The sequence below is a fragment of the Benincasa hispida genome, chromosome 3, assembly GCF_009727055.1.
Source record: "Benincasa hispida cultivar B227 chromosome 3, ASM972705v1, whole genome shotgun sequence".
NCBI lineage: Eukaryota > Viridiplantae > Streptophyta > Magnoliopsida > Cucurbitales > Cucurbitaceae > Benincasa > Benincasa hispida.
In genome coordinates, this window is record NC_052351.1 from 36,838,677 (window position 1) to 36,910,765 (window position 72,089).

Below are 72,089 nucleotides of genomic sequence, written 5' to 3' on the forward strand. Positions count from 1 at the left end.
AGTTCGAGCTTTGCTTCATCGGAGTTCGCCATTTTTCTGCTGACTGACTTTTACTGTTGCGTTTTAGGCACAATCACAAATGGCGTTTTAAGGTAAGAACCAAGGGGCATTCCTTTTTTTTTTCCTCTTGAAAAAAGATGGCTTAAAATATCATTTGAGTGGCTACTTTTCTTCCATGTTAATCGAATTTTAAAACTAAAATGATATTTTTACTCATAAAAAATTAATCGATTTGAACCCTAAATCTTTTAATCGATCATATATTTCTTTAACTACTTGAAATAAAAAATTATATGACACTAATTAAAATGAAATTTGAGACACAAACATTGTTAAATTGTTCTAGTTCAATTTCACATATTACAAAATTTTGAATAAAAATTAAAAGAATTGTGTGAGCTTAAAACCAAAAATTTGGATCACATATTCGTAGCGTTCTAAGCCCCAACTTCCATATGAAAGGTTCATAACATTGTAACTTTCAAAATAATAAGAATATTTTTAAAAGGATGGGAAATTTTGAATATTTATATATATGGATAAAAATACCATTTTTGTCTCTATACTTAGAAGCTTATTTAATTCTAATTTGAATAATTTAATTTTAGTCCTTATAGTTTTAATAAATCTTACTAAATTTAAATTTTAACGAAATCGATTAGGATCAAACAATAATAATAATTTTCATGTAATAAAATACAGTATGTAAATATATTTTCAAAATTTATAGAAAAAATTATGATAGATAATAAAAAATTTGAAAAAAAAAAAGGCCAACAATAAACTAGTAGTAGGTTAGTAGGAACTAGATTTAAGATTTATTGAAAGTACAAGAACTAAGATTAGACATTTCAAAATATAGGGACTAAAATTAAACAAGTGTCGCCAAAATGAGGTTTGCTCAATCGGTAGAGTGGTTGTACTATCGACCGTCGATCCCCTATCCCACATGTCGTAAAAAAATCATGTAAACCCTAGAACTTAAGTATCTCTAATTGAAGTTCCTAAGTACCTCTAATTTAAAGTTAACTTTGGTTCTTGTGTACCTTAAGATGATTCTTGAATTTAACCTTGTTTGTAAAGGTGTGAAGTTTACTAGGTGAGGTAGTGAAAGAAGAAATTCTTCTAAGTGTTAAGTTTAAAAAGATCTAAGTAAAGCTATGAAGGTTATGCTCTCGATGATTAGTGTTCTAAACACTTTGTAAAATTTTAAGAATGATTTAAGGAAAAGAAGCTAGACGTGGAACTTGATAGGAGTAGAGGAAGGTGTAGCCTAAATGTGGAACTAGGTGATGGCTATAAGATCATGTGAGGAAGATGAGCATGGTTAGAAGGAGTAAGCGATAAGGCCACAAGAGACCTTGGATGAGAGGTTGGCATGAGGCAACTAGAGGAAGAGCGGCACTAGGCGATGAGAAAGTGAGGCATGAGACGATGAGATGTGGTTAGCCTTGGGTGGTGAGAAGAGTCCTATGGCCGAGAGAGGCATGTAAGTGAAGGTCACTTCCCCTGTGCCTTGTTTGTTGAATTAATTAGGAAGAACAATTCTTTAATTTAATTAGTGGGTTAAGTGCCAGAATATTAGGCTTAAGACAAGGGTTAGTGGCATGAGGTGTCACTTTATTATACAAAGAAGGCATGCAAGAGGTAGTATAAATATGGGCTATGAAGAGGAAGTTGGTTTAGCCATTTTACTCATGCAAAGGAGGAAATTTTACAGCCAATTCAAAGCTTAACCAATGAAGAAGAAGAATTATGGCTACTATGGAGGAGTTCAACCGAATTGATGCTAAAAGCTTAAGAAAATTTGAGATTGATCATAATTCTGGGCTTGACGAGCAACTTATGAGGTTTAGTGAATTTTGAGCTAATTAGGAGGAGTTGGAAGCTCCAATTTTGAGGTGTTGAATAAACAAGCAGCTAACCGAAGGTGAAGAAGGCACGCAAAGAGTGGGATGTCGGTAAGCTGCCACGCGCATGCCCATCGCGTGCAACACAATTGTGTGGCCAACAACGCCCACCTAGGCGACGAATTTTGCAGTTGCTCGCCCACACTCATGCCCAGTCGCTCGCCCACGCGATGCCCAAACGCGCACTCGCTCAGTGCCCGATGCACATTCATCGCCCAGCTAGCACGCATTCATCACCCAGTCCGCACGCCCTCAATGCCTAGCGCGCACACGTGTGTGCCGCTGGCCTTGTCACCCATCTAAAGCTTTGTGTGCGTGTCCCAGTGCCCACATCTAGCCTAGTGGTATGCCTAGTTGTCTTAGGCTTGACATTGGCCTAATTTTGGGAATTTGAAGTTGGTGAGCGATTGTTGAGTCCTTTGAGGAGTATTATGGGTTTTAAACTTTAAAGATATTTAAAAATAGACTAAGAAAAATGAGAAAATTAAGAAAAGTTAAGAAAAAGGAATTAAAAGGCTAGGTTTATTTCAAGCTAATGAAGTCGAAAGCCAACTAGGAATTAACCAAAGGTTACTAATTTATTTTACAGGCTAAACAAGTTTGGAATGTTGAAATATAAAAAACACATGCACAGCAGAAGCAAGGATCGATAACGTTCTAATTATATAAAAAACAAGAATAAGCATGCATAAGGGTTAGAAATTACAACCTTTGTAGAATCCCCCGCAATCTTCCTCTCCCGAGCTCGATCGACACCACCAACGGCAAATCCTCACTATTCTTCAATTGAAGAACACGGTGGTGGGATCGTTTTGTTAGTAAAGAGAAGGGAGAATCACTTTGGTAAAAGGAGATTAAAGAGATTTTGGTGGAAGAGTTTAGGTCAAAGGTCAAAGAAGTATTAGAATTTATAATATTTAAAAACCAAACTATTTATAGAAAACATATATGCAAAATCCTATCTTGCATGTCTTCCACCTCAAACTCCACTAACATGTAAACTTTAGGTGTGAAGCTTGAAAAGTGTCACTTCAAAGTCCACTTAGTTAGTGGAAAAATCCAACAATTGGATTTTTCCACTAACTAATTTTTTATTTAAAAAAATGAAATACAAACTTTCAAATTTAGAAATTATTTAATTAAAACAATTTCAATTAAATAAAATAAACAAATTTAATATCATATATTAAATTATCTTTGACACCTAGCTTTGATTAATCTCATTAATAAAGTTAAAAAAAATACTTTCATACTAATGATCAAGTATACTCTAAAAAAATAATTAATAAATACATTATTTAATTGTAAATTATAGGAAAAATTAAAAGGATATTGTCCTTTTAGAAACTATTTAGGAAAATATTGTTGTTTTCAAACTATTTGTAAAAATATTGTTTTTTTTTTAAATAAGTCGAGGGTTGAAAATTCGACCTATCTCCCTCGACCTTCCTTTCACTTGTACGTCGAACTTTGAACCCTCGATCTTGTCCTTCCTAACATTATTATTGAGTCTATTTACTCATCATTCCGGAGACCTTCCTCTATCAACAGATTATATTTCTAAATTTTCATAAGGTCACCCTGGAATTCCTTCCAAAGCTTGTTGAATAATTTTTACGGATTTTGTCATCTCCGCAAGTCTGACTAAATAACGAGCTAATGAATCTCCTTCTTTTTTCCACTGAACTTCCCAATCAAATTCGAGAGCGAGAGTGAGATTTTGATAGAGAGCGAGAATACCGTACAAATTTCCCTGTTTTCTTCCTTTTTAATTATTACACATTCCACCTTTTTCTTTCTAATCCTTTTTTTTCCATTTTATAAAAACAACTTCTAAAAATATTTTATTATTTTATTTAAACTCTAAAAAGAATAAATTAAAAAAAAATAATAACTCATAGAAATTTAAAAAATGTAAATTAAATATCTCATTTATATAAAAATAATTACAAAAATCAATGTGTCCCACAAGGCGACATCGTCGATTTTGAGCTGGTTGTCATCGTTGACTTCGAACTTGAAGTTGCTCAGGTTCTTCTTGATGTTGCTCCGGTATCTCTGCAGGCGCTTCATAATATAAACATTCATTATGCTCTCCACGACCCCTACCATGTCCATACACGTACGAAGACGAAGGATCAGCCTCTAAGTCATAATGTCCTGAATCAAATGCTGGCATCATCATCATCGGACTAACATAATTAGTTTGACTCTGCGTCTGTGTCATAGGGGGCAATTTTTTCACATTATGTGCAATCTCATCAAACTCATCCTCTTCCCGAACAGGTCCTCTACGTCTAAGAGTTGGTGGAGGAACAATAGGTATATCGTACATATAATGAATTTCCTCCATATAGCTTTGGTTGTCACTACATATAGCAAGAACCTGGTTCGGATCATTCGCAACCTCACGAAGTCTACTGTTGTTCGATCTCTGTGAATTATAAAACAATTAGACAATATTTAAAATAAATTTAAATTAAAAAAAATAGATAATATTCATTCATTTACCAGATGACCCACAGCTGCTCCGGGACGAGTGATGTTGCGCCTTGTGATATTATTATACCAATGAATATATTTTGGAGTGACATCTGTGTCAAACTGTTCAAGAGAAACCCTCACTGCAATAAACCTTGCATGATAGCGCCATCGCACTACCAAATGTACAACTTTTTCGGACCAATCTCCAGTCCTTAGGTCAATATCATGCAGTACGAGTTCAGTATTACAAGGCGATGGGATATCCTGCTGAAAACCGAATTGTCTCGTCATCCTGTCAGGAAGATGCCACTCACCAATGTGAAAACATATGAGAGGACTCATCGTCCACAATATGTTTTGACCATTCATACAAAAATTAGGCAAAGTATGCACAATAATTTTGTATGGCTCCCAAATAACCTGAAACACAAAATATCATATTAAAGAATATTAAAGACAAATACAATAAAAATGTGAATAAAATAATCAATTAGGTTTAGTGTAATGTATCTGTTTAGGTTGAAGTAGATTAAACATGTATCTATACTGGCTGACTACATGTGTGGCTGTCCTAGTCACACAAATTTTTGTCTCTCCACCTAAATTTTTAAATTGATAATTTAGAATTTTAAATTAACTTATATCAGTGATATAAAAAAATAAATTTAATTAAAACAACATACGAGAACCGTAGGCTCGTCCAACTAACTGAGCGTCATTAACATATGTAGCTGTGGAGCCCATTATTGGAAATCGCTCCCAAGCCCATAGTTGCAAAAGTATGAGAGGCCCAGCTATCTCTCGAACCTTAGGTCTTGTTGCTTTGCATAGTTGTCTATACAACCATTCCAAGCATGCTCCACCCCACGAATACCGCCCCGCATCATGGAGGTTAGCTAATAGTGACAGGAACATCAAGTGAACAAAATGATTTGATTTATCTGAAAACAGACTTCCACCCATCATTTGTAGTATATATGCTCGCGCATATCTTATGATAGTTTCCTCGTCTGCATCATCCGTGAGCTCATGAAATTGTGTTCCTAACCATATTAAACTTAACCTCGATTCTTTCATCTTGTCGGCAGGTGGGGTCGCACCGAGGTACAGTTGACAAACTTCTAACCAGTCATCGTACATCATTCCGGTGACCGGCTCACCGTCAACAGATAACCCCAACAACACTTTTATGTCTTGTAGAGTGATAGTGCACTCTCCAACAGACATGTGGAATGTATGCGTCTCAGGCTTCCATCTCTTGACCAAGGCCGTGATCAGATGCCAGTCCAACTGAATAAATCCTGCCTCTCAACGTCTGCAAGATATTTCTCCATTAGTACGATCTCGCCATACAACATATGGTCGATGAATGGACTGGTCGTAAAAAACATCGAGATCAACAGGTCCTTGATTTATCTTGACGCTCCAATGCATCCCTTATTTCTACTCTTCTTTTCTCGAAATAGTTCACGCATTTAAAGAATGTTATCTGAGCAAGAGCATTTATAGGCAACATTCGAGCTCCTTTGAGGATTCCATTTATGCACTTTGATAGATTTGTCGACATCCACCCATATCTGAATCCTCCATCATGTAACAAGTGGCAAGCATTCGGCATTTCATGCTCGCATTTTATGGCCGTTTGCTCATATTTTAACATGAACTACGAAGATTTTATTGAGGACTACTACAAATTGTCAACGTATGCTGAATGTTACTCTCCTCAATTTCAACCTGTACTGTATGAAGATTACTGGATCACACACCCTAATATGTCTGTCTTACATCTTGATCCATCGTTGTTGAGAAGACTTGGTAGACCGAAAAGTTCACGTTATCACAACGAGATGGATTGAACAGAACCAGTCACTCGACAACGATGTGGATTTTGTAACCAGTTAGGACATAATCGAAGGAAGTGTCCTTCGCTACTAAGACGAGCTCTAGATAGTTAGGGATTGAATAATAAATAATTTTTTTTATTATATATTCATTTTATTGTATATTCAATTTTTTTATTATAATTTATTGTATATTCAATTTTTTTTTTATAATAATCTACTGTATATTCAATTTTTTTTTTTTTTTTTGTAATCAATAAAGTTTTACATTATAATAATCTAATATATTCAATTTATAGTATAATAATCTAATATATTCAATTTATTGTCTAATAATTATTCAATTATAGTATAATAATCTAATATATTCAATTTGTTGTCTAATGATAATTCAATTATAGTATAATAATCTAATATATTCAACTATAGTCTAATGATTATTCAATTATAGTATGATTATTAGCTCTTTTTTCTCTTTTTTTTATATATATTTATATGGAAAGTTCAAATAAAGTGAAGACTCTCGCTCTCTCCTAAGATCTCGCTCTCTCCTAAGATCTTGCTCTCTCACTCTCGCTCTCTACTAAGATCTCGCTCTCTCAGTATCGCTCTCTCACTCTCACTCTCGCTCTCTCACTCTCGCTCTCTCTCAATATCTCGCTCTCTTTATTATTGTTGTTATTTTTCCATTAATGATTACTAGCTTTCGTTTCTTCTGGAACAATCACAAACACTTTTTTTATTATGGATCTACTACCAGAAACTCAATGCGTAATCTTAACATTCAATGTGTATTCCTGAATAATCTAATTTTTCAATTATTCAACCATTTCATTTTACCAAGTTTAATGTTAGTCAGATTAGTCAATATAAACTAAATCTTGTTTTCTCCAATATTCTCGCTTTGAATCTCGCTCTCTCCTAAAATCTGGCTTTGAATCTCGCTCTCTCTTAAAATCTCGTTCAACATCTCGCTCTCTCCTACTATCTCGCTTTGAATCTCGCCCTCTCCTTAATCTGCTTCAGCCCACTTATCTCCTTAATCGCTTTGAAGTTTCGACATGTGTGTAACCTTCGACAACCTAATATACAAAATTTTGTTCGTAGACAAAGCTAATTCGGAATTATCTTTCATTCCAAGGCATAACTTGTATCCATGCGCTTCATATTCGCCTAGAGTTCGTTCCCAGAAATATAGCCATCCCCACCCCCTCACGTCAATCTCACAAGCCTCCTCTAATTCGAAATGATAACAAAATGCATAGGTTGTTAGAAGCAGCTCGAGTACACAGATACATATAGTATACCATCTCATTACTTTATTTCCTCTATAAGGGAAAAAGAAAAGTAATAAACCTGCAATCTCGAGGGTGGATGTGTGTCAAAACTTCAACCTTCGACAACCTAAGCGAGATTCGCGAGATTTCCCTTGTCGAAGGTTGAAGTTTCAACCTATGTACTATTTCCAAGTTTTTCTTTGTTCGTCGAGTTCTCAACGTTCGACCTCCACATTAGTCGAGTTCTCAACGTTTGACCTCTAGCCTTGAAATCCCAAAACAACAATATTTCTCTAATAAATTTCAAAACAACAATATTTCTCTAATAAGTTTTGAAAACAACAATATTAATATTAAAGGTCCGTAAATTATATCTCATATAAAATACAATTTTCCCTAAAACTCGAATTTGAACATTTTAAATTCTTACTTCACCTAGTTCTTTAATTTTTCCGTGTTGAGCTAGTAAGGAGACCCGATGAACCTACAGATCATGGGCTCCAACGATTCGAGACTAACCAAGTAACCGGTCAAACTCTTTAACCTAGTTAATCAATATTTGTTAAATTACAGGACTATCCACTATAGCCTATAGTTGCACTCCTTCACTATAGATATATTATGTGTCTATTTGATATAACTGTCATCAATAAGTTGATCCTTCACAGGTTGTTCGTAACCTCAGCTAGGTCAAATATTTAAATACCCAGATCACAGAGAACAAGAAGATATACAGTCGAACGTAAATTCGAAGACCGTAGTTCTTTTTCAAACTTCTGCGTGAGTTACATCTTGTTCAAAACCTGGGATCAGCTCTTAAGAGTACAACCTTTCTATCATCCCTAAAAAAGGTAGGAGTGAATTCCATCTTGCAAATTCTATGTCCCCAGCCATTTACCTGGTCTTATCCCTGAAATGGGAGGCATATTGAGCAACGATGTTGAGCTTACCTTCACCTATGCAGATCAAGGGACAATCGCGAATAAACAAAAGTTCATAGATAGCTCAAGATTCAGATCAAGTTATCAGGTCATCAAGAAGTGAAATTAATCAGTGTTAATAGTAAATGGTGTTCATATGTAATAGTGATTATTTCGTGGTCTATCTTACACAATCTCAACGTATAGAACACCCCCGTTCACATGTCTCTACATGAACGAACTGATCACATCGTTTATGACACTTTACGACATTTGTTACAATCATAAAGTGGGCCATATTCAATAGTATCTCCATAAATAGGTACCCAACCTAATCCAAGTACTATAGATAGCTTAGGCTATTTTACTAGAACTTGATCAAATTTATGTCTCCACATAAAGTCCAAGTATTCTTGACAATAGCCAAGGGTTCGTAGTTTATTGGATTTAGAGATATTAAACAATCAACAACACTTGTCTGAATAAACTTCATATATGTTTACTATTTACAAAACTACGAGTTTTAGGACATACAACCCAACAAACTCCCAATTGGACTAAAACTCTTAGTGGGTTACAACAAAGTTGAGTGTTGTGAGAGAAAACTAAATACAATAAACTAAGGCATCTCATACCCACAATTTCTCCCACTTGCCCTATTTATTCTACTCGTAGTCCTAAACTCGTTAGGTGACCCTCGAAAATCTTAGTCGGGAGGGCTTTTGTAGACGGATCAGCAATATTGTCCTCAGACGCTATTTGTCTCACAATAACATCTCCTCTTAGCACAATCTCTCTAATAAGATGATATTTGCGCTCAATATGTTTTCCATACTTATGGCTTCTAGGTTCTTTGGAGTTCGTTATTACCCCACTGTTGTTGCAATACAAAGTGATTGGCAGATGCATGTCTGGAATAACTTCCATATCATTTAGGAATTTCCTAAGCCATATTGCTTTCTTGACTGCTTCACAAGCAGCAACATATTCTGCTTCCATTGTGGAGTCTGCAATGCAGCTCTGCTTAATACTTCTCCACACTACGGCTCCTTCATTTAGAATGAACACTGATCCCGAAGTAGATCTCCTAGAGTCTATATCAATCTGAAAATCAGAGTCAGTATATCCCGTAAGGGTCAAATCCTTATTTCCATATACGAGCATGTAGTTCCTCGTTATCCTAAGATACTTGAGGATATTTTTAGCAACAGTCCAATGTTCATAACCAGGATTGGATTGATACCTACTGACAATCCCTAGTGCAAAATATATGTCTGGACGAGTACATAACATTGCATACATCAGACTTCCGACTGCTGATGCATACGGAACCCGTCTCAAATCCTCAACTTCTTGAGGTGTCTTAGGACATTGTTCCTTTGACAAACGTATTCCATTCCTAAAATGTAAAAGACCTCTTTTGGAATCCTGTATCTTAAACCTAGACAACATCTGATCTATATAAGATGTTTGAGACATGGTTAGTGTTCTGTTCTTTCGGTTTTGAACTATTTGAATCCTAAGAACATACTGTGCCTTTCTCAGATCTTTCATCTGAAACTGGGTTGCTAGCTAATTTTTCTTGTCGGTTAGGTATCCTACATTATTCTCAATAAGTAGGATATCATCTACATATAAAACTAGAAATGCTACACTAGAGTTGATGATCTTTTTGTATACATACGATTCATCAATGTTTTGTTCAAAGCCACAATATTTGACCGCAGTATCAAATCCTATATTCCAGGATCTGGATGCTTGTTTCTGTTGGGGCTTGTGCCCTAAAGTCTCGTGTCCTATAGTTTGTAAACAATTTTGTACAAATATTTGTGATGTATAATATATATGATATTTACTTCATTTCTTGACTTTGCACATTTAGATGTTTTTATTTTACCACAACCAATAAACTTAATATCTCTAGTTATCTTTATGTAACTTAAGTATGTATGTAGTGACATACAAGTGGTTCATGTCTTAAATAACAACCAAAATGGTTTGTAGTATATGGACATAGGAGAGAAACCTTATCTTGGTAACGCTACGAACGCGATTCACTTTGTGGAATAGTTAAAAGTGTTGTGACTTGTCACAGATGGTCTGATCCTGATCATTAATGTAGGGGACATGCGAGCGGGGGCGTCCTATACAAAGAGTTTGTATAAGACTTGACCACGATGTGTTAACGTCTCGTCATATAACTCCATTCATGACAAAGACTTCACTTCACTAGGATGACCATAGGTAACATGATCTCAATCCTGAGTGAGTTGGGAACTCCTGCCATTGAGGGTAATTCTTTGATTTGCATGGGTGCGAGTGACCAGAGCGCCGACTCAAACCTACCACTTTGAGGATTCGTCTGATTTGGGTGCTGGGAACTCAGCTTCACAAGATGGAGTTCACTTCTTCCCCGAAGCAGGGGTAAATAGATAAATTCCTCTCTTAAGGGTTGATCCCGGGGCTTGAACGATGTGGCGCCACACACCTTCTCATAGCCCAAGAGGTGTTCACACATAGTAGGACTATGTTGTATTGTTCATTCAAGGGATCAGTGGTACTTAAGAAGTAAATTGTAACTACAGGGACAAAATAGTAAATTGGCCCAGTTGTACTTACGAACATCTATGAAGGGTCATCGTACTGATGATTGGTTATATCCAATGGACTAAGAAATATATCTATGGTAAGAATAGTTCAACTGTCAGTCTTTAGTGGAATGCCTGACAGTTAATAGATGGTGGATATCGTGGCTAAAGAGTTTAGTCAGTTATTCACGTACCGTTGAAGCTTCGAGCTATAGGTCCATAAGGTCCCCTTGATAGCTTGGATACAAGATTGAGAATCAGTTTTTGGGTCAGTTTGAAATGTTCAAATTGACAAGAGGGAGTTTGATTATATATGATATAATTTAACTAGTTAATTATATATGATATAATTAACTTTATGTATGAGATACATTAATTTGGAGGAAATTGGACATAAATATGATTTATATCTAGTGGAAGAAAAAATACTATTGTTAATATATGATATTAATATATAGGTTATGAATATAATGTGATTATATGTATTGTCTATTAATTGGACAGTTAAGGGATAATAGGTCAGCGTCTCTTCTGTTTTCATAACAGATAAGTAAGTTGAAGAATCGCTTTGAGACGCTTAAATAGCTCACGGTGTGTTAAGCATCGGATGCGTGACATAGTGTTGAAGTGTGTCATCGCTTAGTAAAATCAGTGCCTATACAATAGTGCTAAATGATCACTTAACACTTACACCTATGCGCGCTATTTACTAAAAATCATTTACCTTTTTCTAAGCGATCATTTAGGGCCCAATATTTACTAAACGATCGTATAGACGATCGATTAGCTTTTCCTACACGATCGTATACTTCACCTAAACGATCAAGCATTTTGTTTATATGATAGACGAGCCTTTCTCCCACTTGCTTAATCATTGTATACGATCTCCTTTCTTCCTCTCCTTTACCAAATCCGAACAAAGCTCACCCTTTGGATTCTCACTCTAAGAATATTGAGGGCTCTGAGTGGTGGTGTTGTCCTTGTTTCCTTCTATTCATGTGAAGACTGTTCGAGGTAGACGATTGGGATTTTCTGAACGATAGCTTGTCATTTCAGCGAATGCGAGATTTGCTGTGAAGGAAAAGTCTTCAACTGGTATGATCTCTCGTTCTCTTATTTAATGTTCTTTTGAGCATGCCAGTGATTTAGCATTATGAATGCATATTAGTATGTTTGAATGTATATGTGGAAATTCAGTTACAATGAATTGGAAAGATTCGTTTCCGCTCATAGGTACTTTTGAATAAAAGTTCCTTCAATTGGTATTAGAGCACTTGGTTTTTGATATTCCAATTCATTGTTGAAAAAGAATTGCATTTACATTCTTGTTGGGTGCAACATGTCTACTCTCTGTTTTAATTGTTAATTTATTTGTGGATGTGTGGATTAATGGAGTTTTCTGGGATGTAACCTCGGTTTGTTGAATTCTCCAATTAATTGTAAAGGCCCCTGCATTTTTGGGCACAATTAATTGCTATCGAGTCTATAATTTCAAAGTTAGTTTGAGTCTTGAGTCATTCGTGAAGAAGTTCGGAGCAAGGGTTGCTGTTCTTCGAGGAAGAAGACGATCAAACGTTGGTCGTGTCGTGTAAACGATGAGGTAGACGATCATTAAGTATCGGATGTTCGACTGTCGTTTAACGTGCACGTGCATTAGACGATCGTATAGCTCAACAAGCTTCACCGATTAGTTACTAACTATACAATTGTGGACTAAATGTGTGGTAAATTGTTTACCTTTCGCGTGCTAAGTGATCGTCTAGACGATCGGGCTTCGCGACCTTGTTGTCATCTATGCGATCATTTAGCTTTCGTGCTATCGTCTAATGTGCGCTACACAATCATTTACCTAAAGGTGTTTACTAAATGATGGGAGCTTCGCCCAGTGGTTCAAGATCTGGTTCGCTTGTGAATCGGTTTGCTCAGTGGAATAATGTAATAGATAGTTTTTTCATTCTGGTTCTGTGTTGGTTCATCCCGGTCCACTAATCCATGGTTTTATACATGCAATCTATATTTCTTTTATGTCATATGGTATGCACATATAGATAAATCCCACCTTAGGTTATGCATTGGTCATGCATATTCTCTTTATTATAAGTGTTATGATTTAGTGAAGCATTATTTAAATTACGTAAATGCATGCCCATGCATCATATAATATAAGGGTTATATTTATGTATGCATTATTTATTTAGCGTAATATTTATAAGCTTTATAAATACTTTGTTATGTGGCATGTGTGTTTTAGTTGTTTATTTTATAATGGTTATAAAATGAAATTAGAACTAAAATAATTAATAAAAGGTTAAAGTATAGCAAATCTATCTATAAGGGACCTTTTGTCTAAGGCGGGCTCTATCTAGGCTGGGGTATTTAAGATGACGGCAACGGAACACCCCTACCTGGGAACCTATCTGAAAAGATTAATTAGATAGATTTGATGCATGCATGCAAGTTAAGGACAGTCCATTAAAGAGTTTAATGTGACTACTTGAATCTGTTTTATTTCATAGACAAAAGTTGTTTTTGTGCAAACTTAATAAATGACTTAGATTATAATCAGTAGTTGGATTATCTAGGTTAATAAACCCCTAGGTAGAACATTCAATGGGAGGTACTTGGGGCATTTTGAAGGAAATTAGAAGCGAGATTTCCATGAGCAACGGAACAAGACTATTCCAAATTACAATCATAAATGAACAATACATTTACATTCGACTTCAAACAAATGGTTATATAATTCATACAGAGAAATTACAACATGAATAACTACAAATATAGTAAGGCAAAACTCTACACACATTTGCAGATTAATCTCCATGCTCCGTTGCGCGACTGCTCGAACAATCAGCAACCATAAACGCTCGATCTACACGACCACAACACCGCAACGAACACAGCACGAACACTTCGTGCTCGTCCTCAACGATTTCCTCAGTCACGAACTCCTCCGCAACACGAATGGCCTCCATAGCACCATAAAAAGCCTCCAGAAAACCTCGACGGTGTTGAGTTGAGTCTGACACCACTAACAAGGCTACTTTGGTATTCTTGGTGTGAGAATCCAGAGGGTGGTCTCTGTTCGGACTTGGTATGAGGCAGACGAATGGAGGAAACACCGATCGTGTATACGACTGGGCAAGTGGGAGATGGTGGAGATCTATCATATAGGTCGATGCCCAATCGTTTAGATAAAGCTAAGCGATCGTCTAGCAAAAGCTATGTGATCGTTTAACTCATCGTTTAGCTGGGTCTGTCGCCTATAGCTCTACACGATCGTTTACCTTGGGCCATCGATCATCTAGCAAAACTATGCGATCATTTAGTAAATACTGTACAATCATTTTACTTTACTCTGCGCGATCGTTTAGCTCGCCTAGCCGTCGTTTAGTAAATTCAAATTTACTTGACGACTTCATGAGTTTCTTTTTGCGCGGAGAGAAAACTCAAATCTTTTTCCATTTTTTTTAAAAAACCTCTTTTCAATATAGGAAAATCATTTTCCTTTTAAATTCACGGTTACCATGATTCAATAACCACCCACTACTTTGGTTATTTAAAAGAAAAAGAATTAATTATCCAATAATTAATATTATTATAAACATAAATGGTAACCAACTTATCATACTATATTTATAACCTATAGTTTTAATATTTCATCTCATGAAACATATAAACCACAACTTTTCTATCCATTGACTTAATATAAATCTCATTTACATCAATCCACTAGAGTATCTTCATACATCAAACCGATAATTTCATATATAATCAAAATACTTACAATTTAACATTTTCAAAAATCAACATCAAGAACTGATCCTCAACTGAATCTATTGAGCTACCAAGGGGACCTTATGACCTGTAGCTCAAGGCTTCAACGGTACGTGAATAACTGACTAAACTCTTAACGGGATCCACCAATTCGTTTAACTGCCAGACATTCCACTTAAAGACCGACAGTTGAACTCTCCTTACCACAGAATATTATGTGTCCATCTTAATCAATGCTAGTGCGACAACCCTTCACAGATCGCTCGTAAGTACAGTTGGGCCAATAACCGTTAGCCCCGTAGTTTACATTTGTCTCCTTAAGTACCACTGATCCCCAGATGAACATATTTCATAGTCCTACTATGATCGAGTCTTCCTCTTCCAAAGAGAATTGTTTGGCCACTATGTTCAAGCCCCGGAATCAGCCCTTAGGAGCAATTCTCTACTTATCCCTGCTTCGGGAAAGTATTTGAATTCCATCTTGTGGAATGAGTTCCCAACTCCCATATCAAATAAGTCCCCAAAAAGGTAGGCATGTTGAGTTGGAATCTGGCTCACTCTCACCCACACTAATCAAAGTACTGCCCTCAAAGCAGAAGTTCCCAAAAAACTCAGGATTGAGGTCGTGTCACCATAGCGAGTGAAGTCTCTAGTATCAACGACGTTATATACAGAGTCTAATCATCTTCGTGGTCCAGGTCTTATACAAACTCTTGTATAGGACACCCCCGCTCCACGTCTCCACATGAGATGGTCTAGGATCTACCATCTATAGTAGTTACAACATTTACAAACCTCTACAAAGCGGTTCATATCCGTAGTGTCACCAGGATCAGGTATCCCACCTTATATCCTTATACTACATACCGATAGGTTATCACTCTAAGCCATGAATCCACTTGTATATCACATTAACATGCTTAAGTTAACATAAGATAACCAAAAGAGCTTTGTTTATTGGATATGAGTAAATGTCAGAATTAAATAACACTTATTCTATTAATTGAATAAAGTGTATATTTACCAAAAACACGAAGACTCCGGCGAGAATTAGGACACCAATCCCAACACATTTAATGCTTCATTTAAACCTCTCGCATTTCTCCCTCGTAGTTTACACCGTGAGATCTATCCTCGGCCTCGTGCACCTTGGGAGTGCCTCCATAAAAGGATGATGTTTAGGGTAGGTCAATATCAAGATGGATGGAGAGAATGTTCATAGTAAGTGGGACGGGAAGTACAGACAACATATTTCACGGTCTCTCTGGTTTGGATTAATAAAGTTTCCTGGTATCGCCTCGAGGCACCCTAGGAGTGTCTCCTTATTAGGATGTGTTTGTTTTGTGCATTTCTTTTATTTTGATCTCCTGTAAGAGGTTTACTTAGTCTCTTGTCTTAATCTACTTTTCGTTACAGTAGGGCGCATTAGGGCGGGACTCTAGGGAAGAAATGAAGGGTTACACTTACGCAGAATTGTTCAGGGTTAAATAATTCGGACCGAACAAATGGTAGCTGTTAGGTTCAGTTCCAAGAGGTTGGTTCTACCTAATAGTTGAAAAACGTCTCATCCCAGTGAAGAGACATTCTTAATCACCCCACCGGTGACGTTTGTCCTGTCTCGCCAGGGCATCATTGCAAAATAGAAGTCTTATCACTTAGGGTACTTGGAAACTGTTTTGCTAAAACTAATTGGTTAAAAATTTGGTTTTGCAAAGTCTTATAAAAGTTTATTATTTTTTCAGCAACGGTTTTCAATGGCTATAGCCACTATCAGTTTACTTAGCACCAAAAAACTGAATTGCCAAAACTATTCAAGTTGTAAACATATGCTCACGGCAATACTCATCATCGAGGATCTAAAGTTTTTCCTTACGGAGGGCTATCCTTCTATTCCACCTCAGAACGCTACTCGAAATGTTTGAACGATTACGAGCATTGGACACGGGCAAACGAGAAAGCCCGAGCCTATATCTTGGCGAATCTTAGTGACGTGTTGGCCAAGAACAACAAGAGTTGTTGATGAAACTAATACTTCACATCCTTCTCAAGAGTTGAGAATGCCTTGTCGTAGTGGGAGGGTTATGCAATAGCCTGACCGGTACATGGGTCTAATTGAAACTCATGTCATCATACCAGATGATGGTTTAGATGATCCATTATCTTTTAACCAAGCAACGAACGATGTAGACAAAGACCAATGGATTAAAGCCATGGACCTTGAAATAGAATCAATGTATTTTAATTCTGTCTAGGATCTTGTAGATCAACCTGAAGGGGTAAAACCCATCAGTTGTAAGTGGATCTAAAAGAGAAAACGGAACCAAACTAGTAAGGTACAGACCTACAAAGCTAAATTTGTGGCAAAAGAGTTTACCCAAAGAGAGAGGTTAGATTTTGAGGAAACCATCTCTCCAATTTCCATGATAAAGTCTATTAGAATACTTTTGTCCATTGCCACATTTTATGATTATGAAATATGGCAATGGATGTCAAGACAACTTTTTTTAATGGCTATCTTGAAGAGAGTATCTATATGTCTCAACCAGAAGGGTTCATACAGCAGAGTCAAGAGCAAAAGGTTTGCAAGCTTAATCGATCCATTTATAGATTAAAACAAGCTTCTAGATCCTAGAATATGAGATTTAACATTGCGATCAAATCTTATGGCTTTGAACAAAATATTGACGAACCTTGTGTATACAAGAAAATCATCAACAAAACTATCCCTTTTCTGGTGTTGTATGTTGATGATATTCTACTAATTGGGAATGAGGTAGAATATCTAGTTAACATTAAGAGATGACTGGCTTCACAATTCCAAATGAAAGATTTAGGAGAAACACAGTATGTTCTTGGAATCCAAATAGTTCGGAATTGCAAGAACAGAACATTAGCATTATCTCAAGAATCTTATATAGACAAGATGTTGTTTAGGTATAAAATGCAAAATTTCAAGAAAGGATCTTTACCTTTCAGGCATGGAATTCACCTGTCTAAAGAACAGAGTCCTAAGACACCTCAAGAAGTTGAGGAGATGAATCGAATTCCATATGCATTTGCAGTTGGGAGTTTGATGTATGCAATATTGTGTACTCGTCCCGATATACGCTATGCCGTAGGAATTGTCAGCAGATTTTAGTCCAATCCTGGTCATGACTATTGAACTGCTGTTAAAAATATTCTCCAGTATCTTTGGAGAACGAGAGATTATATGCTCATGTATGGTTCTAAGCATCTGATCCTTACTGGATACACTAATTCTAACTTTCAGACCGATGTTGATTCGAGGAAATCAACTCCGGGGTCAGTATTCACTCTTAACGGAGGAGCAGTTGTGTGGAGAAGCATCAAGCAGAGTTGTATTGTGGACTCTAAAATGGAAGTTGAGTATGTAGCTGCAAGCGAATTAGCAAAAGAAACATAGTTGGTCCATTTACGAAGGCCCTCTCGGCTAAAGTGTTCGAGGGTCACCTAGTAAGACTAGGTCTATGAGTTTTGTATCGCTAGGGCAAGTGGGAGAATTTGTGGGTATTATAATCCCCTAGTTTATTGTATTTGTACATTTTATTCTCTCCATGTAAACTCAACATTGTATATATTTGTATATATTGATCCACTGGAGTTTTAGTCCAAGTGGGAGTATTATTGGGTTTTATATCCTAAAAACTCGCAGTTTGCAAAATAATAAACATTTTCTATTATTAATATCCTTGTTATTGATCTCATAAATTGTATGAAAGTCTAAATCCAATAAACTAATACCCATGACTATTGTATGAGTACTTGAACTTTATGTGGAGACATAAGAGTGAATCAGGTTCGAGTAAATAGTCAAAATGATCTATGGTACATGAATAGGGTTGGGTACCTTATTCTGGTAATACCATTGGATGCGGCCAACTCTGTAGTTGTTACAAAGAGTTGTAAAGTGCTACATACGACGTGTTCCTAATTCGTACATGTTATGACATGAGGAGTGAGGGCGTCCTATGTAATGAGTTTGCATAAGATTAGGACCAAGAAATAAGTCACTCTTACTTTATAACATTGTTTACTATTTAAGGCTGACTATTTCACCTAGATGACCTAGGTAACTCGATCTTAATCCTAAGCTAACTATGAACTCCTGTTTATTCGGGATTGTCCTTAGATTTGCATAGTTGAGAGTTGGCTCAACAACACCGGCTCAATAAGACTCCCATTTCAGGGGTAAGACCGGATAGATAGCTGAGGACATAGGGTGCAAGACGGAGTTCACACCTACCCGATTTAGGGATAGAAGAAAAGTTGTTCTCTTAAGTACTGAATCCAGGTCTTGAACAAGGGGCCCTACCCTCTCACTAGGCTGAGAGAGTTTGGTTTAGTGATTGGATCACAAACCAATTGTTCATTAGAGGATCATAGGGACTTGAGGAATAAGATGTAATCTCGGGGGTAAAATAGATATTTGACCCAGCCATTAGTACGAACAACCTGTGAAGGGTCGACTTGTTGATTATGCTTAAATCATGTGGACATAATATATCTACAGTGAGGGGAGTGCAACTATGAGCTTTAGTGGAGTGACCCATTAGTTAATGTATGGGGATTAATTTGGTCTAATGAGTTTAGCCAACTCATCTCGGATCGTTGGAGTCCATGATCTGTATGTCCGCGAGGTCTCTCTACTAGCTCGTAATGGACTAGCTCTAGAATAGCGTGATAAATTAATTTGAAATGTTCAGATTAGAATTAAGGGAACTAGTAATTATATGTTTAATTTTAGAATTAAACGAAATAGGAGAATATATATATTTAAATATGATTTAAATATATAAAGATGGATATGTGTTAAAATTAATTTATATTTGATATTAAATTAATTAAGTTTTATTTAATAATTAATTTATGAAATTAATTATTTTTTTTTCATTTTTTAAAATCAAAATAGATTTTATAAAATCAAACTTTGATTTTTGAGATAAAATTGGAAAAGGAAAAACAAACAAAACACATAAAATGGAAAAAAGTATTTTTCCATCATCCATAATCTAAGTAGCTCACACATGAAGCAATATCTTGGCCTTGTCTTCTCCAAGCATGAGCTGCAACTCATGTAACTCTTCTCTTTGCATGTTGATCTACAATATAATGAAGAGATTGAAGTGAAAATCGGGCATGCAATCAATAGAGATTTTGAGAGAAAATTGGGTTTGAAGAAAGAGTTCTTCAGCTAGTTTTCTGCAGTGAGCATTTCTTCTTCTACCCTTGATTCAAGCTTGTTTGAAGTCCCACAAATCAATCTAAAGCACCAAGAGAATAGTGAGGAGATCTTGAGGTGGTCTACAAGATTTGGAAAAGATAGCAGCTGGTGAAGGAGCTTTGAAGAAGTTCTACAAGAGATATGTTTTGAAACTCATTTTTTTTTCTGCAAAAGCATGCTTTGTATTTTGCCAAAATTAGTGAATTTGAGTGCTTAGATAATCCTTGTGCTTCCGCTGCTGTTGATACAATCCTACAATTGGTATCAGAGTATTAAATAAGCATTCAATTCGGTTTAATTTTGGTTTGGTGGGTGTTTTATGTGAAATATGAAACTGATGCATTGATATGGTTTTCAGAGTTTTGGCTGTTTAATTCTCTTTAATTTCTCATTTAAATTTGTAATTGGCTCTTGCTTGATGAGCTTTAATGTGTTCCCAAGAGTCTATAATTTATTTGGAGTCATTAGAGTTGAAATTAAGTTGTAAAACGAAGAAACAAGTGAAGAGGTCGAGCCGTTGTTCCAAATTTTCAGCTTCTGCTCAGAATCGTTATTGAGGTTCCAGCTGCTAAACGATCGTCTAGCTCCAGACACTACACGATGTGAAGAAAAGCTAGACAATCGTATAACAATGGGCGCTGGTCGTTTGATGTTGAACACTAGACGGTAGTGTACCTGCTGGAGCTAAGCGATGCGTTCAACTTGCTATACGATAGCATTAAGCGATTGTTTAGTTTTAGTGTAGGAACTAAAGATACGTTGAATTTACTATATGATGGTACTATGCGATCATTTAGCAACAATGCGTGCTAAACGATGTGATGAAGTGCTACACGATAGTGCTGAGCGATCGTTTAGATGTGGAGCTAAGCGATCGTGTAGACGAAGTGCTAAGCGATGCGTTGAAGTTTCTATGCGATGGAACTAAACAATCGCTTACCTACGATGTTGAACGATGTGACGATGTTCTATACGATGGAGCTAAGTGATCGTTTACCTACGGTGAATACTTACGATGACATGAAGTGCTAGACGATGGTGTTGAGCGATCGTTTGGTTTTATACGATAGAACTAAGCGATAGTTATGTGATAGCTATACGATAGCTATGCGATGAAGTTAAGCGATCGTGTAGCTTTATGCGATAAAGCTAAACGATCGTTTAACTTTGGCAGACACTAAGTGATCGTGTAGCTTTATGTGATAAAGCTAAACGATCGTTTAGTTAAGGCAAACACTAAACGATCTGTAGTCCTTCCACAACACAAGGGGATGGAGCAAGACAATAACCTCCAAGCGCTACACGACCAACCTTTGCAAGATGAGGTTGGACCGAGAGCAATCGGTTTGACCGGTTTTCTCAAGGTCCAATCCTGTTCAACCTTAAAATGTCTTTGTTGGTCTGGTTCAGACTTTGATGGTTCGATTCAGACTCATCCAATCTGGTTCAAGATGTTTGGGTTCGGTTTGGAGCGGTTCGAGCGGTTCAAAGGAGGTTTTGAAGCTGATTTGTAATAGTTAGGCTTCTGTTTGCTTGTTTTTGCCAAAACTAAAACCATATTAGTCTGTGTTTAATTATTTATGCATTTTATGTATGTTATAATTAAATAAATCTTGTATGTGCATCTAGTATGCCATTTAGATTTAAAATCTCACCATAGGAAACATGTTACATGCATTGAAAGTATGTTATAATTGTTATAATATATAGTATGCATATTAGGGTTTCTCGTATTTAATATAAATGTTATATTAAATTTGAAGCCTTATGTATGTTATGTATGAATAGCATGTGTAAAGTTTTATAAGTTGTTATAAAATTGGGTTAGACATTTAAAATCCATAAACAACAGCTGCATGCTCACGTAGGTTGACCACCTGTTTTAATATTTAAAACTTATAAAACCTAGGTTACAAACTCAACCGATATATAATCCTGTCTAAGGCTTGGGGTACTTAAGTTGACGGGTTACGAAACACCTCCTATCTAGGGATTATGGCCGAATAATTGAGCATTGGTAACCAGTTTTATGAGCATATATGAGTGATGTGAGGTAACAAAATGGTTTATCACCTAGACATCGTAGGTTAAAATCCGATTATAAGAGATATAATTGGATAAACCACATAGACTTAGAGTTATTTTATTAACCGAAAAGAACCTAAGTATAAATCTACCTAAAATAGAACACTTCAGTGGCAGTTTAATAACTTCTATATGATAGAGTTATTAGAAAACTTCAGTGGAAGATTAATAACATATATGGTACGTTATTTTTAGCTCTCACGTCTCTAAGAGTTCACAATCCAAATATAAGCGGTATTTCGTGTCACCCTGGAAGTGACCTCCCTATGGAAAGTATTTTTAGCTTAAATCTAGATTTCGATGAATAAGAGGAAGTTGTTCAAACATAAGTCTATTATACGATAAATAGATTTCAACTGCCACATCTTCACATAGTTTACGCCGTGAGATTCATATGACGCTTCGTGTCACCCTGGAAGTGGCCTCCCTATGGAGAGTGTTTTGTATGAGTCAATATCAAGGTAAACGAAGGAAGTAGTTCATAATAAGTGGGTGAAGGATATGTGTCAATATATCCTACTGTCTCTTCCATTAGTCTGAACCATGAGATTCCTATGTTGCGCCTGCTGGTTAGCTTTAAGTGGCCCTTTGCTAGTCATTTAGCAACGGCTATCCCCACGAAGGGTTGTAACATAGGATTCGGAACAACCCAGGCTTCAGTAAAATGAATAGGGTTTTATAGTTCCGTCTTGGATATTATCTTCTATTTTGGAGGTAAATCATACCATTCTATAAGATCTGAAAATGGCGGGTCACACTTACGAGAATTACTAAGTTGTTAGTAAAGATCTTGACCGAAAACGATAACTAAATGACTATAGGAATAAGAGTTATTTCGGGGATAGTGTTTGGTCAAAATTGTTTGTTTTAGTGAAGGAATATCTGACTGCCCCACGGTAGCACATATTTTGAGTCACTTAACTATTGTTGCAAATAAATAATGGTTATGGGTACATTATTACTTTTTGCTAAAAGTTTGATTTTGGATTTAGTTACAATTTGTTAATTAGAATTTGTTTGAATTTTATCAGCATGTCGAATTCTAGAATACTCACTTCCGATATTATTAATAGTAAAATCAAATCAACAAATAAATTATTAGCGGTGGATTACACCAACAGAGTTTTAATAAAGGATTGTCCTCTATCTCCCAATTCATCTAAAATTATGAATTATGTAGATGAGAACATTGAATTCGAACAACAAGATAAATATGATTTACTGGTTATCGAAGCATGTTTAGTGGAAATCGATAAAATCTTGATAATTGATTCAGGTGCCGCTAATCATGTATTTCAGGAAACAAGTTCCTGGAGACAGTTGACAGAAGGTGAAACGGTCTTTAAGGTAAGGACCGGGGAGATTGTTTCAGCCACAATAGTGGGAGATATGAAGTTATTTATAGGAGATAAGTACATTTATTTGAAAAATGTATATTTTATTCCTTCTATGAAAAGGAATTTAATATATGTCTCTTGTTTGCTAGAACAAATTTATAAAGTTTATTTTGAAAATGGTGAAGTGTTCATTAAAATGGAAAAATAAATTGATTTGCTATGCAATTAGAAAATAACTTGTACATGTTAAAACCAACTGAGGTCAAAGTTGTTTTGAACATAGAGATGTTTACAACTTTTAAGACTCATAAGAAAAGGAAGATTTCTCCAAATGCCTCTTTGACACTTAAGACTGGGTCACATAAATCTCAACAAGATTGAGAGACTGGTTGAGAACGGTCATCTAAATAAGTTGGAGGACAGTTCATTACCACCATATGAGTCTTGTCTTGAGGGTAAAATGACAAACAAATCTTTTTCTGGAAGAGGTCTTAGAGCCAAATAAGCCCTAGAGTTGATTCACTCAAACCTTTGTGGGCCTCTAAATGTTAGAGCAAGAGGGGGGTATGAATATTTCATCAGTTTTATAGATGATTATTCCCAGTATGGGCATGTTTACCTAATGCGCCAAAAGTCTGAAACTTTTGAAAAGTTCAAAGAGTATAAGGCTGAGGTTGAAAACCAATTAGGTAAAAAGATTAAAACACTTCGATCGAATCGAGGTGGTGAGTATATAGACATAGAATTCTAGAATTATTTGATAGAACATGGAATTCAGTCTCAACTCACAGCCCTTAACACACTTCAGCAGAACAGTGTGGAAGAAAGGAGAAATAGAACCTTGTTGGACATGGTTCGTTCCATGATAAGTTACGCTCAGTTAGCAAATTCTTTTTGGGGACACGCAATTGAGACTGCGGTGTATATTTTGAACATAATTCCCTCGAAAAGCGTTTTTGAAATAATTTACGTCACTTTAGGATTTGGGGTTGTCCAGCACATTTGTTGGTGCAAAATCCTAAAAAGCTGGAACATCATTCAAAAGTATGTCTATTTGTAGGCTACCCAAAAGAAATAAAAGGTGGTTTCTTTTATGATCCTCGGGAAAATAAAGTGTTTGTATCGACAAATGCAACCTTCCTAGAGGAAGATTATATAAAGAACCATAAATCTCGCAGTAAGCCAGTAATAGAAGAAATGTCCAGAGAATTGACAAATGCATCAACAAGAGTTGTTGATCGAGAAGGTCATTCAACAAGAGTTGTTGATAGAGCAGGTCTGTCAATAAGAGTTGTTGATGAAACTGATCCTTCACATCCTTCTTAGGAGTTAAGAATGCTTCGTCGTAGTGGAAGGGTTATGCAACAGCCTGACCGGTACATGGGTTTAGCTGAAACTCAAGTCATCATACTAGATGATGGTTTAGAGGATCCATTGTCTTTCAACCAAGCAATGAACGATGTGGACAGAGACCAATGTATTAAAGACACGGACCTTGAAATGGAATCTATGTGTTTCAATTCTGTCTAGGATCTTGTAGATCAACCTAAAGGGGTAAAAACCATCGGTTGTAAGTGGATCTACAAGAGAAAATGAGACCAAATTGGTAAGGTACAGACCTACAAAGCTAGACTTGTGGTAAAAGGGTTTACCTAAAGAGAGGGGTTAGATTTTGTTCTACCTTCTCTCTAGTTGCCATGATAAAGTCTATTGGAATACTCGTCTATAGCCACATTTTATGATTATGAAATGTGGCAAATGGGTCACGACAGCTTTTTTGAATGACTAACTTGAAGAGAGTATCTATATGTCTCAACCAGAAGGGTTTATACAACAGGGTCAAAAGCAAAAGGTTTGCAAGCTTAATCGATCCATTTATGGATTAAAACAAGCTTCTAGATCCTGGAATATGAGATTTGAAGATGCGATCAAATCTTATGGCTTTGAACAAAATATTGACGAACCTTGTGTATACCAGAAAATCGTCAACAAAACTGATGCTTTTCTAGTGTTGTATGTCGATGATATTCTACTCATTAGGAATGAGGTAGAATATCAGCTGACGTTAAGAGATGGCTGGCTTCACAATTCCAAATGAAAGATTAGGGAGAAGCATAGTATGTTTTTGGAATCCAAATATTTCAGATCGCAAGAACAGAATATTAGCATTATCTCAAGCATCTTATATAGACCAGATGTTGTCTAGGTATAAAATACAAAATTCCAAGAAAGGATCTTTACCTTTCAGGCATGGAATTCACCTGTCTAAAGAACAGAGTCTTAAGACACCTCAAGAAGTTGAGGAGATGAATCGAATTTCATATGCATCTGCAGTTGGGAGTTTGATGTATGCAATATTATGTACTCGTCCCGATATATGCTATGCCATAGGAATTGTCAGCAGATTTTAGTCCAATCCTTATTATGACCATTGGACCGCTGTTAAAAACATTCTCAAGTATCTTTGAAGAATGAGAGATTATATGCTTTTATATGGTTCTAAGGATATGATCCTTATTGGATACACTGATTCTGACTTTCAAACCGATATTGATTCGAGGAAATCAACTTCGTGGTCAATATTCACTCTTAATGGAGGAGCAGTTGTGTAGAGAAGCATCAAGCAGAGTTGTATTGTGGACTCCACAATGGAAGTTGAGTATGTAGCTGCAAGCGAATCAACAGAAGAAACATAGTTGGTCCATTTACGAAGGCCTTTTCGGCTAAAGTATTCGAGAGTCACCTAGTAGGACTAGGTCTACGAGTTTTGTATCACTAGGGTAAATGGGAGAATTTGTGGGTATTGTAATGCCTTAGTTTATTGTATTTGTACATTTTATTCTCTCCATGTAAACTCAACATTGTATATATTTGTATATATTGATCCACTGGAGTTTTAGTCCAAGTGGGAGTATTATTGGGTTTTATATCCTAAAAACTCGCAGTTTGCAAAATAATAAACATTTTCTATTATTAATATACTTGTTATTAATCTCATAAATTGTATGAAAGTCTAAATCCAATAAACTAAGACCCATGACTATTGTATGAGTACTTGAACTTTATGTGGAGACATAAGAGTGGATCAGGTTCGAGTAAATAGTCAAAATGATCTATGGTACATGAATGGGGTTGGGTACCTTATTCTGGTAATACCATTGGATGCGGCCAACTCTGTAGTTGTTACAAAGAGTTGTAAAGTGCTACATACAATGTGATCCTAATTCGTACATGTTATGATATGAGGAGTGGGGGCGTCCTATGTAATGAGTTTGCATAAGATCAGAACCAAGAAATAAGTCACTCTTACTTTATAACGTTGTTTACTGTTTAAGACTGACTATTTCATTTAGATGACCTAGGTAACTCGATCTTAATCCTAAGCTAACTATGAACTTCTCTTTATTCGAGATTGCCCTTAGTTTGCATAGTTGAGAGTTGGCTCAATAGCGTCAGCTCAATAAGACTCCCATTTTAGGGGTAAGACCGGATAGATAGCTAGGGACATAGGATGCAAGACGGAGTTCACACTTACCCGATTTGTGGATAGGAGAAAGGTTATTCTCTCAAGTACTGAATCCAGGTCTTGAATAAGGGGTCCCACCCTCTCACTGGGCTGAGAGAGTTTGGTTTAGTGAATGGATCACATACCAGTTGTTCATTAGAGGATCAGTAGAGACTTGGGGAATAAGACGTAATCTCGGGGGTAAAACAGATATTTGACCCAACCATTATTACGAACAACTTGTGAAGGGTCGACTTACTGATTATGGTTAAATCATGTGGACATAATATATCTACAATGAGGGGAGTGCAACTATGGGCTTTAGTGGAGTGACTCATTGGTTAACGAATGTGGATTAATTTGGTCTAATGTGTTTAGCCAATTAATCTTGGATCGTTGGACCCCGTGATCTGTAGGTCCGCGAGTTTCCCCTACTAGCTCGTAACAGACTAACTCTAGAATAGCGTGATAAGTTAATTTGAAACGTTCAGATTAGAATTAAGGGAGTTAGTAATTATATGAGATATAATTATATGTTTAATTTTAGAATTAAACAGAATAGGAGAATATATTTATACACATCTAGATGTGTATAAGAGACAGGATTTGTATAAGCTTCTATAAGAGAGGATTAAATTGTTATTTTGGTTTGTCTTATTTTTTTCATTTTTAAAAATCAAAATAGATTTTATAAAATCAAATTTTGATTTTTGAGATAAAATTAGAAAAAGAAAAACAAACAAAACACACAAAATGGAAAAAAGGGTTTTTCCATTATCCATCACTTAAGTAGCTCACACATGAATCAATATCCTGGCCTTGTCTTCTCCAAGCATGAGATACAACTCATGCAACTCTTCTCTTTGCATGTTGACTGTAATATAATGAAGAGATTGGAGTGAAAATCGGGCATGCAATCAATAGAGATTTTGAGAGAAAATTGGATTTGAAGAAAGAGTTCTTCAACTAGTTTTCTGTAGTGAGCATTTCTCCTTCTACCCTTGATTCAAGCTTGTTTTGAGTCTCACAACTCAATCTAGAGCACCAAGAGAATAGTAGGGAAGATCTTGAAGTAGTCTACAACAAGATTTAGAGAAGATAGCAGCTGGTGGAGGAGCTTTGAAGAAGTTTTACAAGAGGTATGTCTTGAAATTCATTTTTTTCCGCAAAAGCATGCTTTATATTTTGCCAAAATTAGTGAATTTGAGTGCTTAGATGATCCTTGTGCTTCCGCTGCTATTGATACAATCTTACATTCATTTTTGAAGAAGAATCACAGAATCGCATCATTTAAGTACATTGCCAATCGTTTAGCACGAGAGACTGTACAACAGCTTCAAGTGTTTTTCTAAACAATCGTGTACACACACCATTATCTAAACAATCGTATAGCTTTTGCCTAAATGAGCGCGTGGCTAGCGAGATTCATTAAACGATCGTGTAAGCGATCAAGCTGCTTTTTCCTAAACAATCGTGTACCTACTAAATTTTACTAAACGATCAAGCACAAAGTCTATACGATAGACACTATATTCTCCCACTTTCTTGGTCGTTGAGTTCGATCATTGTTTCCTCCTTCCCTCTACCAAATCCAACAGAGCCCACACCTCCTAGATTCTCACTCCGAGAATACCAAAGTTACTGAGTGGTGGTGTCCGAAAGGATGCCTGTTCGTAGAGAAGCTTATTCGTGATTGACCAGAGGATTGGGTAGACGATCGTAGCGACAACGAGAGGTGCTAATCCAAGTCTTCACAAGAGCGAGAGACCTGTGAAAGAAGAGTTCTTCAAAGGTAAGTCTCTCGTTCCCTTTGTATTTATTTATGAAAGCAAGTCGTAATTTGTTCTGAAATGCATAACTAGTTTATATATTTGTGAATGCTTGTAATTTTGTCACAATGAATTTGGAACAATCTTGCTTCCGCTCATAGGTTCTCTTTGATCAGAGTTCCTTCATTCCTTAAATCCTTTCAATGCATGATTTCATTTGAGATAAGTTAACTCTTTGATAAATGTGGTTTGTAAGTCATATGCTCTAATATTTCTAAAGCATCTTAAAGCATGCATTTCTGTTATGTGAGCAATATGCTTCAAAGTTTCTAATGCTATGTTACGATAATAATTTCTTTTAATGAGCTTAAATGCTAGATTTTCCCGTGATAAATTTTAAGCATGATTTCAATGATGACAAAGCATTCCTAATATGTTTCTTAAAGCATCGTGTATAATTAAAATGCTAAGCTATTTACGGAATGTTAAATGAATTCATATTCAAGCATGATTTGTAAAGAAATGTTTCATGTACCCTAATTCCCGATACTTAAAGAGATGAAGGTATCCAGGATCCTAATACTCAAGGAGATTAAGGTATCTAGGGAACTCATTATTATATACATATAATGGTTTTTGGGACCCACTTTAGTACACCTATAGGCTTTGGGCCAAGTGCTAGGGTGATTAGGCTTTTAGGGGCATTTATACGTGCACATACGAGAGTTATTGACATTAGGAGTATTGAGTCGACTCTACCTCAAGTAAGAGTACAAGTTATAAATTGAATACCTAATGAGATTTGAATAAGTTATACTATGTTTTCAAGGATTTCTGATACATCTATGAAATGATATGCTCTTGCCAACGTTATTTATTTTTAAGCATGTTTATAATCCTGAAATTCTGAACATCGACACGATTTACAGTAGTTTCTTTTATACTCAAAGTATGCTTAGTTATTAAAACGGTCACTCAATAGAATTCCCAATTCACGTTTTCAAAATGTTCTCACTCTTCATGTAGCAATCGAGTTTCCGGTGCCTAGCTTACAACTGTTAGTCTGCCACTCAACTTCTAGAAGATCTTTGTCAACCCAAGAAGTCTGCTAGGTCTATATCAAGTTTTGATTGTCATGTAATCATGTACATACTAGCTGGGAAAGGGTAGTACCAAAGTCTGTAATGATGTCTATGGGTCCTCTTATGTGAAGTTTGGACTGTAAATTTATATGTAAAGCTTGTCATATGATAAACTAAGTTTATGCAAGTTATCTGAGTTTTCATTGCCACTAAGGCTTAAGTTGAGATGTATGGAAATACATATATATACTTGCTTATCAGGTTATGCAAAGGCGAGTAGACAAGTTTCAGGTGTTAGATAGACAGTGGTTGTCATCAGAGGGTTGGTACTTATTCTCCTCGCATCTCTTTCCAGGTTAAGAAGATAGCCTGGGAAAGGGTGTGACAAAATCAAACATATAATTTGGGTTTTTGCACAAATGACCCAAACTTGGGGAAAATGAGATTTGTCATTCTTTTTGAAAACGAGGTTTTTTTTTTTTTTTAAAAACTTTTGCTAACGTCAAATTTAGGTAAAATTACTAAAACAAAACCCTCACACGCACACGAAATGGGCTTTTTCGCTCTTCGCTCTCTCGTTCTCTCGCTCCCTTTCCTTCTCTCATTGGTCACTCCCTTCTCTCTTGTTGTCTTGCTCTCTCATCCTTTGCTAGTCTCGGTCTCTAGCGTTTGGGCACTAATTCTTTGCTCTCAAGTGACGATTTGATCAAAAGATTGGAAGACTCAAGGGTTAGCACGCACAAGTAGGTCTGATTGCTCGCTAGAAAATAAGAGGAAGAAGAAGAGAAGAAGAAAAAAATGCTTGGAGAAGAAGAGGAAGAAAGAAAGACAAATCTATATCTTCACATGTCCATGACGTCAATAGAAGGTCAATTACCAATTTTTTGAAAGAGTTAAATATTTTACATTTTGGACCTCTAAAATAGGCCATTTGGGTAATTTTCTCCATATAATTTATTATTTACCCTAAATTTGATATTACCCTATTTTGCGTTGGAGAGGAGGGAAAAAAAAGGTGACGTGAAAGAAAATGGTCGACATTTGGGACCCAGAAAAACCCCATCTGGTAGCCACGCGAAAAAAACTACCTCTGCCGTAGCGCGAAAATCAGCCCCACCGTCACGCTGCCCCGGCGGTCTTCTTCCTCGCTCAAACAACACTTCTTGATTTCTCTAATTCTATCCCGTTCTGTAAGTTTTTCGGTTCCACTCGAAATTACTCCAATTCTCGCGGTTCGCAATGCGCATTTGGTTCTCAAGCCCCTAAAATCGATATCAAATATTGACATTAATGGTTGATGGGGTTCGTTTACTTCTTAAACCTATTTTGTTTCGATTTTGTTATCTAGGGTTTTGTTAATTCTCAAGAAGTTTCTTTTTCTTCTTCTTCTTCTTTTTTTTTCAAATTTTTCATTTGGGGTTGTTTGTTTTCGTTTGAGTTATATACTGAAATAAGTTTTGTGTCGATGCCCTTTTGTTTCTTTATCGTTTGGTTTTTTATGAAGGTAGCAATTTTTATCTTTATCCTTAAAATGTTTGTTCTGTTTTTTGCAAGCTGCAAAATAATGCTGCAGCTGGTTCAGTTGAGGGAGGTCAAAAACAAGTTAATCCATTTGTGTTTGTCAAGAGTGATTTCTGCAATTCGAAATCAAGGGTTTAGCCTCCTTAATGAAACCTAGTTCATTCTTGAAGGTCTTGCATAGAAACCTATAGATGGAAACATTTTTCAAAGTACCCATCCTAATAAACCCTTGCTTATTTCAGGCGTTTATACTGGATTACATCTTAACTTTCTTATATTGTTTGGACATTTGTACCAAAAAAAAACTCCAAGTATAGCAATTAGTCGTCAACTTAGGCCTAGCTCATGTGACATTGACCAAGAGGTTAGAAGTTTAATAAAGGACTTAAATAGAATGGGTTCAATCTATGGTAGCCTCCTATCTAAGATTTAATATCTTACGATTATGAGTTTCTTTGCACCCAAATGTTGTAAAATCAGACAGGTTGTCCCATGAGATTAGTTTAGGTGCGTGTAAAATGGCTAGGACACTTACAGATTTTAATAATAACAATAACAATAATAATAATAATAAAAAGAGGTTAAAGGTTTTCATCCCCATCTCCAAATTTTGTAATGATTAGTATGTCTTAGGACAACCAGAATTAGGATATGCAAGATCATATTGGGTTATGCCTTTGACAGGAACTCGTATTTTTAGTGGCACTAATCTAATCATAGTTTTGACTACTTATTTCTTTAGTTACGTATACGGCCCTCACTCAGTGTAAATTGGTTCCCCTGTTCTATAATTATGATTTAGTTTCTCTTATCCCTTAATGAAAGAGCTTTTTTGTAATCCTATTGATAGGCCATCCTTTTGTAATTTTATCTTATTAGTGAAATTCTTACCGTTTCCTAAAATATATATATATATTGGGTTATGCGTGAAGGGGGATCCAAGAGAGCAACGGTTGGAGGCTGTAAAATCAATGTATTCATTCCTATAAATTATACTGGTTATTTCATAGTTTCTAATGTAACATATCATATTTTCAGGATGTCTCCGGTACGGGTTCTGGTTATGTATAATGGCGATTGGATTTTTAGTGAGAATGGTTTTGAATTCAATGGTGACAAATTAAAAGGAATTGTTGTTGATGAGAAGATTACATATAATGATCTTCTGGACAAAGTTTATGACATTGTCAAAGTTGACCCAGCTGAATTTGTGGCCACAATGAAATGTTTATACAAAGCTCATGTCCCAACTCCACCAACAGAGATATTAGACAACGAAGATGTCGAGTTTTTCATTGGCGAGAATCTTGTAGACGACCATGGCAGGAGAACACCATTGTGCATCACCATCAAACGTAGAGAATCACTAAATCAAGAGAAGGAGGTGCATTATCCAGTTCCGTTCGACTCGGGAAGTGTAAGTAATCAAACTTCTGGTTTTGCACCTACTGCACAAAATTCTCAATTTCCTCCCTTTCTTGCTCTTTCTGAAATTGAAGAACAAAACACGACTGCCATAAGTTGTGGTCCTCAGGCAGATTTGAATTGTGATGATGAGATGCCAAACGTTGATCAACATCAACATGATGACTGTAATGATGATAGAGGACCTGATAATGAGGTAGAAAATCAGCATATGCAAAATGATAATTACGGTTGTAGCGATGAAATTCATCCCCACACCTCAAATAACATGTCTTTTGATGATAATCTTACCATCCAAAATGGCAGAAAAGACATCCAAGAATTTGCAACAACTGATCCATTGAACCCGAGCATTCAACCATGCTTATATTCTGAGCAGTTGAACATGAGTGTACCCAAAAATTTAACTATTGAGCAGTTGATGTCTAATGATACTATAGCAGTGGGCCAGACTTATCCAAGCAAGAAGGATGTACAGAGCAAATTAAGTCTTATGGCTATAAGAGAAAACTTTGAATTCAAAGTAAGGCGTTCAACAAGAGATTTATTGTTCGTTATATGTATAGACAAAAGCTGCAAGTGGCGACTTCGTGCGTCAAAGTTGAATGATTCTGACTGCTTCTTGATAAGAAAATTCCACAATGTCCATACTTGCTTGACAGAAAAGTTTCATCGCAACCATCATCAAGCCAGTAGTTGGGTGGTTGGTCAGCTGATCAAGTCCAAGTTTGAGGAAGGTGCTTCTGATTATAGACCAAATGACATAATCAAGGATGTGGAGAAACAACTTGGAGTTACTATATCTTATGATAAAGCTTGGAGGGCACGGGAAATTGCTCTTCGTTGCCTAAAGAGGTCCCGGGACCGTGAGAAACGGTCCCGTGGGAGACCGAGGAAGGAAAAACCTGAATCAACTGATAAAGAACCGTCTCTGCGATTGTGTGGGACTTGCGGTGGCCGTGGTCACAATAGAAAAACTTGTAGGAGTCTTACTGTTCCACAGTGAAGTGCTAGAGAACTGGGAGTTAATGAAGGCGTAGGTAGAGCTTTAATTTTTTTTTTTTTTTTTTTTTTTTTTGTAGGGATATTTATAATAAATGAAATCTGATATGTTGATGGTCATTCAAAGTACTATTCTCAATTCCTTTTTCTTTTATTCTTTGCTTTCACATCAGTTTTAGTCTAGTGTAATATTGTGGTTTACTCTATTTCTGTATTCCCCTTTTTTGTTTTTCCTATCAAATGCATTAAAAAATCCTCATGAGGGGGTTTAAGTATTCCACTAATTGCTAATTGAGTTCTTTGGTTATGAGACTTGGTATAAATTAATTCTAGATAATTTTATTTGGGATATTACATAGTCAAAAGGTTAATATCGCACCTTGATGTAGATCAAGTATAATTATGATTTTGATCACTGATACACGAAGGTTGACGATATGCAAGAAAATCCTTTCACGGATTGATGTCAGAGGTATCTCATGATCATTACTGTGAAACTAGGCGTATTTCAATTAATGATAATATTTTATTGGGTTTATCCATGTTATAACCATGCTTTTGATTTTGTCAACATGTCAGATATTTTTATGGTTATACCATAGTATTATAATATATAACAACGTGAATTGTGTAAAATTGAAAAATCGGACTAAATTTGAAATTTTAAAGCTGTATTTTCGTATTTTATTTTTTATTTTTGAAAATTAAATATATTTTCGATTTACATTTTTATTAAATACAAGAATTCAATTCTTAGTCAGATTTCAAAAACAAAAACTACTTTTTTTTTGTTTTCTAAATTTGACTTAGTTTTAAAAATACTTCTAAGATGCAGTCAACAAAATTTGAAAGCTAATGGATGGAAGTGGGATTTGTAGGCTTAATTTTTAGAAATCAAAAGTCAAAAAACAAATGGGTATAAAATGGGACCTGTTCGAAAATTAGATAAACTCAAATCTCAAAATTTAGGTACTGCATAACCTACCCTAAACATGTAGGCAATAATAGATGGCACGTTTAATTTATTTTTTTAGGATATGACTGATGATTTGTGCAACATATTAAATAATAAAAATTCGATCGTTGTCTGAAAAAAGATACCATATGGAGGTTGAATAGTTGTCAATCTCAAACTTCACTCGTGAAATATTAAACATCAGATACGCATCAAAATATAACCTATACATTCAGCACCTTCTGAAACTCGTCGGTGATGTCGATAACTTCACTTTCATATTCTTTTCCCCTTAATTCAGAAAGTTGTAAATTCAATTCAACAATTTGCTTCTGAATTCTTTCCCCCCTGTCTGGTAATCTTGAGATGAGGACCTGATCATTTGTTCAACAAAAGAAATTTTGAACTGTTCGGACAAATTGAACTATACCAAAACAAACAACCCGAGTCAAAAGCTGGTTATGCTCCAATTAAAAAATGGAGCATATATATAAAAAACATTTCACTGATAAATGAAATAGGAGAAACCCCACACCAATAGGTGATTACAACAATGGTTTTCAATTAGATACAAGATAAGCTTAAGTTAAAATGGGCAAACGGATGGTTAGTTTTGCACCAATAAAAAAGTAGTAGATAAAAAAGGAGCCATCCTAGAAATAGCAATATTGTTATTCCTCTGGATTGAGAGGAATAACAAGAATTTTAGGGAGTTGAAGAGATAGAGTAAGGAGGTCTTGGAGGGGACTAAACTCTGGATTTTTTCTTTTAGAACTGTCACTCAAAAGGGAAAGTTGCATAGAACCATACCTTATTCTCTAGAGTTTGAAACAGCCGATAAATTCTATCTTTGATTTCCTTTTCTGTTGGTTTGCCTGGATTGCTTGCATTTGTAGTAAATCTATTCAACTTCACATCCTTCGGGTTGAAAGCAAATTTTGCTCTGGAAGCAACGTAAAGGTTGTTACTACGATATGTGATGATGTATACTAATATATTTATATGATTATATAATATAAACTCATACCCGTCTATATCATGATCGGATGAAGAACTTGATGTTGATCTTTCTCTATATCCAAACTCTTTATTCCTCCTACAACCATGTTAACATGGAACTGGTTAGTTTCAAAAGGTAAAAAACCATTGCAAGGCTTATAATGATCTCTTTTATAGACATAGGAGTGGAACGAATAATGCAGTGATAAATAAAGTTACCAGAACGATGTGTCTTCTTCCTCTAAGACGTGCACTGGCTCTGGAGCTGTCTTAGAAAAGAGCAAATTATGGTGACTAACTCCTGCAATTCCTTGAGTTTCCAGGAACTCTATGTGACATCTCAAAGAATCGTCCCTGTAGCCATGAACAACGAGTGAAACCAGGAAAAGGGGAAAAATGTCGGTTATGGTCCAAAGGACATCGAAGACTAGTAAAACAGTAAGACAAACCAGGACACCAAATTTCAACCTAACTACCAAGACACTCTTTTATTCTTACACAAATTCTCGAATGTGTAACATATAGGGTATCTAAATCATATTTACCAAACCCCATAGACAATAAACAAATCATACTAATATAATCCGCTAATGATGCTACTCAACTAGTACAGCCTAGTTGATTAAAATTTTCATCTAATATTCAAATTCTCTCCAAGATACGGAATGCTAAATATTGAGGTGTTTTTCACCTTAGTCAAATGTAGTACCACTTCAAACCTGGAGGCAGATGACAATATAAAAAATTTAAGATTCTTGCAATGTCCTATCCCCCTCTGAGCATAATTGGCACCACAACAAAAAGTACTCTTTTCAAGTTTGATCAATCAACTATATTACTTCCTAACCAATTTGAAGTGCAGTTTACGACAAGATGTTCAAATTACTCAGTTGTAAATAAACATTAAAAATTACATGATATTCGGTGAGTTTCTATAAAGTCCATGGGATATTCAAATTGCTGCACTATGCCAAATATGGGTAAAGCTTGAAATACCATCTGATAAGATACCAAGAAAGACAATTATTTAGGAGTCCAGAAGCACTATAGAAATATACATAAGTTTAGCACCATTGTATTGTAAACCATAGGCATAAAGTTTTAAATATGAACATGCGTGTAGATGTCTTATCATATGCATTCAGTGGAATCTATCATTTGAATCATACATTGTAAGCTGTTGATCATGCTCCTCATGCATTTGTTGTTGTGTGACAGATGTATCAAACCCTTCTTTTGGAAGGCTAAAAAGCTCCCGAAGATCCTGAAACGCTTACAATATTAACCACACAATCCAACAAGCAAAACAAATAGATTATTTACATGTATTACCTGTTGACTAAAGTACCGTATCTGTTCTTTGTGCTCCGTTGCTGTTTTAAACAATCCTCCTTTATAAACCTACACATAAATTTTAGAAGTCAAAATAAGAGGTAATATTCCGTACAAACTAAAAATCACAAATCTTTTAAACCTGAAATGGTTATTTTTGCTCAGAGGCATCTAATGATATGAGCCTCTCAGGCTCCCAGCAGGTGTACAAAACAAAATTACTAACAAATAGGTCTATGGAGAATTTACGAGTATATCGTATATGTATAGGAAAAAAGGTTTACCAATTTGGTACAATAAACTATTCTACACACTCAGGTTTATGCATGCCATACATGACAATGAAGCACGGACACTTCGTATTAGAGGTGGTATCGGTGTCGAACACCTATCAAACACGGATTCGTCCAGACACGCCGGAGAAGAAGTTGTGATTGTGTGGCTGATAGATGACTTGAAGGAAATACTTCACTGTCCCATACCTCAGAAGTTCTTTAGAAAAACCTTTTGTAATGGAGGCTTTATCTGGATTCAGAAAATGTTGAACAAGAGGGAAAGCTTTTTGGAGATCACTAAAGCTTGAAAAAAGAAAACCTAGATATTCCCTTAGGGGAAGACTACAAAGGATGGGGGGAACTTTTGATACCTGTTAATCGACTTCCTAAATGGCAAAGAGAACCTGGCTCCCTTAGCCAATGAAAGAGTTATTAAGCGCTCCTTTGTAGAGGTGACAAATGTTGTTGAGTTCCCTTTGCACTGTCCTCCCTTACCCCTGCATTCAAAGACCCAAAAACACCTTGTCTAGTAGGCTCGAACAATGATAAGTCTAGCAAGGAAGTTAGGAGCATTTGTTGGGAAGATACTCTGATTGTTTCAAAATGCAACTTCCACGATGATTGGAGCGGGATCCTCGAAGTGATCCAAGCTCAAACTCAACAGTCCTTTATTATCGACCTTTTTCATCCAGACAAAGCGCTTCTAAAATATCTGAATCCTAATATGGCTAGACTTCCCTCGATGAATAAAGGTTGGTTGACTTTTGGCCCTCTCATGCTGAAATTGGAGAGGTGGGACCAGCAAAAACACGCTAGATTGACTATGGTTCTCTCGTACGGGGGATGGATTAAATTTCAAAATTTCCCCTTGCATTGATGGAGTGGGAGGGTCGTCTTTAAGGCGATCGGCGACCTCTTTGGCGGTTTTTTACTATGAAAAGTCAAGTCTTATCGATTGCTTAGAAGTGGCTATTAAAATGAAAGGAAATTACTGTCATTTTATTCCGACTGAGTTTGAACTGATCGATGGATCCAATAAGTTTCTTGTGCAGGTTATGATATTCCAAGATGTTAGTCTTTTGATAAACAAGGACGTTGGAATCCATGGCTTTTTCTCACCGAATTAGGCAGTGAGGTTTTACAGGGGTCCTGGCGGTATGGGCCAAAACCCAATCAACGTTCGGCGCATGGAGAACTCTGACAAACGTCTGTCGATCGATATGTCTTTGGTGCAGTTGTTCAGTGGTACGGCGGAGCAGCTTAGCCCTAAATCTCTCCAAGGCAAGTCAGTTTCATATGGGGAAAATTCAAATCCGGTGATGAAGGAGACGAACTTGGACTTGGGCCCCATCCCCTGTTTGACGAAAACATATAGGAATGGGAAGGCGGTCTTACTTGACTCCGACCCTACCCTAAATCTCTCCAAGGCAAGTCAGTTTCATATGGGGAAAATTCAAATCCGGTGATGAAGGAGACGAACTTGGACTTGGGCCCCATCCCCTGTTTGACGAAAACATATAGGAATGGGAAGGCGGTCTTACTTGACTCCGACCCTAAGCCTCACTTTAAGTTGCATGCTGGGTGTCACGGTCATGCTTGTCCAAGGCGTGTTGTTCATGGCCGCATGTCCGCCTCCACCTCTTTTTACTATGCTTTCATCCTATGTATTTTCTTTTGCTAGGTAGTTTACTTTCTATGTACTTCTCTTAGTGTGTGACCGCTCGCCCATTTCCATATGCAAGGGTGGCAGATGTGTTTTTGTTTAGAATACACTATATAGGGGTAAGACTAATCATCATATCCCCATACTAATGAGTTGTATGCTATAAAGTCGTATTGTTGCTTATTGCTTTCTAGCTGTACGACTAATGTTCATTGCTTAATCATGCTTTCAAACGTTTGCAAAAACCTTTTCCTCTAAACCCGTTTTCTAAAACCTTTTCTCAAGAACAGGGGTAAAGGTTATGAGAAACGCCCATTGTGCCATTAGCTATTTGGATTTGGATTGGCTAACTTATCGAGGGCGAGAACAAGTGTCGCACAATCCCTTAAGACCCTTACGAAGGTGTCATTGTGACACTGGGTTGGGCCCAAAAGTTGTAGTCATTCGTGAAGCAGCCCATAGCTCTAGTCCTGTGAAACCATTGAATATGGCCCCAAAAGTCCAAAAGCCCAAAATGATTAAGTTTGCTGAGAAAACCCAAGTCCATACCTTTCTAAAAAAAGATGATCTGCTCCAAATGAAGAAGTCTCCTCCCCTATGGAAGAGATGAATCTTCCCCGAAGAGACAGAGACTATGATCTTGAGCCCTCATCAGAGATTTCCCTTTCAAGTCCAGGGAGTCTAATTTCAGAGAACCTATTCACCCCTTTGGCTGAAACAACTTCAAACATCCCTTTAGACTTCCAAAATGTGTTTCAAAATGAGAATTGTTCAAGAATTGAAGAGCGAAGAATCAAATTGTTGTAATCAGTAACCCGCCCCCTGTCCTCGAGCAAACTACAGACGTGCCTGAAATTGAGAATGAAACAGAGCTTGGGCCGATTGCCTTTTCTTAGAAACCCCTTCCCTCTTAGCAAGGAAGTTGTTGAAGCGCTGCTAGAACACAATCTTTGTATTAGAGCTATCTCTCGTAAAAGCAATGTTAATAAAAAAGGGCAAGGCCTCAAACAAAAAGTTAACCAGAGAAGGAAAGCTTTGCTTAGTAGTTGGGAAAGGAAATCTTAGTAAACAGTAGCAAGTGTTCCCAGGGCATCGAAGATTCTCCATGGAATGTGAGGGGTCTTAATGCTCACCCCAATAGAGCCCTGGTGAAAGATTTGTTGGTGAACTTCAACCCAAACATGGTGATTCTCCAAGATTCTAAGCTTAGTGAGGTTGATAGATGAATGGTGAAGTCTCTCTGGAGTAGCCGTCATATAGGTTGGATGGCCCTTGACGATATCGGGTACTCTAGCAGTATTCTGATTATGTGGAAAGAAGAAAACATCACGGTAGTTGATGCGCTTCAAGGTTAGTTCTCTCTCTCGATTTTGTGTAAAATTAATGTTGATTTTTGTGGTTGGATCACATGCGTGTATGGTCCCTCTTCTCGTCACAAATTTCTTTTTGTGGTTGGATCACATGCGTGTATGGTCCCTCTTCTCATCACAAATTTCTTTTGGCAAGAGTTTTCAGTCTTGTTTGAACTCTGTAAAGACAATTGGTGTGTTGGAGGAGATTTTAATGTTGTTAGATGGGTTAATGAGAAAAGCCCAAAGGGAGTTCTACCAAAAACATGAATATGTTCAATAGTCTCATTGAGGAGATGGACCTTGTGGATGTTCTTCTTTGGAATGGTTGACCACTTTCTTCTTTCTAAGTCGTGGGTTGACTTCTTCAGAGAGGCGAAAGCTGATAGACTTCCACGGGTTACGTCTAATCACTTTCCTATTTGACTTACATTAGGCACTCAGTCATGGGGTCCAACGTTGTTCAAATTTGAAAATGTTTGGCTTGAGCACCATCTCTTCATTAAGAATTTAGAGGGCTGGTGGGAAATCTTAAATCAGAGGGTTGGCCGAACTTTGCCTTCATGGAGAAACTAAAAGGGCTGAAAGGGATCTTGAAAAGGTGGAACAAGGAGGTCTTTGGAAATATCTTTGCTCATAAGCAAGTCTTGCTTGAGAAAAATCACTGCCTGGGATTTGTTGGAGGAATCAGGTCTGTTGTCGGACAGTGAAGCTAAAGAAAGAGATGATTACAAAGTGGCTCTTCTTGACACGATCCTCATTATATAGAGAGTTTAAGCTCAGAAAAGTAAGATCCATTGACTTAGGGAAGGAGAGGAAAATTCAAACTTCTTCCATAGATGGGTCTCCTCAAGAAAGAGTAAGAATATTATTTCTACCATGGAGAGTAAAGACGGAAGAGCTCTCCTTATTGAAACTGAGATTGTCGAGAAAATCCTTGATTTCTACTCCGCTCTTTATGGCACGAAGTCTGTCCAACCTTTTACCTTTGAAGGCCTTGATTGGAAGCCCCTGAGTATCCAAGAAGCTTCCTCTTTGGAAGCTCCATTCACTGAGAAAGAGATTAGGGAAGCTGGTTTTGATTTGGGAAGTCTCAAATCTCATGGACCAGATGGTATGACAAGCGAGTTTTATAGAAAATCTTGGAATATTTTAAAGACTGATCTAGCTGAAGTGTTCCAAGAGTTTTCTAAAAACGGAATTATTAATAAAGGATGTAATGAGACTTATATTTGTCTTGTCTCAAAGAAGAAGGCTTCAAGGTGGGTGATTTCAGACCAATTAGTCTGGTGACTTCTTTATGTAAGATCATTTTCAAAGTGCTCGCTAAAATGCTGAAGAGAAGTCTTCCCTTGATTGTTTATGAATCTCAGGCTACTTTTGTGGAGGGGCATCAAAATCTTAATGCTATTCTCATTGCTTCTGAATCAACTCAGGAATGGTAGTTAAATGGGAAGAAAGGTGCCTTTTAAAACTAGACCTAGAAAAAGGTTATGATAAGGTGGACTGGAGGTTCCTTGATACGACTTAGAGGTTTAAAGGTTTCGGTAGAAGGTGGGGAAAATGGATTTGGGGCTGCTTGACTTCGACGAACTTCTCCATTATTATTAACGGTAGACCTAGGGGTAAGATCGTTGCAAATAGGGGGTTGCGGCAAAGAGACCCCCTTGCCCTTTTTCTTTTTACTATTGTGGGAGTTTCCCTCAGCAGACTCATCCATTACTGCAACGAAAGAAAGATCATCAGAGGTTTCTCCTTTGGTAACATGTCTTCTGAGCTGACCCATCTTTAGTATGCTGATAACATCCTTTTGTTTTGTTCTTGGGAGGACGGCAGTGTGTGGGCTTGGTGGTGTGTGATTAAACTGTTCTCTTGGGCTTTGGTTTATCCCTTAACTCCTCCAAGAGCTCCCCCATTGGTATTAACTTGAATAGTGAAGAGGTGGATGCCTTTGCTTTGAGACTCAGCTGCAAGGTTGGAACCTTCCCATTCGTTTACCTAGGCTTTCCGATTGGTGCAAAGAATTTGGATAAGGAGGTTTGGAAAGGTCTTGAAGAGAAGTTTAAAATGAAGGTCGATAAATGGAGAGGTATATCTCTTTCGAAAGGTGGCAAACTGGCCCTCGCCCAATCGGTCTTAAATAGCGTCCCTTGCTATTTTTTCTCCTTGATGCAAGCTCTGGTTAAGACTATCAATAGTTTGGAAAAGACTGTTAGAGATTTCGTTTGGGATGGAGGCTCCTTTCGGCCACTTTCTCACCTTGTTAAATGGAATTAGGCTTCTCTCCCTACTACATATGGTGGCCTCAGGATTGGTCCTTTCGCCAAAATAACACTGCTTTACTTATGAAGTGGCTCTGAAGATTTTGTCACGAGGAAAATGCTCTTTGGAGACGTGTGATTGTTGTTATTTATGGGAAGGATGTTCAGAGCTGGTTCATTAAGCCTCCTACGAGGGAAGAAATCACAGACTTTGGTGGCATTTTAAAACATACAGATCAGTTTATGCACTTCACTAACTTCGTATTGGGGGATGGCAAAGCTATTAGATTTTGTGAAGATATATTATGTAACTCTCAATCCCTTGCTCTTAAGTTTCCCAGTATTTATGCCCTATCCTACGAGGCAATGGTGGCAGATTGCTGGTGTGCCTCGAATCACTCGTGGGATTTGGGCCTCAGAAGGAATATTTTTTACAGAGAAATGGATGATGTGGCTACGCTTTTACAGGACCTTCGCTCTTGGATTTTGCAGGAGGGCCATGATAGACTTAAGTGGAAGATCGATGCTTCTAGGAAGTTTACCATTAAGGTTACCTTTTTAAAGATAATGAAAGACCTCCCCCACACCACCTTTCCATTGGTTAATCTTGTTTGGAAGCTGAAAATGCCCAAAAAAGTAAGATTATTCCTTTGGTCTCTTGCATATAGAAATCTCAGTACTCATGACAAGTTGCAAAGGAAGCATAAAATGAGCTCTCTCTCCCCCTCTATTTGTAGCCTTTGTATGAGTGACGAGGAGTCATTGGACCATCTTTTCTTACACTGTGATTATGCTTTCAAGGGGTGGTCCAATGTTATTAGCATCTTTGGGTGGCATTGCTGTCTTCCGAAAAAGGTTGATTGCTGTCTTCCAAAAAAGGTTGATGTTTGGCTTCTGGAAGGTCTTGACAACCATGCTTTTAGTGGTAAAGAGAAGATTCTTTGGAGATGTGCCACTAGGACTCTTCTTTGGTGTCTTTGGAATGAAAGAAATAGTAGAATTTTTTAAGATAAGTTTTCTTCTTTTGATTCTTTTTGAGCTTATGTTCAACATACGGTCTCTTAGTGGTGCACTAGTTACACGAAATTCTTTTGTAATTACAGCCTTTTGATGATTTTTAACAATTGGAAGGCCCTCTTATATTAATCTTCTGGGGAGGGGTCCCCTCAACCCCTTGCCCTTAGGTTGTGCTTTCTTTTTTTGTTGAATATACTTGTTTGCTTCCTCAAAAAAATATCATCTTTGTTTAATAAGTTGTACATTCGACAAACATTTATAGAATAAATATTACCTGCTTTCTGTAGATCTTCTCTTCCACAGTCCCACATGTCATTAATCTGTACACTATAACATCTTTCTTTTGTCCAATTCGATATGCTCGATCAACGCTTTGATTATCAGTACTACAAACAGATTAAGAACATTTACTTAATTACTTCAAAGTTACTACATAAAATAATAAAAAATGTGACCATGAAAAATGTTCTTGGATATTGAGATGCCCATGTAAAGAGTTAATCATACTTGATGAGATGTAAATGCATGTAAGATCAAATACCATTTTTTTCAATTCTGAATGTTGCAAAGGTAGAGTCATGAACAACCACTCTACAATCGAAATATGATGTTTGAACCATTAAGAAGCCAACATTTAATTTTGACTTGAATATAAAACTTCAAGGCTCAAGCATTATGATTGAGCAGAATGGGCGTGGATGTTGTGAGGCATGATTTAAGATGGTTGAATCACTATTCACTAGCTTGTGTTCCATCATCATAAAGCACATAAATGACTTCTTCAATTCAGCAAAGATACAAATACAAAGGAAAATGAACTCAATTGAAGAAGTATCCATAACTTGCTTTTCAGTCATTTTGTAGGAAACAAACTTTATTTAAAACATGTATAGAAACAAACTTTAATTAAAACATGTATCTTACTGTTTAACCAATCAATGACAGTTTTCTCTTGGATAGCCAATGGCCCAATAAGAAATAAAATAAAAGATGAAAAAGATGGTGAAATTTTTTTCTGCCTTATTTGAAAGAAAATATTTAGTCATGATATTTTTCAACGAATTGAAGCTGCAAGATTGATGTAAACATGAGAAATAAATAAACGTATATATTCAAAAAAAAAAAAAAAACCTTGGATTCCAGGCTGGATCTACTACAATTACACGGTCTGCTCTGGTAAGTGTAAGACCTAAACCACCAACTTGAGATGTCAAGAGAAATATAGAAGCTCCTCTACCTTCTTGAAAATCCTATGAAGGGAAAAAAGAAGTTCATATCAAGAATAAGGTTATATGAATATATCTTAGTGTACTTTGATAGTTTACTTACATTTACAATCTTTACTCTATCTGTGGCTTTCGTAGTACCATCAATGCGCAAGAACTCATAACCATTGGATAATAGTGATTGCTATACAGAAAAAACACCCACATTAATTACTTCAACATCTAAAAATCTTGATTAGAAACGATGATACTCAATGGAGATGCCAATTGAAGTTTACATGAATTGGTGCATTTTTATTTAAATTTCACACAATAAATACTCCCACTAACAAGTACACTCTACTAAAATTATCTATTTATATGGAATTTTTAAGATTGTCAATAAAAACTTTCAAGTTTTGGTTTGTTAAGGTGGTTGCTTCCAAATTTTTTTACTTTTTCTTCCTTAAGCCTTTGTGTCAAATACGCAAGTATTTGATAGACACGTTATTGCTTAGGTTAACGTCAGAAAGGTTTCATCCCATTTCCTTAGAAATAAATGTACATTGGAAGATGAGTTTCTGGTGGGATTGGTCCAAAGAGTAAAAAATTTTGTCTTTTACATTTTTGGCTGGTAGGGTGCTTTATTTTGGGATATGAGACACAAGATGTTTTTTTGATGCATCTATATTCTTTAGGGTGTCATTCGTAGAAAAACTTTTCAACAAAGTCTCTTTACTCGAGACACATCCTGAGCAATAAGTTTCTAAAAGTAAGATAATTCTTAAATCATCGATTGACCCAAAAGCTTAAGCTAGTAGGTAAAGGCAAATTTAATATTATATCATTTAACACTTCCCCTCACTTGTGGGCTTGAAATATAAAGAAGACCCAACAAGTGAAAATGAATATTGATGGGAGAGGAAATAACAATGCAAGGATTTGAACACAAGACCTCCTAAACAAACCTGTCTCTGATATCATCAATTGACCTAAAAACTTAAGCTAGTGGAAGAAGGCAAATTTAATCTTATATCACCAAACAACAACAATAGCAATGAGATTCTAAAAATAAGACATCAAAACATCCATGAATATAACCAATAAACAAAAAGCTTTTATTTATGCAGATTATTAAGAGGTGTGAGACCACATATACTGCCGTATGAGGTATGCATTACCTGTCTATTCTTTGTTTTGCCAAATTCAAATAATTGGATAGATACATTTTATGCTACTGTTTATACTAAAGTTGTTTGATGTCATATTTATCCACAATCATCTTGACATTTTACACTATGAGCCCAAAACCGTATTTTGTTATGAAACAGTGTCATTTGAATATCAAATGTCAGAATAAGTCAGGCCGAACTGAACCTCAAGAAGATTGAGCATCTTGCGAGTTTGAGAGAAGATAAGAACATTATGCCCCTTCGGAATCAAATAATCCTGCCAATAACAGAAAGGATATTATATTGAACATACTAGCATTTATACTTCAACAACGGATTCAATCAAACATCACTCACCAATAAAGACATTATGAAGGATATTTTGCAAGAGACGTTGTCATTATACACTTCATAATCATCCCGATCAACTACATCTGCTAAATGCTTTGCCAGCTTTTCTGCTACACCAGCATCTTCTGGGCTTAGCACCGCTTCCATTCCTTCCAGTACCTCTTCAGCAGCTCTTTTAGTCAAAAGAAGTGGATGATCGCATATTTTCTTAAGAATCTGCACCATACAAAATGAATAATTAACTTAGAGATAACTTGTGGCATTCCCCTATTTCTGGTGGCATGGGTGGATGATGGTGCCATTTCAAGGAAGAAAGGTTATTGTTAAAACATAGATGAGGACAGGCTATCACTTAACCTCAAGTTTATTACATGGTGGATTCGTTTTTTTAATTTTCTAATTCAAAAGAAAATTTGAGAAAATTTTAACCCAACTTGCATTGTGGTTCGTGAATAGATATGGCATAAATTCCAAAAGAAGAGACGTAAAGGTATTGTATTTAATGAATGTTCTTTAATAAATAAATAAATAAAAGCCAAGGTTCATGAGCTCTAAGACAATCCACATGAAGCAAACAGTATGGTCAAGTGTCAACAGGGAAGCAGTAAATGATATGTAGGGCATACTAATAGAACTTTCTTAGGTATTTAATTGTTCAACCAGTGCAAAGACTGCGCTTTAGAATAGGAGAATTGAATCACAAGTACAAGAAAATATCAAATTTAGAAAACTTTGCATTATGTTAGTGATATCTAACAACTGGTTCACTGAAGCCTCTATCCAAAGAATATCAATCACAAATGAGAACAACTTCCTATTCGCTGTGTTAGCGTGACCATGTAAAACTTGCTAGATAAAGATTTTCACTTTCCTCGGGATCTTAATCCTCTAAAGCACCGATAAGACAGACTCACCTAGAGGAGATGGGTCAAACAAACAACAACAACAAGGGGAAGAAAAAAAAAACCTCGACTTGCACAAAACTTTGGAATAGAGTATCATCAATTTACTGAGTGAAGTGACTAAACTGAAAACAATGAATAGATTACAAGGATATAATCGTATGTCCAATTACATATTCATGACTCAGGCCATAATGTACGTGCCAAAAACATCTCGTATCTATTACTAACTGCATAAGCAATAAAAGCCCAATGGAAACAACTCAACAGATTTAATTTATTCAATTACATATTCGTGACTGAATTCATAATGGTACTAACTGCAAAAGCAACATCAATAAAAATGAAAATAACTGAAAAAGATTTAAATTTTACGGTCAAAATCATAACTAAAAGTAAGTGGCAATTTGAGCTAGAACATAATGATAAACTGTATTATAAAGACGAGAGTTTTATGGATTGTTTAGTTTTATTTTGGCATTCTAGTTGGTTTCTTTCTAGGCTGTTCCATGTATTTGGTTATTTGTTGATATCTTTTCTTTGGAAGTTGCATAGTTTTTCATTTCATCAATGAAAAATATGTTCCCTTGAAATTACAAAAATAAAAGTACCGTAATGGCAGCCAAGACTGAGCCATCGAATGCTGACAGTGCCAATTCACTCTTCAAGAAAGCTTCGTAAAGTTGCCGCTGCATCATTAAATTGAGACGGCATTGTGGTTATCCTGTGAAAGATTTGATCAGGGAAATTTTTTATAAATATAATTGATCGAACCTGACAACTAGTCAGTCTGAGCCAAACAATAATGTCATTCTTTTTAGAGAGTTTGGTAGAAGCTTGATCATTATCCTCATTAAACACTTCACTCTTCATACGACGCAAAAAGTAGGGTTGAATGCGTTCCCTTAACTCCTGTAAAAAGGTACCAAATAATCATTTTTTTATAGTCGATACAATTCTGAACAAGCAAAAAGAAACGAGTAGTTTTGTGAAAAAAGTTCGGGAAAAATGTAAAAAAGTATGTACTGACCATGATAGGAGAATGCAACGGCATTAATATACTTACAATACAGAATACAGATGGCTGGTAGACAGTGTTTATTCATAAATAACGTAACTTAAATTGGGAAAGTTGTGGCAGTTATGCCAAAGAAGTGGAATGAAAATTATTTCATTCATTGAAAAATGTTACAAAAATGGGGAACATAACATACTCTCCCAGAACCAAAGAGTCAGCTCTTTCTTTCTAACAGGGAAAAAAAATCAGTTAGCATGAATCAGAAAGGGGTAAATCACAAAAAAGGTAAAGTCAAAGTTGCCCATCGAGAAGAACCTCCAATACTTGCAGCTAGAATTTTCATTACAAAATTACCAAAATATAGCACCAACCACCAACAAATATAATCTACGTGGTCATTAATCACCAAATTATCCTGTATCATACACCATGGTCCAGGATGTAGCAACAAAATTTTAAAAAACAAAAACATAAAAAAGAGAGAGAGAGAGAGAGAGAAAGCTGGTACTTTCCCTTTTTCACAAAACGCTGTTGGTTTCTTCTAGATAATCCAATGTTTTTTTTCCCTTTCTACTATTATTGTAAATAAATCTTAATCTCCGTAATAGTGCTAACTGACGGATGACAACAAAAAGGTTAAAGGCCCATAAACAAGCAATAGACATTACCTTTGCAGCCACTGAACCAATCCGCTTATCTCTTTCAGAAGCCTTTTTGTCATTTCCACGAAGAATTGCACACTCATAGCGTTCTTTAAACCTGACCAAGTTCCAAATTTCATTCCAACAGTACATGAAGAAAACTTTGAATAAGTAACATGTTGGAAGAAGAAAATATATCTAACAATACAGAACAACCAATGATAAAACGAGGACCCGTACCACTTGTTGTCACCCAATAGGGAAGGACAGCAGAAATTGAACAGGGCCCACAGTTCCTAGTAGAGAGGGAGAGAGAATGGAGATAGTTAACTCTGTATGGGATCATACTAAAAATACACCTCCCATGGAGTGATTTATGAATGAAAGCGGACAAAAGATGAAAGGGAAATGGCAATATATTCTCTGGTATAACTGGTAGTGCAATACCTTCAGATTGTTTTGCAATGGTGTACCACTTATAATTATGCGATGAGCACTAGGTATCTCAAGCAAACTTTTGGCTCTTTGAGTGCTAGGATTCTTTATAAGATGACCCTGGATTATAAATGGGTTGATCAATCACACCAATATATATAGCAAATGGAAAGTCTATCTTGAATTATGGGAAACAAGTTATTTATGAAAAAAATGATAAGATCTAAAAACATTGTTAAATCACCAATTGATCCAAAAGCTTAAGCCGATGGGTTAAATCACCAATTGATCCAAAAGCTTAAGCTGATGGGTTAAAAGTAAATTTAATTATATCAACATTTCAACACCCTCCCTTACTTGGTTTGAAAATTTGTAGAAGATGCAACAAATGAAAATCGATATTAATTGGGGAGAAAATAATATGACAAGGGATTGAACATATGACCTCATGCTCTGATACCATGTCAAATCATTGATTGACCCCAAAAGTTTGAGTTGGTGTGTTAAATTTAATTATATCAACACTTTAACAGACATGCATATCTACTTAAATGAGTGCATGACCCTCAAGCTATTTCAAAAAAAAAAAAAAAAAACTAAAAACCAAAGAACCAGTTCTTGAATCTTGGAACCAACTTTAAATTTGACTTCTAATAACAGAATTTTAGTTTTTACAGAAGTTTGAACCTAATGAATTGAGACTTTGATCTGTAGAATGTATAGTATAGTTTCTTTATGGTAAGGAACAATCACTACAAATAAAATGAGCTTATCAACTAAATATTACCAAAAAAGAACAATTTCATAATAAGTAAACTACAAGTAACTAATAATGACCTCATCAAGGATCATATAATCCCATGTTGTTCCATCCTCAGTTTCATCGTCTTCAGAGAAGCAGTTTCCTTGTAAAGACTTTGAATTATTCCTCACAATATCATAAGTCGTAAGAAGAACACCTTTATCCTGTTGTGGAGACAAGTAGTACAGACAAAGTATAACTTTCCATTATACACAACAATTTTTTTTTTTTTATGGAATTGTGAATAAAATGAAAGAATACAACTATACAAGGGTATACAAAAAAACACCCTTGAGAAAAGGTTTCCAACTAGGTAAGATGTTTGTTTTCTTTTTTTCTTTTTTTTTTTTTTGGAAATATAACTAGGTAATATGTTACCTAGAGAATAATTACAAAAGAACTTCAAGCATGAAGCCCAAAGAGAAACAATAAACTTCACTAAAGACCAAACTTCAAAAGGGTCAATCTCCACACATCTAAAAACTCTGTTGTTTATCTACCCCCAAAGATTCCACAACAAGGCACACACACCCAGAAACCACAAGAACCGGCCTTTTCCTCAGAATGGCAGATGGAGAAGGAACTCCCCCAACATCGCATGAGCGTCCCTCTGGCGAGCTAACTCAAAATCAAACTCCTAAAGGAAGCAGTTCCACATGACCTCGCAAAATGACAACTCCAAAGAAGTGGTCTAGGCCTTTCACCGCCTTTCGACAATGAATACAATAGAAAGACCCATTAACATAGTCTTATTCCTCACAAGCCTATCCAAAGTATTCACACAGCCGAGCAGAACTTGCCAAGTAAAGAACTTAACTTTCTTGGAAATTTTAATCCTCCAAACCACATCAAAAACCGACTCACTAACAGGAGAGGAATCCAACCCATAATTAAAAAACTAATTGATAGTGACCCCTAACCCGTAATTTTGGTTTATCCCAAGAATGAAGATAAAATTGGAATAATATCATTGTAAAACAAACTTCTGCCAAGAATAATGCAATCTAATATTTAGAATTGTCTTTGCTTCTTCTAATTCATGATATAAGGCTTAGTTTAATCACAACACTTAGATATATCTAACCTGGAGAATATAATTAAGCTCATATTGCCGAAGTTTAGCTGATGTCCCATAGTATCTGTATAGGAATTGGAAAGCTCAGCAGCTGCGTTCAGTTTTATAACAAAAGTAGGAAATATATTTTAAAAAATCCAGGCAATAAAGAGTTACTCTCTCGTCTTCTCAGAAAGACCCACAACAGATAGTTCTTTAATCCAATGAGGCAGGAGAGTTTTAGGAGCCACAACCAAGACCCTCTTTATTAAATGTGAATAAAAAAGTCCAGCTAGAAAGCCGCAAATCTGAGAAGAAACGGACAAAAAATATGCATTTAGACACATTTGAGCAAATAAACAAATTGAGAGGGAACAGCTTTTTCTGGTGTTACCTGCATCGTTTTCCCTAAACCCATGTCATCGCCTAAGATTCCACCCTTACCCTGACAATGTAGAGACCACAGCCACCGCAACCCATCACGCTGATGTGGATACAGCATCTTTGCAATTCTACCTTGCAATTTGTAAGCAGACTTGTGGCCAATGGAGCTTTTCCCCTCCAAGATAAAGTCCCCGTCAGATTTATCAAACATGACAATCCCATCAGAATCGTCATTCTTCTCTTCGTATTTGCCATGTTGTCTTCTTACTTCATTAAAATCCCTTGTTTCACGATTCAGAAATACGCAACCATCCTCATCGTCTACCTTTCCTTCATCTATCAACACGGGACTTTTTCCTAGGGAATTGTACGTCCTTTGAACATCCTGACTCGTGCATTTATCTCGTCCTTTGTGATGTTTACTATTTCCATGTTCTAGATTTAGAACTTGTTCGCTGTCTTTACTGCACGTATCAACTTCACGAATTCCCTCGTCAAACACATGTACCTTCACTTTATTTGGACAAATTTCTTCTCTGTACTCACTATTCACGCCGTCGTTCGGAGTCTTGACAACTTTTTCAACTTTCACATTTTCACCTAACAAGGAATTAGATGGATTGGTGGAGAACTTCAGACTATCAACCTCACGATGATCGGCTTTATTTGCTTCCTCTTTCTCTTTTCCACAATAAGAAGCCGAGAAGTCGTCTAGAGAATCAATATTTCTTGGCTTTTCTCGCTTTTTCTCGACAGACAAAAGCTCGAGCCTTGTGCTCAAGTCATTCAGAATATCCCTAATTCCACTTCCCTTGTTATCGCGATTATCAACGGGCAGTGGAGGTGGCGGAGAAGGAGAATCAAAATCCGTTATACCAGAAAAGTTGGGTGCATTGAAATCGAACCCCACTGGTTTCTCCAAATAATCATCTTCTTGAGACGAGAGTTTGCATAGACGGCGTCGGCCATTGATCTTAACCTTCGTCGGCTTTTCTTCGGCTAAAAGTTTACCGGGTGAAAACAAAAAACAGAAATATCATCACGGAAGTGTGAAGAAATTACCAATAAATTCTATGGTTATGGAACCGAAAGAAGAAGACGAAATCCATACCATTAGCACCTGAAGACTTCGGAACTCTATTATAATTAAATTCGTCGACATTAGACAAGACTTCACTGAAGCGACGTTGATTCTCAAGTTCGATTCTCGAGGGTTTATCATCTTCGTCTCCTTCACTCTGATCTGCACACAAAAATAAACTCACCAGCAATGACTACAGAGCTGCAAAATTGGAGAACCAATAAAAAAAGGGAGAAGGGAGTGAGTGTACTGTACCAGCAGCGGTTGCCAACGAGGGTTTGGGAGGAGCAGAAAGATCCTGAAGGAGGCGGTAATGACGATCGTTCAAGCTGAGTGGTTTCTTCCTACTGGTCGTGGAATCGGCCATTCCTGAGTTGGAAATGGAATCGCCTTTCTTCTGCCGGAGAGATTATGCACGGCGGCGGAAGAAATCCGACAGAGAGTTTTGGGAATGGAGTTTGGTTTTTGTTGGTGGAGAGACTCGAGATAGTAGTGCGATCGTTGTGTTTTTGTACTACATGCGATGGATTTCTACAGCTTTCCCGCTTTGCAACAATAAATTTGAATTTTTTTTTCCTCTTTTTCTTTTTTTTTTTAAGATCGCTCTCTCTTAGAAAATGGCCATTTCAAACGATTGCTTTTGAAAAATATTCAAAATAAAATTCTACTGAAATATGGCCAAATAAACATGGTCGGTTACATTTATTTTCCTTATTTACTCTTATTGTTGTATGTGAGATATTTAGATTAAGTATTCATTAAATCTTATCGAATATTGATTCCAAAATTCAAATTATTGTTTACAAATTTATAACTTTATATTTTCCCTTTTTTAGGGGGAAAAAAACTAAATGTAGCGTAACCCTTTCCCCCAAGCTTCTAAAAGTACCAATGGAGATCATCTACATTTTTAATGACAAGTATAATATTTCCTTTTAATTGAAAAAGATAATGATGGAGCTCATTGTTTTCCAATTTTCTAAAGAATTTAATCACGATTTTGGATTGGTAGGAAGTTTTTGGGTTTGTGGTTTCTTCAACATGGTATATCATACATCTTAGTTTAATTTTTCGTGTAACACCCCAAATTTTTAATATAAATGTAATTTCAGTAATTTTTATTATTTGATAGCATTTTTAGAATTTTGGACTTTAAGTATAATTGCGAGAATTTAATTTTTGACGTTGGAAATTATTCAATTTGAAAATTATGGCATAAATTAATTTCAATTTGGGAAGGAAAGAAATTTAATAGAATAAAGTGGGATAGGAAAATATTTTATTTTATTTTATTTTCCTTTTATATTTTCTTTCCTTTTTCTTTCTTTTTTTCTCTTTTTCTTTCTCTTCCCTTCCTTTCTTCTTCCAACCACCGACACCCCCTCCCTTAAAATTTTTCCTCCCCGCCGTCAAGCCCTAAGCAGCCTCTAACCGTCTATCTATGCCAGATCTGAAGAGTCGACGTCACGCCACTCCCGATCGACGCCTCAAACAACCGCACGTCCATCCAAAGCAGTGTGTCGCTCTTCGTATGCGTTCCAAAGCCACCGGCGCTGTTAACCCGCGTTGCACCATATCCAGAGTTCACCAGCCCCGACTGCAGGGTTAGCCACTCTCTCACCCAGTCAAGCCACTCGTTTAGATTTTTTCCATCGCCCGAGCCCAGCAGCCGATCTCCACTATTGCTCGTCGCCGATCTCGACCAGCCGGCCAACTATCCGTCCATGTGTCACCCTACTCGTTCAGCCACCATCGTTCACCATTCGTTCGTCCCTCGGCCATGTATCTGTTATTGCCAAGTGTTTGGTGAGGTTTCACATTTGGATGGATTTCGTGGATTAAAGTGTTATTCCTTTAACTTGGTTTCGGTTTGGTTGTTACCCGCCACAATTGGGGTTAGATTGAAGTTTTGAGGAAATTGTGAGGCGTTGTCTAGCTTCGTGGAAGGGAAAATTTCGCCAAGTATTGGTAAGTTTTGGGTAAGATCGGCTAAGTTTTGAAGGTTCTTGTTTGCGCATTAAATTTTGGATTTCCTTTTTGGTTGATACCTATTATATTTGGAATTTAGATCCAAGATTAGAGTAGTTTAGAGTGCGCAACGTGCTGTTCAGCGGGTTCGGATTCGTTTCCAACAAGAAATTTGGTAACATTTGTGGTTTTTGAGGTTGATCTTTGGACACCCACTAATGATTGGATTAAGTGATGACTTGACTATTGTATTTCGAAGGTTTAAGGTCGTTGTTCATCAGAAGTAGATGTTGTGTTTCTTTGTGGAATTTAATGGAGATTTTGGTGCCAAAGCTTGGAAGTGACTGTTGACCAAGCCACAAGTTAGGTACATTACTTTTGGGGTTGATTGTATGAATTGATGGGTGGGATCGGGCCTTAGTGTGAATTAAATGTTGGGTTTATTTTGTAGGTCTAATTTTAGTTTCATTATCGAGTACTTGCTTGGAGGGAAATATTTGGACTTGTGATTTGAGGTAAGTAATCTTACTATTGGAACTACCCACGGGTCAGGTACTAGATATATGCTAACTTGATAGATGAATATTATGACAGAACGATAGCATGATAGACGGATAATATAGTATAATCGACGTATGTTCTTGTATGAGGATCTAAAAGATTTATTTGTGTACGTAGATACTTGCATGCTAGCATGAAATGATACTTGATTCCATGAGGTTGTATTTGATATGAGGATAATGAGGCATATATGTATGTTATAGAGCCATGATGTTGAGGTGTATATGTATGTTATAGGACCATGTTGTGATACTTGTGATGTTGAGACTGTGACAGTATCCTTAATAATTAGTTAAATGTCCATTAGAGGTTGTGTTTCCTTTGGGATTCACCAGAGGTTGTGTTTCCTTCGGGATTCACCAGAGGTTATGGGTCCTATAGGGCTTACTAGAGGTAGTGGGCATACTTAACTACAGTAGGATAAAAATCAGTTTTTCGTGTATGTATGTCCCATGAGGACTAGAGAAGTTTATATGTTTCAACCAGAGGTAGGCATCTAGAGGACATAGATGCCTAGTCTAACCCCAGTAGTGGGGTTACTTACTGAGTATTTTATACTCATCCTTTCTCATGTTGTTGTTTCAGGTAAAGGTAGAGATGCACCAACAATTGACAAACGGAATCTGTGATCGAGCCACTGGGACCAGTTTTATGCTTCTGCTCATGATATTTAGATTTCTTTTCATGTTTTCAACTTTCAGTTTTGATGTTTGAAACTTACTATTAAGATTTGTTTTCAAACCTATTTATTATCATTTATGATTTATGGGTACTCCATCATCTATTTTTAATATTTGAATTTAATGAAGGTTTTTTTAATTTACCTTATTTATTTAGCATTTATTTCACTATAGAAGGGTGTCGTTTTAAGTTCCATGCATGCATGTGTTTAGTAACGACCTAACTTGAGTCCTAGGGAGTCGGGTCACTACAGTTGGTATCAGAGCCTATGTTTTGGGTTCTGAAGACTGACTTACTACATAAGTCTAGATAGTCCATGTGGCCCAATAATGGATTCCTCGTCATCACCAGGTATGTCCTACTAATGAAAGTTTTCAATGCATATATGAGATTAGTGATGTAATTTTTAGTAGCATGATTTTTTAGAAAGACCCAGAGGTAAAGAGCTAATTTATGAGTTCATGACAGGACATGGCACCTAAACTTAGAGCAAGAAAGACTGTTAGATAAGAGGTTCAGAACCCCTAAGTTCATCATCCACAAGTTCGGGATCTTCCCCCTCCAGGGGTGCAGGAAGAGGGAGTAGAGAGTAGCTAGACTATCCCAACAACTCTGAGTCCACCTATGACCCAAGTCGATGAGAAGGCAATGGAAGCAAGAATTAGTGAAGTCGTTGCATTCTCCTTAATGGAAAATTGCAGGAGCTGATCCATAACACGATGGCAGGACAGACTGCCCAGAACTCTGGTGGGCCGGAAGATTTTTCGTTTTATGAGGTGCCCGGAAGAGCAGAAGCTCCAATGTGCAGTTTTCATGTTGACTGGCAACGCAGAAATCTGGTGGCATTCAATAGAGAAAATGATTGATACTGGTGGGGAACTTGCAACCTAGGAGCAGTTCAAGGAGCGCTTTTATGAGAAGTATTTTTTGGCCAACACCCGGTAAAACAACAGGCAGAGTTCTTGAACTTGAAATAGGGAGTTATGTCGGTGGAGGAATATGAGCAGGAATTTGATAAGCTGTCCCACTTGGAATGCAAGAAGATGGTGTTTTTTTAATGAAAAACGGAAGGTTGTTCATAAATCTATGAGTTTTTAGGCACTTGAGATAGGGAGGTTGATTTCGAAGGATCAAAGGGATTTTAAAGCTTTAAATCTGCACGTTAGTTAGTTAAGACATGGATTTAAAGTTTTATGGAATAAATTTGAGGTAATTTGGTTAAGACTTGATGAAATTAAAGCTAAAACGGTGTGGATATGTTGTTGTCAAAGAACATGGGTGAAGAAATCTCAACACGAGGAAAACCTTGAGCCGAAGTGGATCATCCAAATTTCATTAATTATTGAATACAAACTTTACAGTAAACATACAAGAGATATGCATTTAACAAAATAAATTACAACATGCTTTAAATAAAAATAATTTCAAGAGATATCATATTTGAATAACCTTTCTTCACGAATCCCTCAAACAGTCATGAACGGAACTCCTTCCTCGCGGATCTCCTTCTTCACGCACGAACACTACCAGTCGAGAACCCTCTGTATTCTCTTTTGGGATTAAAGAATTCGAGCAGAAGTTGTGGGCTTTTTTGAATCCTTGGAATAGGGAATGAGAAGGAAAGGATTAGATTTTTCTTGGAGAACTCTTCTCTTAGATATTAGAACGCAAGAAGAAGATGATCTCTCTTCAACCAATTTGAAAAACACCTTAGTTATCTTGAGAAAATGTGGGAGGGAGTTATAACTCCTTCCCTTTTTATTAATTTCAAATATATAATAATTACTTTATTATATATATACACTATATGTTATATCAAATATAACATATAACGCTATAGTTTTATATTGCATCAAATACAACATAAACTGTAGATTTCATTCTCTCTCAACTATGCATAGTTTTAATATAAATCACATTTACAGTAAATCCATTTATATGAATCTCATCCATATAAAAGATATTTGGATTATATCCAAATATTTTATTCCTCTCAATATAAATCATATTTATATTTAATTACATGAATCTCATTCATATAATTGGTATTTGAATCATATTCAAATTCCTCTCATAATGTATCAAATACATCATAATTAATTTATATCATATATAATTAATTTTCTCAATTAATTTGAACACTTCAAATTAATCCAAAGGTTAAATCCCTGTGTGATCTACAGTGGGGACCTTATGGACCTATAGATTGAAGCTCCAACGGTACTTAAATAATTAATTAAACTCTTTAATTAAATTACCCAACATCCGTTAACTGTCAGTCACTCCACCAAAGACCGACAATTGTACTTTTGCACTACAAATATATTTTTGTGTTCATTGGATATAACAATCAATAGTGCGATAACCCTTCACAAATTGCTCGTAAGTACACCTGGCCAAAATACCGTTTTTCCATGTAGTTACATCCAACTCCTTAAGTACCACTATTCCTTTAATGAACAATAAGCCATAGTCCCACTATGACCTGTCCTGTCGGGCCAGGAGAGGGTGTGGCCACTATGTTCAAGATCCAGAATCAACACTTAAGGGAGCAATTTATCTACTTGTCCCTACTTCAGGGAATGGGTGAATTTCATCTTGTGTAGCTGAGTTTCCAACTCCTCAGTCAGACGAATCCCCAAAATGGTAGGCTTGTTGAGTTGGCAATCCGGCCACTTTACCCATATAAATCAAAGGACCGCCTTCATGAGCAGGAGTTCACAACTCACTTAGGATTCAGGTCATGTCACTTATGGCCATCCTAATGAAAAGTAAGTCTTATATTATTAACGGCGTTATATAAAGACACTAATTATTTCGTGGTCCGGTTTTATATAAACTCTTTGTATAGGTTACTCTCGCTCGATGTGCCCACATGAATAATCAGGATCAGAACATTTGTAGCACTTTATAACATTTGTAACACCTACAAAGCGGGTCGTATCCGTAGTGTCACCAGGATAAGGTACCCAACCTTATCCATCTACTACAGACCGCTTAGATTATTATTTAAACAAGTTCCACTTGTATGTCTCTACATACTTGTTAAAACAACCTCAAATCTTAGTTTATTGGATCGAGTACATGATTATAAAATAACACTTATTTTATTAACAACAATATGTTTATACAGAGTTAACAAACTAAGAGATTACAAAGAGATTTAGGACACCATTCCCAACAATCTCCCACTTGTCCTAAAGCTTAGGGAGACTAATGTACAATACAAATAAAGTACAAAAATACAATAAACTAGGGCATACACTATACCCCAGTAACATTTCCCATTTGCCCTAGACAATGTGTCGTATATCCCGTAGACCCAGACTTTCTAGTTGACCCTCAAACACTTTAGCCATGAGAACCTTTGTAAACGGATCAACAACGTTGTACTCCGACGTGATATCCGTGACAATCACATCACCTCGAAGCACAATCTCCCGAATCAAATGATATTTTTGTTCTATGTGCTCGCGACATGAGGAGTGGGGACGTTCTATGCAATAAGATTACATAAGATCAGACCAAGAAATAAGTCACTCTTACTTTATAACATTGTTTACTGTATAAAACTGACTATTTCACCTAGATGACCTAGGTAACTCGATTTTAATCATGAGCTAACTATGAACTACTGTTTATTCGGGATTATTCCTTGGATTTGCATAGGTGAAGATTGGGTCAATAGCGCCGGCTCAATAAGCCTCCCATTTCAGGGGTAAGACCTAATAGATAGTTGGGGACATAGGGTGTAAGACGGAGTTCACGCCTACCCGATTTAGAGATAGGAGAAAGGTTGTTCTCTCAAGTACTAAATTCAGGTCTTGAACAAGGGGTTCCACCCTCTCACTAGGCTGAAAGAGTTTGGTTTAGTGATTAGATCACAAACTAGTTGTTCATTAGAGGATCAGTAGGAACTTGAGGTACAAGATGTAATCTCAAGGGTAAAATAGTTATTTGACCCAACCGTTATTACGAACAACCTGTGAAGGGTCGACTTGCTGATTATGGTTAAATCACATGGATATGATATATCTATGGTGAGGGGAGTGCAACTATAGGCTTTAGTGGAGTGACCCATTAGTTAACGAATGGGGATTAATCTGGTCTAATAAGTTTAACCAATTAATCTCAGATCGTTGGAGCCCATGATCTGTAGGTCCGCGAGGTACCCCTATTAACTCGTAATGAACTAGCTCTATAATACCGTGATAAGTTGATTTGAAACGTTCAAATTAGAATTAAGGGAATTAGTAATTATATGAGATATAATTACGTGTTTAATTTGAGAATTAAATGAAATAGGAGAATTTATATTTAAATATGATTTAAATATATAAAGATGGATGTGTGTAAAAATTAATTTAATATTTGATATTAAATTAGTTAATTTTTATTTTAAAAATTAATTTATGAAATTAATTTTATAAAATTAAAATTTTCAGTTTTAAAATCAAATTGGATTTTTTAAAAAATTCAAATTTTGATTTTGAGATAAAATTGGAAAAACAATACACAAAATGGAAAAACAAGTTTTTCCATTATCCATCTTCTTCATGCTCACACATTTGTCCATTTTCTCTTATTCATTAACTCCAAGCATGAGCTGCAACTCATGCAACTCTCTTCCTTGCACGATGATCTGCAATATATTGAAGAAATTGGAGTGAATTTTGGGCTTGCAATCAAGATAGAATTTTAGAGAAAATTCGTGCTGAAGAAAGTGTTCTTCAACAAGATTGTTTTGAGTCCAACAACTCAATCTAAAGCACCAAGATAATAGTAGGGAAGATCTTGAGGTGGTCTGCAACAAGATTTGGAGAAGATTGCAATTGGAGATGCTTTGAAGTGGTTTTACAAAGGTATGTCATAAAACTCAATTGTTTTCTGCAAGAGCATGCTTTATATTTTGCCAAAATTAATTAATTACAGTACTTAAATGATCCTTGCTTCCACTGTTGCTGATGCATTCATACAATTGGTATTAGAGTATCATATAAACATTCAATTCGGTTTAATTTTGGTGCGGTGGGTGTTTTATATGAGTTATATGAACTGATATGATTTTCTGAGTTTTGGCATTTTAATTCTCTTTAATTTCTCATTTAAATTTGTAATTGGCTCTTGTTTGATGAGTTTTTTTGTGTTAGCAAGAGTATGTAATTTATTTGAAGTCATTAGAGTTGAAATTGAGATGTAATTAAAGAAACAAGTGAAAGAGGTCGAGCTGCTGTTCTAGTTTTTCAGCTTCTGCTCAAAATCGTTGTTGAGGTTCAGTTGCTAAGCGATCGTCTAGTTCCAAGCATTACATGATGTGAAGAAAAGCTAGATGATTGTATAGCAACGGGCGCTGGTCGTTGTGATGTTGAACGCTAAACGATCGTGTACCTACGGAAGCTAGACGATGCGTTGATATGCTATACAATAACACTACACGATCGTTTAAATTTTGTGTGGGAACTAAATGATACATTGGATTTGCTATACGATGGCACTACACGATCGTGTAGCTGCGGTGCGCACTAAGAGATGCGATAGAGTGTTATGCAATAGAGCTAAGCGATCGTGTAGATGCGACATTGAGCGATCATGTAAATGTGGTGCTAAGTGATGCATTGAAGTTTCTATACGATGGAACTAAATGATTGTTTAGCTATAATGTTGAACAATGCGATGACGTTCTATACGATAGAGCTAAGCGATCGTTTAGCTGCGACGGACACTAAACGATGACATGAAGCGCTAAGCGATGGTCTTAAGAGATCATTTAGTTCTACTCGAGAGCTAAACGATTGCTCTATGCGATAAACAAATGACACTAAGCGATCGTGTACCTCTTCTCAACACAAGGCGATGGTGTTAGACGATTGCCTTCAGCGATACACGATCGGCCTTAGCAAGACTTTGAGGTTGGATCGAGAGTAGTCGGTTCGACCAATTTTCTCAAGGTCCAATCTGATTCAGCCTCAAAGGGTTTTTGGCTGGTCCGGTTCAAACTTATCCAATCTGGTTCAAGATGCTTGGGTTCAGTTTGGAGCGGTTCAAAGATGGGTTCGAAGCTTTTTGTAATAGTTAGGCTTATGTTTGCTTGTTTATGCCAAAACTAAAACCATATCAGTCTGTGTTTAATTATTTATGCATTTGATATATGTTATAATTAAATAAGTTTTGTATATGCATACAGTATGCCATTTAGATTTAAAATCTCACCATAGAAAGCATGTTACATGCATTGAAAATATGTTATAATCTGTTATAATATATAGTATGCATGTTAGAGTTTCTTGTATTTAATATAAGTGTTATATTAAATATTGAATGTCTTTATGCATGTTATGGATGTTTAGCATGTCTAGAGTTCTTAGAAAACTTCAGTGGGAGATTAATAACATATACGATATGTTATTCTTAGCTCTCGCATCCCTAAGAGTTCAGAGTCTGGATTTAACTAGTACTTCGTGTCACCCTAGAAGTGACCTCCACGGTGAATAAAGGAAAGTTGTTCAAACACAAGTCTATTATATGATATATAGATTTCAAATACCACGTCTCCACATAGTTTATACCATGAGATTCATATGTCGCTTCGTGTCACCCTGGAAGTGGCCTCCATTCGAAAAGTGTTTTGTATGAGTCAATAACAAGGTAAACGAAGGAAGTAGTTCATAGTAAGTGGGTGAAGGATATGTGTCAATATATCCTACGGTCTCCTCCATTAGTCTGAATCGTGAGATTCCTATGTTGCGCATGCTGGTTAGCTTTAAATGGCCCTTTGCTAGTCGTCTAGTGATGGCTATCCCCACGGAGGGTTGTAACATAGGATTCGGAACAACCCAGACTTAAGTAAAATGAATAGAGTCTTATAGTTCCATCTTGGATATTGTCTTCTATTTTTTAGGCATATTCATACCGTCTTATAAGATCTGAATATGGCGGGTCACACTTACAAGAATTACTAAATTGTTAGTAAAGATCTTGACTGAAAACGATAACTAAATGAATATAGGAATAAGAGTTATTCCGAAGACAATAGGAATAAGAGTCATTCCAGAGATAGTGTTTGGTCAAAATTGTTTGCTTTAGTGAAGGAGTATCTGACTGCCCCTCGGTAGCACATATTCTGACTCACTAAAGTATCGTTGCAAATAAATAATGGTTATGGGTACATTATTGTTTTTTGCTAAAACTTAAGTTTGAATTTAGTTACAATTTGCTAATTAGAATTTGTTTGAATTTTATCAGCATGTCGAATTCTTTTAGAATACTCATTTCCGATTTAAATAACAGTAAAATCAAATCAACAAACAAATTACTAGTGATTGATTACTCAAAAGAGTTTTAATAGAGGATTATCTCTATCTCCCAACTCATATGAAATTTTGAATTATGTAGATGAGAATGCAGAATTCGAACAAGAAGTTAAATATGATTTACTTGTTATTGAAGCATGTATAGTGGAAAACGATAAAATTTGGATAATTGATTCAGGTGCCGCTAATCATGTTTATACTATCTCACAGGAAACAAGTCCATGGAGACAGTTGACAGAAGGTGAAACAATCTTTAAGGTAGGGACCGGGGAGATTGTTTCAGCTAAAGTTATTTATAGGAGATAAGTACATTTATTTGAAAAATGTATATTATATTCCTTTTATGAAAAGGAATCTAATATCTATCTCTTGTTTGCTAGAACAAATTATAAAATTTATTTCGAAAATGATGAAGTTTTCATCAATATAGAAAGTAAACATATTTGCTCTGCAAAATTAGAAAATAACTTATATATGTTAAAACCAACTGAGGTCAAAGTTGTATTGAACATAGAGATGTTTAAAACTATTGGGAATCATAAGAAAAGGAAGATTTCTCCAAATGCTTATCTTTGGCACTTGAGATTGTGTCACATAAATCTCAATAGGATTGAGAAATTGGTTAAGAACGGTCATCTAAATAAGTTCGAAGACAGTTCATTACCACCATGTGAATCCTGTCTCGAAGGTAAAATGACAAAAAGGTCTTAGAGCCAAATAACCCCTAGAGTTGATTCACTCAGACCTTTGTGGGCCTCTAAATGTTAGAGCGAGATGAGGGTATGAATATTTCATCAGTTTTATAGATGATTATTCCAGGTATGGGCATATTTACCTAATGCATCAAAAGTAAACTTTTGAAAAGTTCAAAGAGTATAAGGCTGAGGTTGAAAAGCAATTAGGTAAAAGGATTAAAAAACTTCGATCGGATCGAGGTGGTGAATATATGGACATGGAATTTTAGAATTATTTGATAGAACATGAAATTCAATCTTAACTCACAGCCTCTAGCAAACCCCAACAAAACGGTGTGGCATAAAGGAGAAATAGAACCTTATTGGACATGGTTCGTTCCATGATGAGTTATGCTCAGTTACCAAATTCTTTTTTAGGACATGCAGTTAAGACTGCGGTATATATTTTGAACATGGTTCCCTCGAAAAATGTTTCTGAAACACCTTTCGAGCTTTGGAGAGGATGTAAAGGAAATTTACGTCACTTCAGGATTTGAGGTTGTCCAACACATGTGTTGGTGCATAATCCTAAAAAGTTGGAACACCATTCAAAAGTATACCTATTTGTAGGCTACCCAAAAGAAACAAAAGGTGGTTTCTTTTATAATCCTCAGAAAGATAAGGTATTTGTATTGACGAATGCAACTTTCTTAGAGGAAAACTATGTAAAGAATCATCAACCTCGCAGTCAGTTAGTAATAGAAGAAATATCCAGAGAAATGACAAATGCTTCAACAAGAATTGTTGATAGAGCAGGTCCATCGACGAGAGTTGTTGATGAAACTGGGACTTCGCATCTTTCTCAAGAGTTGAGAATGCCTTGTCGTAGTGGGGGGTTGTGCAACAGCCTGACCGATACATGGGTTTAACTGAAACTCAAGTCATCATACCAGATGATGGTTTAGAGGATCCATTATCTTTTAACCAAGCAATGAATGATCTGGACAAAGACCAGTGGATTAAAGCCATGGACCTTGAAATGGAATCTATGTATTTTCAATTTTGTTTGGGATCTTGTAGATCAACCAAAGGGGTAAAACCCATCGATTGCAAATGCATTTACAAGAGAAAACAAGATCAAGCTGGTAAGTTATAGACCTACAAAACAAGATTTGTGACAAAAGGGTATACCCAAAAAGAGAGGGTAGATTATGAAGAAACCTTCTCTCCAATTGCAAAAGGGTACACCCAAAGTCTATTAGAATACTCTTGTCCATAGCCACATTTAATGATTATGAAATTCGGTAAATGGATGTCAAGACAACTTTTTTTAATGGCTATCTTGAAGAGAGTATCTATATGTCTCAACCATAAAGGTTTATACAGTAGGGTCAAGAGCAAAAAATTTGCAAACTTAATCGATCCATTTATGGATTGAAACAAGCTTCTAGATCCTAGAATATGAGATTTGACACTGCGATCAAATCTTATGGCTTTGAATAAAATGTTGACGAACCCTGTGTATACAAGAAAATCATTAACAAAACAATCGCTTTTTTGATGTTGTATGTTAATGATATTCTACTCATTGGGAATGAGGTAAAATATCTAGTTGACGTAAAGAAATGGCTGGCTTCCCAATTCCAAATGAAAAAGTTGGGAGAAACACAATATGTTCTTGGAATCCAAATAGTTCGGAATCGCAAGAACAAAACATTATCATTATCTCAAGCATCTTATATAGGCAAAATATTGTTTAGGTATAAAATGCAAAATTCCAAGAAAGGTTTTGGACCTTTTGGACATGGAATTCACCTGTCTAAGAAACAGAGTCCTAAGACTCCTAAAGAGCTTGAGGAGATGAATCGAATTCCATATGCATTAGCAATAGGGAGTTTAATGTATGCAATGTTGTATACTCGTCCCGATATATGCTATGCTGTAGGAATAGTCAGCAAATTTCAGTCCAATCATGGACATGATCATTGGACTGTTGTTAAAAACATTCTCAAGTATCTTCAGAGAACGAGAGATTATATGCTCGTGTATGGTACTAAGGATCTGATCCTTACTAAATACACTGATTTTAACTTTCAGACCGATATTGATTTGAGGAAATCAACTTCGGGGGTCATTATTCACTCTAAACGGAGGAGCAGTTGTATGGATAAACATCAAACAGAGTTGTATAACTGACTCCACAATGGAAGCTAAGTATGTAGCTGCAAGCGAAGCAGCAAGAGAAGCAGTATGGCTCAGAAAGTTCTTGACAGATTTGGAAGTAGTTCCAAATATGCACCTGCCTGTCACTCTCTACTGTGACAATAGTGGAGCAGTTGCATGTTCAAAGAAACCATGAAGCCATAAAAGAGGAAAAGCATATCGAGCGGAAGTACCATCTAATCAGGAAGATTGTACATCGAAGGGAGGTAATCGTCACCCAGATTGCTTCACAAGACAACCTAGCTGGTCCATTTACAAAGACCCTATTGGCTAAAGTGTTCGAGGGTCACCTAGTAGGACTAGGTCTATGAGTTTTGTATCACTAGGGCAAGTGGGAGAATTTTTGGTATTGTAATACCCTATTTATTTTATTTTTACATTTTATTCTCCCCATGTAAACTTAACATTGTATATATTTGTATATATTGATCCACTGGAGTTTTAGTCCAAGTGGGAGTATTGTTGGGTTTTATGTCCTGAAACTCGCAGTTTAAAATGATAAACATTTTCTATAATCAATAAACTTATTATTAATTTTATAAATTGTATGAAAGTCTAAATCCAATAAACTAAGACCCATGACTATTACATGAGTACTTAAACTTTATGTGGAGACATAAGAGTGGATCGGTTCGAGTAAATAGTCAAAATGATCTATAGTACATGAATAAGGTTTGGTACCTTATTCTGGTAACACTATTGGATGCGGCTTACTCTATAGTTGTTATAAAGAGTTGTAAAGTGCTACACACGATGTGATCCTAAATCATACATGTTATGACATGAGAAGTGGGAGCGTCCTATGCAATGAGTTTGCATAAGATCGGACCAAGAAATAAGTCACTCTTATTTTATAACGTTGTTTACTGTATAAGACTAATTATTTCACCTATATATCCTAGGTAACTTGATCTTAATCCCGAGCTAACTATGAACTCCTATTTATTCGGGATTATCTTTAGATTTGCATAGATGAGGGTCGATTCAATAGCTCTGGCTCAATAAGCATCCCATTTTAGGGGTAATACCTAATAGATAACTGGGGACATAGGGTGTAAAACGGAGTTCACACCTACCCAATTTAGGGATAAGAGAAAGGTTGTTCTCTCAAGTATCGAATCCATGTCTTGAACAAGAGGACCTCACCCTCTCACTGGGCTGAGAGAGTTTGGTTTAGTGATTGGATCACAAACCAATTGTTCATTAGAAGATTAGTAGGAACTTGAAGAATAAGACGTAATCTCGGGGGTAAAACAGATATTTGACCCAGCAGTTATTACGAACAACCTGTGAAGGGTCGACTTGCTGATTATGGTTAAATCATGTGGATATAATATATCTACAGTGAGAGAAGTGCAACTATGGGCTTTAATGGAGTGACCCATTAGTTAACGAATGGGGATTAATCTGATCTAATGAGTTTAGCCAATTAATCTCGAATCGTTGGAGCCCATGATCTGTAGGTCCGCGAGGTCCCCTACTAGCTCGTAATGGACTAGTTCTAGGATAGTGTGATTTGTTGATTTGAAACGTTCAAATTAGAATTAAAGGAAGTAATTATATGAGATATAATTACATGTTTAATTTGAGAATTAAATGGAATAGGAGAATTTGTGTTTAAATATGATTTAAATATTTAAAGATGGATGTGTGTAAAAATTAATTTAATATTTTATATTAAATTAATTAAGTTTTATTTAAAAATTAATTTTATAAAATTAAAAAAATTTCAGTTTTAAAATCAAATTGGATTTTTTTAAAAAATCAAGTTTTGATTTTGAGATAAAATTGGAAAATTGGAAAAACAATACACAAAATGGAAAAATAAGTTTTTGCATTATTCATCTTCTTCATGCTCACACATTGTCCATTTTCTCTTATTCATTAACTCCAAGCATGAGTTGCAACTCATGCAACTCTCTTCCTTGCATGATGATGTGCAATATATTGAAGAGATTGGAGTGAATTTCGAGTATGCAATCAAGAGAGAATTTTATAGAAAATTCGTGTTGAAGAAAGTGTTCTTCAACAAGATTGTTACTGTGAGCAATTCTCCATCATCCCTTGATTCAAGCTTGTTTTGAGTCCCACAACTTAATCTAGAGCACCAAGAGAATAGTAGAAAGATCTTGAGGTGGTCTGCAACAAGATTCGAAGAAGATTGCAGCTGGAGATCGTGCTTTGAAGTGGTTCTACAAAGGTATGTCATGAAACTCACTTGTTTTCTACAAGAGCATGCTTTATATTTTGCTAAAATTAATGAATTGGAGTGCTTAAATGATCCTTGTTGCTTCTGCTATTGTTGATACATTCCTACAATTCGTATCAGAGCATAATATAAGTCTTCAATTCGGTTTAATTTTGGTGTGGTGGGTGTTTTATACGAGTTATATGAAACTTATGCACTCTTCGCACTACAGATATATTTTTGTGTCTATTGGATATAGCCAATCAACAGTGCGATGATCCTTCACAAATTGCTCGTAAGTACAATTGGGCCAAAATACCGTCTTACCCCTGTAGTTACATCTAACTCATTAAGTACCACTGGTTCCTCTAATGAACAATAAGTCAGAGTCCCACTATGATCAAGTCCTCTCGGGCCAGGAGAGGGTGTGACCACTATGTTCAAGACTCAGAGTCAGTCCTTAAGGGAGTAATTTATCTACTTGTCCTGTATCGGAAAAGAGTGAATTCCATCTTGTGTAGTTGAGTTCCCAACTCCCTAGTCAGACGAACCCCCAAAATGGTAGGCTTGTTGAGTTGGCAATCTGGTCACTCTCACCCATACAAATCAAAGGATTGCCTTCATGAACAAGAGTTCACAACTCACTTAGGATTCAGGTCATGTCACCTATGGTCATCCTAGTGAAAAGTAAGTCTCCATTATATAAAAAGACTAATCATTTCGTGGTCCGGTCTTATACAAACTCTTTGTATAGGATATCACTTCTCGCATGTCTCCACATGAATGATCAAGATCGGATCATTTGTAGTACTATACAACACTTGTAACATCTACAAAGTGGGTCGTATCCATAGTGTCACCAGGATAAGGTACACAACCTTATCCATTTACTCCAGACCACTTAGGTTATTATTTAAACAAGATTCACTTATATGTCTCTACATACTTGTTTAAATTACATGAAATAACCTCGGATTTTAGTTTATTGGATTGAGTATATGCTTATAAAATCACTATTATTTTATTAACAACAATATGTTTATACATAATTTACTGACTACAAGATTACAAGGAGATTTAGGACACCATTCCCAACAATGGGATCCACCAGCTGAAGGTTGAAGAAGGTGTTGGTCACCGCGTGTGCCTTCCCTACCACCATCATATACGCACGCACGCCTCAGTAGCCCACCTTGCACATGCCTCAGCCTCATCCCCAGTGCTCAACCGCACGCCTCCATGTGCCTAAACATGCATGTGTCTGTGGTTTTCCACCCATCCTATGCCCAGACACGTCCATGTGTATGGTTTAAGCCGATCTCACGCCCAGTCGTGCATCAACCATTATTTTTGAAATCCATTGACCTTAATTTGCACTATTTGAAGTATGTAAGTAATTTTCTAGCCCATTTGGATGTTTTTGGAATATTTTAGCCTTGAAATGCATGAATTTGGGTATTTAGCTAATTTTTGGATATTTTAAATAATTTAGGGTTAAAGGAGTTAAAACCCTAAACTAAGGATAATTTGGAGTTAAATGGGTTCAAGAGTATTTTAGTTGATATTATGAAACTTAAGGTGAGATAAAGTATTAGCCAAGAGTTATCAATTTATTTTACAGGCCAAACAATGGTTGGAAGAGCCTATAATCCCTTGGGAGCTAACCAGTAATAATGAATGACAAATGATTTAATATGTCTTACCTAAATGTTTCCATTGAATAGTTTTATTTGAAATAAGTCAATTCTTGTGCAAAAAGGGTTTTTGAGCTATATGCATCCATGTTTCCTAAGTATGCTAAAAGCATGAGTTTCTCTCTTATAAGGTATATGCATCAATGTTTTTAAAAATATGTTTGATCATGGATTTCTTCTGCACGAACTTTATGCCTCAATGTTTCCATGCTATCTTAAAGTATGGATTTCTCTTAAAGAGCTTAATGTGCTCTTTTTTAAATGACATGTTTCAAGCACAATTTCAATAGGCATTCCTAATGTGTTATTTAAAGTATCATATCTATGTTTATGTAGTTCAATGATAAGTTATTTATGGAATGCCCAATGAATTCATGTTCAAAATATGATTTGCAAATGAACGTTTCATGTATCTTGATTCTTGATACTTGAGGAGATAAAAGTATCCAGGACCCTGATACTCAAGAAAATGAAGGTATCTAGGGATATCAATATCTATGTATATATGACAGTCTTTGGGACCCACTTTAGCATACATATAGGCTTTGGGTTGTGTGTTAGGGTGTTTAGCCTTTTGAGGGCATTTTTACGTACACATATGAGAGTTATCGTCATTGATTGTATTGATATTACTCTAGATCAGCTAAGGTTATCGACTTTGAGTGTATTGAGCTTGCTCTACCTCAACTAGGGTAAAAAGGGTACAAGTATATGTTATGTTTGACAAGATTTGCATAAGTCATGCTATGATTTCAGAGTTTTGCTTATATTTCCATGTGATGTTTTAAATTTCAAAGCATGAAAAATAACCTCAAAGCTCTAAATGTATTTATTGTTTTACAATAGTTCTTTTAACTTAAACTATGTTTATGCTTATTTATATTCAAATAGTCACTCACTAGGCTTCCCAGCTCACATTTTCAAAAAAATTTCCTCCCTAGGTAGCGATCGAGTTTCTGGTGCCTAACTTACAACTGCCAGTCTGTCACGCCACTACTAGAAGATTTCAGATAAACCAAGAAATTCTTTAGGTCTATATTAAGTTTTGAAATATTTTATAATCATGTACATATTAGTTGGGGGGAAAGGGTAGAACCGAAGTATATAATTAAGCTTATGAACCCTAATGTATATATATGCATGTAGAGTATGTGATGTGTTAAAACGAATTCAATTGTTATCTAAAGTTCTTGATGCCTTTAAGGCCTAGGTTTAAAATGTCTGGAAATATATATGTATTCTTGCTTATCAGATTATGCAAAGGCAAGGAGACAAGTTACAGGTATCAAGGGGCAATAGGTATCATAAAAGTATTGACATTTGTTGTCTTCATATTTCTTCCCATGTTAAAAAGGTAGCCTGTGAGGGGGTGTGACATATGTACACATGTATATTTAGTTATTTTGTAAATATATACCTCATTTATATGCTACTGATTAGACCATATACTAAGATAGACGACATTATCAAATTATTTAAACCAAATTTGTAGAGTTCAATGTATACATGCATGTATGTATGCATGTATGTATGTATATCCATATCAACATTTCGAGATTTTGGGTTTAAAACTCTAAGTTTGGAAATCTTGAAGGACTTTGAAGGAAGAGGGGGAAAAGGTCACACCTAGGTTAAAGATATACATACATACATATATATATACACACAATATACAACCAAAAATCACAGAATAACTATATTTAAACAACGGTATATATTTAAACAATGGTAGACAATATTGAAAGAATAGAATTTCATAGCGAAAGCGTGTGAATACACATGTCGCTGTTATTCATTTTGAAAACTCCAAAAACAGTAAAAGCATACAACATATATAGGATAAACATATATACATACAACATCTAATACAAGACAAAATACTTTTTATGACACAAATATATCCAAATTAAGAGGAGGGATAGAAAAAAGTGTCATAAAAGTGAAAATTTCGCTTTTTTGGCAGGAAAAAACGCTAATTTTCGAATACCAGGTTTTTCATGATAGTATTTTAATGTCGCAAATTCATTATACTTATTAAATATCATTAAATAAATTTAATTAGGTATTTTTTATTAAAATTTTTATTTTCCTAAAACATCATAATCCTTCACGCGATCCTTTTTCGATCC

At 36.1% G+C, this 72,089-nt stretch overlaps 3 protein-coding genes across 7 annotated transcripts in view; 1 reads left to right on the top strand and 2 right to left on the bottom strand.

The window, feature by feature from the left end:
• Window positions 1-178, bottom strand: part of LOC120073213 (protein-lysine N-methyltransferase EFM1) — a 10,181-nt gene extending 10,003 nt beyond the window's left edge. The window contains exon 1 of one of the 4 annotated variants that reach the window (XM_039025921.1): window positions 1-166. This exon is cut by the window's left edge and continues 19 nt beyond it. In XM_039025921.1, coding sequence (XP_038881849.1) covers window positions 1-32 — 32 coding nt within the window. In that variant the 5' untranslated portion in view covers window positions 33-166. The other 3 variants (XM_039025922.1, XM_039025926.1, XM_039025925.1) reach the window with 3 other exon arrangements.
• Window positions 179-30,822: 30,644 nt separating this feature from the next.
• Window positions 30,823-34,032, top strand: LOC120072701. 2 transcript variants are annotated; one of them, XM_039025155.1, is made up of 2 exons: window positions 30,823-31,119; window positions 32,377-34,032. In XM_039025155.1, the coding sequence occupies exons 1-2, from the start codon at window positions 31,115-31,117 to the stop codon at window positions 33,767-33,769; spliced, it is 1,398 nt and encodes a 465-aa protein (XP_038881083.1). In that variant the 5' UTR covers window positions 30,823-31,114; the 3' UTR covers window positions 33,770-34,032. The 2 variants fall into 2 exon arrangements, with proteins under 2 accessions (XP_038881083.1, XP_038881084.1); XM_039025156.1 differs by having other exon boundaries at window positions 30,823-31,007; window positions 32,377-34,031.
• Window positions 34,033-34,749: 717 nt separating this feature from the next.
• On the bottom strand, window positions 34,750-53,307 carry LOC120072516 (protein CHROMATIN REMODELING 24). Its single transcript, XM_039024894.1, has 22 exons — window positions 52,917-53,307; window positions 52,692-52,823; window positions 51,591-52,579; window positions 51,374-51,504; window positions 51,227-51,281; window positions 50,178-50,306; window positions 49,353-49,460; window positions 49,146-49,201; window positions 48,933-49,023; window positions 48,021-48,158; window positions 47,858-47,935; window positions 46,351-46,560; window positions 46,199-46,270; window positions 44,946-45,026; window positions 44,748-44,866; window positions 43,891-44,002; window positions 37,052-37,120; window positions 36,889-36,983; window positions 35,939-36,073; window positions 35,748-35,816; window positions 35,531-35,663; window positions 34,750-35,094 (listed from the first exon to the last, which is right to left on the bottom strand). Exons 1-22 carry the CDS (start codon window positions 53,026-53,028, stop codon window positions 34,945-34,947), a joined length of 3,264 nt encoding a protein of 1,087 aa, XP_038880822.1. The 5' UTR covers window positions 53,029-53,307; the 3' UTR covers window positions 34,750-34,944.
• Window positions 53,308-72,089: the final 18,782 nt, after the last annotated feature.

Coding starts and splice junctions, on each gene's coding strand:
- LOC120072516 (XM_039024894.1), bottom strand. CDS start 53,028: ATGGCCGATTCCACGACCAGTAGGAAGAAACCACTCAGCTTGAACGAT. Junction 49,202..49,352: donor CATTGCAAAACAATCTGAAG/GTATTGCACTAC, acceptor CCTCTCTACTAG/GAACTGTGGGCCCTGTTCAA. Junction 49,024..49,145: donor CTATTGGGTGACAACAAGTG/GTACGGGTCCTC, acceptor GAACTTGGTCAG/GTTTAAAGAACGCTATGAGT.